We start from the raw sequence: 72089 nt of genomic DNA, 5'->3' as shown, positions 1-72089 counted from the left end.
TCTGGGTGTGGCGTCTTTATCCACATATATCTTTGCAGGTGGTCCCCTCAGCTTACCTAATTCTTCTTTAAAAACCTCCTCATTTTTTGTAAGGACCTCCTTTAATGTTAACTTTGTTGTGCCAGTCATGTGATTAATTGCACCCCATTCCATTCCTAGTTCTTTTATCCAGCCTCTCCCGAGCAGGTTCGGTCCAATGCCTGGTACCACCACTAGTGGTAATTCTTTCATCATCGTCTTGTGCTTCACCGCAACTGTCACTGTACCTAGTATGTCCACTTTCTGTCCGGTGTATGTTTTCAGTTTTATGGGGCACCTTTTTAACTCTGGCATTGTCTCACTAGTCCACAATTTTCGAAAATCAGAATCCTTCATCACAGTCACCCCACATCCTGTGTCCACCTCAAAATTTATTTTTGTTTCATTCACTGTCAAAGTCATTGTGAGGGGCGCTACTTTTGGAATTCCAGTGTCCAGTATGCTATTCATGACATACATGACATCCTCATCCTCCGAATTATGTTCCTCTCTCTCACCTACATGGTGAGTTTTCTGTGTTTTCCCCCATCTACTAGTCTTCATTTTCCTTTCACTTTTTCCCTGTGACGGCCCCACTGAGACTGCAGATCTACACATCCTTTGAATATGCCCCTTCTTGCCGCAGTTATGGCATGTTTCTGATATGAATCGACACTCATTTGCATTGTGCTGCTCATTACCGCACCTGTAGCACGCTCTACGGCGCTCACCGCTTGCCTCTGATCGCGCAGTAGCCATCCTGTGCACTTCCTGATGCCTTGCAGACAAAGTCGACTCCGACAATTGAGCTTGAAGTTCTCGCACGTCTTTGTTTGCTGCTTCCATCGCCTGCGCGATTTTCAATGCTTTCTCAAAAGTCAGTTCGGCCTCTGACAATAATCGGCGTTGTATACGGTCATCTCCAATCCCACAAACCAGTCTATCCCTCAGCATCTCAGTCAATTTATCTCCATACTGGCAATCATGCGCCATTTTTCTCAATATAGCCACATATTCCAGCACTGTTTCCCCTTGTTTCCTCGTCCGGGAGTTGAATTTGAAACGCTGAACAATTTCACTTGGTTTTGGATTATAGTGGTCTTTCAAAAGTTTTACCAGTTCCTCATATGTTTTCTCGGCCGGTTTGACCGGGCTAAGTAGATTTCTGATCAAACTATATGTCTGACTTCCCACTGAATTTAACAAAATAGCCCTCATCCTTTCTGCTTCCGTAATCCCATTTGCTTCAAAAAAATGTTCAAGAACTTCACAATATTCTTCCCAGGTCTGTTCCTGGCTATTGAACGGCACGGTGCTTCCTACCAAACTCGCCATGCTGCGCCTTTCAGTAGACAGGTCCACCGGCTAGTGTTGTGGTGTAGGCTCCTTTGCTCTAACGACAACAATAAAAAAAAAACCTCTTCTCAGGCTAGAGTCTCTTCCGTCAGATTAATCCTCGTCGCCATATGTAGTAACCGAGTCCAGGTTTAATATGTGCTTTTATTTGTAAGACAACGCAACAAGGAACAGTATCATCTGTGGCTTCTAGCTACTAGTTACTCGCTCTATTCTGGAACAAAGCCGCCAGGTTAACCCACACAATAACTAGCGCCATCTAGTGGCTAATAAAACATTTCTAAGAAAACCCACTTTACTACACTAACCAAATGGACATGCTCAATAGAAATGCTCATAACCACATTCCAAACTAAAAAGCTCACAATGCAATACAATTACAACATTCGCTAATTCGCAGTACATAGTATATATTTAGAAAAAACCCAAACACCGCCATTGTCTTACACACTTGACCTATGCCCGTTGATGAGGTCACACTTTGAACACTTGAAACAGAGACGGTTTATAAAGCGAGACAAGTCATATGAGGGTCAATTCCGGTTACCCTGTGACGTAGTGCCACTCCCATTTAGGAGGCAAACGGGAGGCAAACGGGAGAAATAAACCTTATCTCGGATTATGACCATTCCCTTAGCCCTACATTCAGCAATGCAAGTAACGAACCCATATTCTACAAGGCACACGTCTTTCTAACATTCCCACATTGAAATCGTATTTTCCAGCGTGATAAATACATAGCAAAGTAACTTTGTTCACGACCTGTCCCTCCTGACCTGACCTGTCTCCGCTAATTGCGCAGGCCACCTGTTATCAACGGCACACTGCTTCTGCTGCTTCTACACTGGTCTAAACCGATTACTCGTCACTGATCACGCCCAGATAGGAGACGGAAGTGGGCACCATTTCATTCCATTGAAAACCCCCTTTATGATTCATCTTCCTTACTATACGATCTTTGCTTGAAATGTCCCTCATGACTTCCTGGTCTGGTCTCCTCTCAGTCCCCAGACCAGGAAGTAAAACGCAACTTGGGCTGTGTCCAGAAGTCAAGCGTGCATGCTGGATAGTACCTTCTTTCCAGTAGCGTCTTAGTTAGCTTGCTCCTCAGTATGCGTTCCTACCTACATTTGGACAGCACTAACTAGTTGGCGTCACCTGATTCGGGGAGGGGGGTGTGTTGACGATTTGCATGACGGAGCTTGACCTGCGCTGCGCAATGGATTATGGGATATCTGAGGCCAAAAAAGATGCATCGATGCACGCTTGGAAATCACGCCAAACGAAGTACCCAACTAGTAAGAGCGCTTCACTTTCGGACAGTCTATTCTGACGTAACTTCCAGAAAATGCACACTGCCCAGCGTGCGTACTGATGTTTCAGACACAGCGTCTGTGAGTGTTTGAAATGTTTGTTACATGTCCATGTGTGTGCAAATAAAGTGTTTGGAAATCATGTTGTCCGTCTTGTGTACTTAGCTCCTGTATGAATCAACTCTAGCTGTAATGTACGGTGGCCCTGAAGTGCAAAACACAACACAAATAAGACAACACAACACAAATAAGACAACACAACACAAAAAGAGAAAACACAACACAAAAAGAGACAACACAACACAAAAAGAGAAAACACAACACAAAGAAGAGAAAAAACGGCCTCGAAGTGCACAACACAACGGCAAATCACACAACACAACACAAAAAGAGACAACACAACACAAAAAGAGAAAACACAACGGCAAATCACACAACACAACACAAAAAGAGACAACACAACACAAATAAGACAACACAACACAATTAGAGAAACCTCGGCCCCGAAGTGCACAACACAACGGCAAATCACACAACACAACACAAAAAGAGACAACACAACACAATTAAGAGACAACACGGAATACCTTCGGGCCACATGAATCGTCGCTGGGACACGTACGTAGGCCTACAGCCCGCAGAAAATAGCATGCTGGGTCTTCACATGTCCATAAGAACCCACAGTAATGGAATATCCACGTTGTGTTTTATTCATAATATGTTTGGTGTATAATCCAACTCATACAAAAGCAACAAGTTCGAAACAAATCATCAGAAATCAGGAAGTAAAACAGCTTGTAACTCTGTCACCGTTCTAGATACCGTCATATACCATATATGGTATTTTTTTTGTGAGATTCCCCCTAGTTACCGTGGTAGCTACCACACATCAGAGCGATGGCTTTGCCACACATGTCTTTCTGCGACGAGATATTCAAAACCGGAGGAGATTGGGCAAGAGAGCTGTCAATCAGGCTCCCTAGCTTTGAATGACGACAGCACTAGTCAGCCACATGCCTCGTCATTGAAAACCGGATAATGTTGAAGCCAAGGGGTAGACGATTTCAGTGATATGCGACTTTACTTTATAAACCCTAGTAAAGTCCTCGTAACATTCATTAAAAGATTTAAAGAGACATGCAGGCTGAAATAATTCGAAGATTTAATGGTGCATAGGCTACTGACAATAAAACTCATACACAAGAACCCCTTTGAGTAGAAGCATAATATTGGTGTCAAAAGAAAGCTAATATTCTGGAGATTTTTGGGGAGCCTGATTGACAGCTCTCTTGCCCAATCTCCTCCGGTTTTGAATATCTCGTCGCAGAAAGACATGTGGGGCAAAGCCATCGCTCTGATGTGTGGTAGCTACCACGGTAACTAGGGGGATCTCACAAAAAAATACCATATGGTATATGACGGTATCTAGAACGGTGACAGAGTTACAAGCTGTTTTACTTCCTGATTTCTGATGATTTGTTTCAAACTTGTTGCTTTTGTATGAGTTGGATTATACACCAAACATATTATGAATAAAACACAACGTGGATATTCCATTACTGTGGGTTCTTATGGACATGTGAAGACCCAGCATGCTATTTTCTGCGGGCTGTAGGCCTACGTACGTGTCCCAGCGACGATTCATGTGGCCCGAAGGTATTCCGTGTTGTCTCTTAATTGTGTTGTGTTGTCTCTTTTTGTGTTGTGTTGTGTGATTTGCCGTTGTGTTGTGCACTTCGGGGCCGAGGTTTCTCTAATTGTGTTGTGTTGTCTTATTTGTGTTGTGTTGTCTCTTTTTGTGTTGTGTTGTGTGATTTGCCGTTGTGTTTTCTCTTTTTGTGTTGTGTTGTGTGATTTGCCGTTGTGTTTTCTCTTTTTGTGTTGTGTTGTCTCTTTTTGTGTTGTGTTGTCTCTTTTTGTGTTGTGTTGTGTGATTTGCCGTTGTGTTGTGCACTTCGAGGCCGTTTTTTCTCTTCTTTGTGTTGTGTTTTCTCTTTTTGTGTTGTGTTGTCTCTTTTTGTGTTGTGTTTTCTCTTTTTGTGTTGTGTTGTCTTATTTGTGTTGTGTTGTCTTATTTGTGTTGTGTTTTGCACTTCAGGGCCACCGTAGTAATGGGCAGCAGCACCTTTACAGTAGGAAATTGATCGAATGTGAGCTTGGTAATTGTGTAGAAGGTCTATTTCAGGGATAAAACCACTTTGATCTTTCCTTAAATGTAATCTGTGTCAAGACTAAGCTAATGTGCACATACACAAGACACATTGAGAAAAAATGGCGTTCCAAGGTTGTAACATATCCGGCACCAGCGCATGCACGAGACAGCTCATGCACGAGTTTGGTGTTGAGCACGAGCGTCCTCGCGCGTCCATGTTGATAACGCATTCTAGAAGACATAAATAAAATGACTGACGACTAGGATTAAGTTACCGATACTTGATGCCTGTGGATTATCATTATACCAGGCTTTGTGAATAAAAGAAAATGTTGTTCTAATAGGTTACTATTATTTGCATTAGACTATGTATGAGTTGGCAAGGTACAGCATGATAAGACATTTTAGGAAATGCGAAGAAATTATCTTAACTAAACCCAATTATTAGCCTAACCTACTCGCTGTCGTGTAGGCTAGGCTATGAAAACTATTTCAAAACGCTCAGCTGCAGACCTGTAGCCTAGTTCATAACAACGCAGCGTTGGGGGTCACAGCCTAGTAGATAACGGCAAAAGTTTCCGACAGTGACAGCAGACTGCATGCTGCTCGAAACACAACACATGGATGCGCGCTTCTACCGGTAAGCCTATAATATGCGTTGGCTTCATTTCGTCTGTCTACAAATGTAGCTTTAAGCTGCAAATTCACACTGGGTGCAGCACAAATAGCATATCCACACGTTTCTTACATCCCATGTCTACTTATTATGACCGCCGCTAGCGTAGCTAGCGAAGCGGTCATATAGTTGTTGTCAAAGTTTTTTTTTTTTTTTTTTTTTTTTTTTATTCTTTTTTCCCGTCATTTTTCGTCAACGATTCCCGGGACACCGTAACACCGGAGCGCATGAAACTTGGTGGGCATGTAGCCCCAGTAGAGTTCTATGGAAAATTTTCGTTTCGTCCCCGGGGGTCACTCCACCCCCGCGCTGCCCCCGCCCGAAGCCCAAAAATGACAGTTTTTCCTACATAACTACCTGAACCGTGGCACCGAGGATGACAAAATGTTTATGGTATGTTGTTCTCTAGAGCTTGCATCAACTTAGCTTATAACCAGTCATTTGTGATTTGCCCCCCCATCGTAAAAATTGAAAATGCAATGTAATATTGCTTTAATTGCCCATATCTTCAGATGAGATGTTATGAACTGCACCAAATTTCATGTGTATGATTAACCTGACACCCTCTGGGAGTAAGCCAAGTTTTGTGGAATTTCATCCATGGGGGGCTATAAAATAAATGGATTTATGTGTACATTCAGGACTGTATACCCATCGGCCAGTAGATGGTGGTATTATCTGGAGTCTAAATCCCCCCCTGGGGATTTCAAAAACTGTTCCAAACATCTCAATCTCTGCTAGTTTTTGTCCTAGAAACATATACTGTAAGTGACACCATTAGAAACCTTTAATCAACTAGTTTCCAAATATGTTTTAAAAGAGAATGGTTGCTCTGGGTGCAACAAACATGCAGGAACACACACACACACACACACACACACACACACACACACACACACATAAATACACACACACACACACATACCTACACACACACGCACCACTACATACACACATGTACATAAAACATTATACAAACACATGCAAAACACGCCCACACGCATGCACACATACACCCTTACACACACACACACACACACACCTACACACACACACACACACACATGCACACACACATCTTTGAGTACATTTTGTGAGACCACCGGAGCTGAGAAGTGAGTGTGTGTGTGATGTACTATAGTGTGTGGGTGCGTCTCTGTGTGCCCATCTGTGTGTTTGCATGTGTGTATATGTGTGTATGTGCATGTTCTGTGTGTGTTCTCTTTCTTTCTCTCTCTCTCTCTCTCTGTGTCTGTGTTATCTGTGTGTATTCTGTGTGTGTTCTCTCTTTCTCTCTCTCTCTCTCTGGGTGTGCCTGTGTGTGTGTGTTTGTGTGTGTGTGTGTGTGTGTGTGTGTGTGTGTGTGTGTGTGTGTGTGTGTGTGTGTGCGAGTGTGTGTGTGTGAGTGTGTGCCTGTGTATGTGTGTTTGTGTGTGTGTGTGTGTGTGTGTGCACACGCGCGCATGTGAGTGTGTGTGTGTGTGTGTGTTATCTGATATTGGAGTGACAGTGACGGCAGAGAACACAGTGAACATATACTCAGAGACACATTAAACACACACACAAGCAGACACGCACTCACACTAGACAGAGAAGCACTCATACACAAAAGCAAGCGCACACATGCACACACTCATTTACATACATAAAAGTTGCAGTAGGGATGGAGTAGGCGATGGAAACACAAGCGTGATTGATATTTGCGGAGAGAATGTGCAGGACTGAGCGGCGGTCATATTGTGTATCGCTTTGCGGTACATCTAGTTAAAAGTCATTTTCGTTGGGTAGACAGCCTATTGCGCACATAACATCCTATAGCCTACCTACAGTCAGTTCAAAGCATTTACTGTGGGGATCATAATATTTATGTGTAGGCTATGCTAAGTGAAATTCTTGCTCAATATTGACTCGCCATGTTTATTATAACATGACATATGAATATCACATTATTGGATTTCGAGACAAGGGGCAAACTTCTCCACCACCATCCCAACTCAAATAATTAAATACATTTACACCTGTAACGATAGGAGCGCGTTCACGAACACCTTCTCTCACTCTCCAATCTTCATCAACGATGTACCTTCGTTGTAACGTGGAACCTAATTGGCTCATTCTAGCTGGTGACGGAAATGAACACCCATGGAATGCCATTTTCTCAAAGATGGCTGCGGCCAATTTCAAACTTTTTTGGCTGAAGTAGCTAGCCTAGCATGGGCCATTGAAATGAATGGGGGCGGGACTTAGTCCCTCTCTCCAGTTCATAGTGCATTCGTTTATGCTCTCCGAGATGCCTCGGATCTCGGGTGTGATGTCACGTATGCACTTAAACCGTTTTTTTATCTTGTGCGCGTCCGAACGTAGACGTCACGTTTTGCGGAAGCACTGGCCAAGTTCCAGGCGTGTTTAGCTTCTGTTAGCAACGCTAGCTACATTTACCAACACCAGTTAAACAAGTCTTCCTTCAATATTGCACTCACAACAAGGCCGATTTCCATTCCCATAGGCAGTGATACAGACGCAGTAAGGCATTGTAGTGATTGAAATCGTCATTTAAACCACCATAGCGGTCCAAACACAATGAAAACCGTTAATATTTACAAATGAATATGGGCGCAGCCATCTTGGAATCTGTCTCGGAAACTTCGCTCGGTGTCCTCTGAGTTCAACCAAAGATCCTTAAGGCGTAGCAAGATACGTCATCGTAGTTCATGTCTATGGGCGCAAAACGGGGATCACTTCCTCTGCATAAAGAGGCGCGTCATTGCGTGTCAGACGTATTCATGGGTTTCATCAGGTCCCTTTCCACAGGTGTACAAAATCAAGCACTCGATTATCAATGCTTGATGATGTTCCAAAATAATCTTGCTGCTCTTTCAAGCCCTCTACATATTAGTTCTAATATGGAAGTAACACACACAAAGCATGTACACTTTCAAGGAATTGAATAAAAACATCAATGGAATACTGGAAATATGTCGCTGCTCTCATTAAGTTACCCCAACGCCATCTGATCGTCGTTAGCACAAATCAGGATTTGGTTCAGCTGGCTAATGTGTTGTCAAGGTAGAGCGTACGTAGCAACCGGCCAACATCAGCAGAATAAACAAGAGGGGCACACCTGATATAAAGTCGATTTTCTCCAGACGGGAATGCTCAAAAATGCTAAAAATGTACCTGAAGTGGTCAGAAGGGGTTGAGGGTCATGAAACCGTGCCCAAAATTCACATTCCTAACTCTAGAGAATGGAAATTTTAGCATATAGTTGAAATTCTGATCTATGTCCATAGACTTCAATGGAACAGTTGCTGCCTCTGCTCTGCATAAAGGGGGATTTTGACCCCCCCCCCCCCCCCCCTCTTGCGATTCGGGTTCCAGGAAGTGGCTTCTCATGAAGTATCTTGCTCCGCCCCTTAATGATCTTTGGTTCAACCGAGGAGGCAAGGGCGGGAAACGAGGAAAAGGGGCGTGCTCGGGTGTGTCACTAGGCAACGTCCTCGGATCTCGTCCTCGGAAGGTTAATAGAACGCACTATTATAATACCTCCATGGTTCGGACCGATCACGTTGTCAGGGCGGGCTTTACATGATGATTGACAGATGAACAGCAGTGAAGTTCACGGCTGCATGCGTCCTCGTTCGACGAGTTGGGTGTGAGACCATGTTGGCTTAGGTTGATTTTGATTGCAACAGAAACACTATGGCTATGAATGCATAATTTGTTCATGCAGTTTGGCCTTTCGTTTATCTTAGCTATTGAAACAGAGGTTTTATCACGGATTCACACAACTATTTCTGAACACTTAGACCAACGTGGATATGTGGGAATACTTCAGTTTCACTTTCACCAAGGTAAAACAGCATGTTTGGGTGATGTTGTTCCCGTTTGTTTAAAAATGTCTGTTTGCTCGTTGGGATAACGACACACTTCCCCAGCTGTTCATTGCATACAATTTGAAGGAATTATTTTTAAAAACGAAGGAGGATGTTTTCCATATAGCCTACCCTGCTACATATTTCGTTGTCTTAGATTTCGCAGATACTGACAGCCAACTTGTTCTGTTTGGTTTGGTCTATCCAATGAGTGCAGAGCTATCCCCCCGCCCTGTATCGGTTGAATCACGCCCCATAATCGCAGCTGAATGGAGCAGTTTCAGACTCATATTCTGACAAGAATTGAGTATGACGTCGTCAGGCTACATTGATGGCACAAGTGCCTATAAAGGCCCCAGCCATATATGAGGCCGATTATGTGAACAGGAAAGGCTATCACAGTATAATTGTTTAGGAAGGTATAGGCTACGCAGCCTATATTGGCCATTTCCAATATCTTCAATATAGTTTGTTAATCGCTGTCGATTTTATCATATGATGCTTCTTACATGATTAGCCTATATACTTATGTGGAGGCAAAATTGCCTGGTTCGGTCTACGATGCCAGGATGTAATTTGGGCTATACATTTCAACGGACTGCGTTGCATTATGAACATATCATAAACCTTATATAATTAATGTGCTTGTGCAAGATAGCTCAAAGTTTGTATTTGGTCGCAGCGCAATTCGATGGGTAGCTCCTTGGGGATCTAGGGTATCCATGCCTCCCGACACTCATCACCCTGTACCCTAATCCCGCTCCTGGACCACAGGCAACATTTAACCTGGCACACAGCAGAACCCGCGATTGAAAACACATTTGGGACATTGAAGTCCAAATTTCAATGCCTACGTAGTATATGAGTGTGTCCGAACGGGCTTGCGTTATTGTTGCATGCGCCCTCCACAATATAGCCATTCCGTGCAAAGAGATGTAGAAATGTGTGGAAAAATAATATAAATATAGCCGCAAGCGGCGATGGCGGGCCCGAGCACCAGCGGTGCGGAGACCTGTGAGATTTCGGAATCTAACAAAACAACATGTGCGTGTTGGTGGGCATGTGCATGACCAACACACATGCCCACCAAATTTGGTCAATTTTCCTGAATGTATGTGTCAGCCACAACAGACAATATGCTAGGTAGCGCTATAGAGTCCCTAAGCCACACCCTAGGCCAGAGCTCTATCTCTGACTATCGATAGCAATAACGCTAGACAGACACAGACAGAGAGGGTAGAGACAAATGGATCAATAGAATAGAATATACACTTTTTTGATCCCGTGAGGGAAATTTATTTCTCTGCATGTAACCCAATTTAACCAAATTAGTGAACACACACAGCACACAGTGAACACACAGTGAGGTGAATCACACACTGACCCAGAGCAGTGAGCTGCCTGCCCAACCAGCGGTGCTGGGGGAGCAGTGAGGGGTTAGGTGCCTTGCTCAAGGGCACTTTAGTGGTGGACTGGTTGGGGATTGAACCGGCAACCTTCCAGGTACAAGCCCCAAGCCCTAACCAGTAGGCCACGGCTGCCCAGAGGGAAGGAGGGGGGGAGGAAAGAGGGAGGGAGTGTGTGTGTGTGTGTGTGTGTGTGTGTGTGTGTGTGTGTGTGTGTGTGTGTGTGTGTGTGTGTGTGTGTGTGTGTGTGTGTGTGTGTGTGTGTGTGTGTGTCTGTGTGTGTGAGAGAGAGAGAGAATGACGGGGGAGGGGTGAGAGAGTGTCTGTGAGTCTGTGTAGAGAATTAGCAGGGGACGAGAGAGACATGCAGCTGAGAGAGAGAGCACCTACTCCTGCTCAGCTAAATGGATAGAGTATAAGACACATGCAAACACAAATAAACCTAAATACTCACTTACTGTGAACATGGCTAAAGTCAAAATGTCAAAATTGCAGCATAGGTTGATATGATTATAATTATTCGTCAACTCGCTTCAAAATATTTTAGCTAAAACTGTGTGCACCACAATTATTAATGCACTTTTAAAAAACACAAACAACACCAAATTCAAAACTTTGCATATGACTGTCACTACAAACACTAACTAATACTGCATCAAATTTCATCCAAATTAGTCACTGTTTTCTACCTATAACACCAACTTTCTGTTTCTTTTACAAGACACCTAGATTCAAACCTTCGCCATTTCAAAATACTTTTGTATACTTTTTAATATACTATACTCAGAGCAGTGAGCTGCCTGCCCAACCAGCGGCGCTCAGGGAGCAGTCAGGGGTTAGGTGCCTTGCTCAAGGGCACTTCAGCTGTGGACTGGTCAGGGATCGAACCGGCAATCCTTCAGCTACAAGCCCCAAGCCCTAACCAGTAGGCCACGGTTGCCCAAAGGGGGGGGTGTGTGTGTGTGTGTGTGTGTGTGTGTGTGTGTGTGTGTGTGTGTGTGTGTGTGTGTGTGTGTGTGTGTGTGTGTGTGTGTGTGTGTGTGTGTGTGTGTGTGTGTGTGTGTGTGTGTGTGTGTGTGTGTGTGTGTGTGTGTGTGTGTGTGTGTGTGTGTGTGTCTGTCTGTCTCTCTGTCTCTAGAAAGCCGCGCGTGTGTCAATGTGTGTGTGTTAGTTAGGGAGGACCCGAGAAGGGGGGTGACAGAGTGCGTGCGTGTGTCTGTTAGTTGCAACAGAGAGAGAGGCAGAGAAGGTCCGAGAGGAGGGGCTGTGTGATTGGGCAAATATGAAATTAAAAATAACTCACTTTCTGTTAACATGGTTAAAATCAAAATTGCAGCATAGCTTGATATGATTATAATCATTCATCAACTCGCTTCAAAATATTTTAGCTAAAACTGTATCCACCACAATCATTAATGCGCTTTTAAAAATCACAAACAACACCAAATTCAAAACTTTGTATATGACTGTCACTACAAACACACTAACTAATACTCCATCAAATTTCATCCAAATTAGTCACTGTTTTCTGCCTATAACACCAACTTTTTGTTTCTTTTATAAGACACCTAGATTCAAACCTTCGCCATTTCAATATACTTTTGAAATTCAAAAATCTGTTCGCAATTCCTCTCGGGCAACCCCTCAAGATCATTTTAGTGCTTATATGACATGATTTCGATAAACCGTCTAGGAGAAGTGTTTCAAAATACATGATGTGCAAAATTCATAATGATAATCATAACTCAAATTTGTTTAAGATTCACTATGTAGTGTAAATGTAAAAGTTGTTCAGAATAATACAACACACATGTCCACCAAATTTGGTTCATTTTCGTGAATGTATGTGTCAACCACAACAGACAGCACGGTAGGTGGCGCTATAGAGTCCCTGAGCCACACCCTAGGCCAGGGCTCTGTCTCTGAGTATCAAATGCAATTCTACATATTCCTGCCAAATTACAAGAGTTTTGGAGCATGCCAAGTTGGTGAAACGGCCAAACGGGCTAAGAGGAAGAGAGAATAATAATAATAATAATAATAATAATCTGATCAAAAACAATAGGGCCTTGCACCTACGGTGCAGCCACTTTCAGTGGCCGCACCTCGGTGCTCGGGCCCTAATTACTACCATGAATCGTAACATTTCATCTTTACTTGATCAGATGATCGCTTGGGCCCGTCGGAGTAGCCTACATCCTTATAAAATAACAGGTTATGAGGTAGGAATGCTAAGAAAATTTAACTGAGATATGAATAGTTCAGATATTTAGGAACGTGCTTTTGTCATGAAACGTATGCATTCACGCAGTCAGCGATCCGCTACCAGGGTTTCTCTGAATGGCAGAGGCTTTGGTGTTACTTTTCTAATTTATTACAGCCTGCGTTCGAGTTCTGAGAAACATGCGGCCCGTTTCTCGCCTAGAAATCTAGACGCCCCTAGCGGCAGCTAGCCTAGCCTGTTTCGCCCTTTTGATCAGGATTTCCATGCTCCATACATCACATCTTCATAGGTTTGCCGTGTACGCGCATAACCCAGTGTTAACCAACCCCTTGTTGATTAAACTATTTCAACCGCTCTGTTTTAGTCGGCTCAGGGTCAATCAACCTAGAGTTCAGCGTTAACTCTGTGTTTGTTAAACCTCCGTTCGTGGAATACCCCTCAGAGGCACTGATAAAACAGTAATGAGGAGTCAGAAGTCAGTAAGAAGTCACGCAACATATTTGTAAAACAAGTTTTGTTCTTTCCACTGACTTTGGCTTGAATAGGATGGAATTCATTGTCACAACTCCCACATACATTAGAAAAAAAAAAAGCTGTTTTACCACAGTTTTATAACCTTGCGTTCAAAAGAAGTGTTACAGCTGACATGACAGTGGCAAGTGAAAAACAAATGCTGGATTTAGTTGATGTTATTGTGTACAAAGATTACAGATGGTTAATGATGGTTATATAGGAAAAGATAGCCCTGGACTAAAACTTTTTCCATTGGGAATTGAGGTTTCCTCCATCTAGGTCTAACCTAATCCATGTAGAGGCAACAATTTTTCTTCATTCTGGAATTTCATCTTACAGGTAATCAAGTGAATCATATCACAGGAACACCTCACCCCATCTCACCTTATGTGCCAGAGGCTGATGTAAGATTTCTAAGAGAAAGCAAAACCTTCTCGAAGCACCGAGAAAAGAAGGTTGAGGGCGCTCTCAGCGTGAAAAACGTGTTTGGTGGACACAGCACCTAATTCAGTAGGTAGTATGCAGATTTATGTTTGCACATTAACATTGAAAGTAGTTAAACAGGCCAAATATATACCGAGATAATTAATAGACCTCATAGAATTGAACAGACTTATGGCAATATATTGAGCTGCAGAACCATTTGTTTGAGAACTGTGTTGATGAACTGAAATAGGCTACATAAAGATGTTTATTCTGCTAATGAGTTGAGAAATCCATGTATCTGCTGATTTAAGAAATGTATTCGTACTCACACACTGTAGGGGAGCGTTGACCCCCATAACGACCTCCCACAGCACAAGAGTAGCTTCCCTTCTCGGAGGGTCTGGTTGAGTCTAGTACCATAGATACTGTGGTTTTGTCTAGAGTCTGTCTGTCCTTGTACCAGACATACATAAGGTCAGGGCCCAAACTGCAGGAGGTGCTGCAGGTCATATTAGTCTGATGCTGATTCCCTAAAACAGCCTCCATCTTCACCTGCAGGTCTGAGAGGAGGGTTAGAAATTATTTTTGATGCAACTTTGAATATCATTCCCCCCAAAAAGAACAATTTGTTAAACACTACCTGTGACTGAGAGTTTAACACCAAAATTGCCAGTTATCCAGCTGCTGTGTAGGTTGGTATGAAAGTGAAACTGGTAAACACCAGAGTCTTCATCTGAAAGGTTGTCTATGTTCAGACTGCAGTCAGGGTATTTAGAGCTGCTGTGTTCTCCGACTCTCCCTCTCTGCTCTTCATACCACTCTCCTCCTGTGTACGTGTCTTCCCATGGATGCTGATATCTGCAGGGCAGGACCACTGATGTCCCTTTAAGACCACAGACTTGTGTAGAGGAGTAGCTCACACTCCAACACTGTTCCAGAACACCTACAGTATAACAACGTTTTGAAAAAATAATTAATAGGGGCACAAACTTATTTGTAGATGGCCATCAATGTAACTCTTGCTACATTATAATGCCTAAAGGAATTGTATAATATGCAGATTAATGTTTGCACAGTAACATTGAAAGTAATTATACAGGCCAAAAATACAGAATATACTATATATACTGTATACGCCAAGTTAATAGACCTCATAGAATTGAAAAGATTTATGGAAATTATGTTGAGCTGCAGAGGCAGAGCCACATGTTTGAAAACTGTGTTGATGAACTGAAATACATATATAAAGATGTTTATTCTACCAATGAGTTGAGAAATTCATGTATCTTCTGATTTAAGAAATGTATTCGTACTCACACACTGTAGGGGAGCGTTGACCCTCATGACCTCTCACAGCACAGGAGTAGTTTCCCTTCTCAGAGGGTCTGGTTGAGTCTAGTACAATAGATACTGTGCTTCTGCCCTCTAGAATCTGTCCGTTTTTGTACCAGACATACTGCAGGTCAGGGCCCAAACTGCAGGAGGTGCTGCAGGTCACTTTAGTCTGATTCTGATTCCCTACAACAGCCTCCATCTTCACCTGTAGGTCTGAGAGGAGGGTTAGAAATCATTTTTGATGCACTTTGAATATCATTTCCCAAAAAAATAACAATTTGTTAATCACTACCTGTGACTGAGAGTTTAACACCAAAATTGCCAGTTATCCAGCTGCTATGTAGGTTGGTATGAAAGTGAAACTGGTAAACACCAGAGTCTCCATCTGAAAGGTTGTCTATGTTCAGACTGCAGTCAGGATATTTAGAGCTGCTGTGTTCTCCGACTCTCCCTCTCTGCTCTTCATACCACTCTCCTCCTGTGTACGTTTCTTCCCATGGATACTCATATGTGCAGGGCAGGACCACTGATGTCCCTTTAAGACCACAGACTTGTGTAGAGGAGTAGCTCACACTCCAACACTGTTCCAGAACACCTATAACAACGTTTGAAGAAGTACTTAATAGGTGCACAAATGTACCTTTGTAGATGACCATCAATGTAACTCTTGCATAATGCCTAAAGGAATTCAAAATATGCAGATTTATGTTTGCACATTAACATTTAAAGTAGTTATACAGGCCAAAAATATATATACCAAGATAATTAATAGACCCCATAGAATTGAACAGACTTATGACAATATATTGAGCTGCAGAACCACTTGTTTGAGAACTGTGTTGATGAACTGAAATACATATAAAGATGTTTATTCTACCAATGAGTTGAGAAATCCATGTATCTGCTGATTTAAGAAATGTTTTCGTATTACTCACACACTGTAGGGGAGCGTTGACCCCCATAACGACCTCCCACAGCACAAGAGTAGCTTCCCTTCTCGGAGGGTCTGGTTGAGTCTAGTACCATAGATACTGTGGTTTTGTCTAGAGTCTGTCTGTCCTTGTACCAGACATACATAAGGTCAGGGCCCAAACTGCAGGAGGTGCTGCAGGTCATATTAGTCTGATTCTGATTCCCTACAACAGCCTCCATCTTCACCTGCAGGTCTGAGAGGAGGGTTAGAAATCATTTTTGATGCAACTTTGAATATCATTCCTCCAAAACATAACAATTTGTTAATCACTACCTGTGACTGAGAGTGTAACACCAGAATTGGCAGTTATCCAGCTGCTGTGTAGGTTGGTATGAAAGTGAAACTGGTAAACACCAGAGTCTCCATCTGAAAGGTTGTCTATGTTCAGACTGCAGTCAGGGTATTTAGACCTGCTGTGTTCTCCGACTCTCCCTCTCTGCTCTTCATACCACTCTCCTCCTCTGTATGTGTCATTCCATGGATACTGATATGTGCAGGGCAGGACCACTGATGCCCCTTTAAGACCACAGACTTGTGTAGAGGAGTAGCTCACACTCCAACACTGTTCCAGAACACCTATAACAACGTTTGAAGAAGTAATTCATTAATAGGTGCACAAATGTATCTTTGTAGCTGGCTATCAATATAATTATTGCTACATTATAATGCCTAAAGGAATTGTATAATATGCAGATTAATGTTTGCACATTAACACTGAAAGTAATTATACAGGCCAAAAATACAGAATATACTGTATATATAAGATAATTAATATACTTCATAAAATTGAACAGCTTTATGGCAATTATGTAGCCTAGAAATCTAGACGCCCCTAGCGGCAGTAAATGTAATTTGGCTGGCGGGGCAGTCTAGGCACGATCCATTGAGCCAGGGAGCTGAGAACCCCCAGCACCAGCGTTCCAATCACAGCGTGTATAGAGTCGGTGGGTGGGCTTAACATAATGGTGACTGACATGCGACCAGAAGTTGCGACGGTAACGCATCCTGTTATTTGAAAACAAGAAGATGATTCGTTTAGCGTTATCCTATTGCGGGGAGGGAATTTGAAAGACAACTGTTTATCCCACCCCTCCGATTGCGCCCTGTCTACGGTGAGTGTCCAGACCCTACATCTTGATGTGGGTCTGGCTCGTCAGGCTAGCAATTATGTTGAGCTGCAGAACCACTTGTTTGAGTACTACGTTGATGATCTGAAATATATAGTAATAATACACAATGAGTTGAGAAATTCATGTATCTTCTGATTTAAGAAATGTATTCGTACTCACACACTGTAGGGGAGCGGTGACCCTCATGATAACCTCTCACAGCACATGAGTAGTTTCCCTTCTCGGAGGGTCTGGTTGAGTCTAGTACCATAGATACTGTGGTTTTGTTTTGTAGAGTCTGTCTGTCCTTGTACCAGACATACTTAGGGTCAGGGCCCAAACTGCAGGAGGTGCTGCAGGTCACTTTAGTCTGATGCTGATTCCCTACAACAGCCTCCTCCTTCACCTGCAGGTCTGAGAGGAGAGGACAGACATCATTTTTTGATGCAACTTGAACATCATTCCCCCAAAAATAATAATTTGTTAATCACTACCTGTGACTGAGAGTGTAACAGCAGAATTGGCAGTTATCCAGCTGCTGTGTACGCTTGTGTTGAAGTGAAACTGGTAAACACCAGAGTCTTCATCTGAAAGGTTGTCTATGGTCAGACTGCAGTCAGGGTATTTAGAGCTGCTGTGTTCTCTGACTCTTCCTCTCTGCTCTTCATACCACTCTCCTCCTCTGTAGGTGTCTTCCCATGGATACTGGTATGTGCAGGGCAGGACCACTGATGTCCCTTTAAGACCACAAACCCTTGTAGAGGAGTAGCTCACACTCCAACACTGTTCCAGAACAGCTTTAACAATGTTTGAAAAAGTACTTAATAGGTGCACAAATTTATCTTTGTAGATGACCATCAATGTAACTCTTGCTACATTATAATGCCTAAAGGAATTCAGTAATATGCAGATTTATGTTTGCACATTAACATTGAAAATAGTTATACAGGCCAGAAATGTATATACCAAGACAATTAGACCCCATAGAATGTAACCGATTTATGGTAATATTGAGCTGCAGAACCATTTGTTGGAGTTGTATTGAGTTGCAGAACCACTTTTTGCACTACGTTGATGAACTAAAATACATACAGTATATAATAATAATACATATAATGAGTTGAGAAATTCATGAAATGTATTCGTACTCACACACTGTAGGGGAGCGTTGACCCTCATGATAACCTCTCATAGCACAGGAGTAGCATCCCTTCTCGGAGGGTCTGGTTGAGTCTAGTACTATAGATACTGTGGTTTTGTTTTGTAGAGTCTGTCTGTCCTTGTACCAGACATACTTAGGGTCAGGGCCAAAACTGCAGGAGGTGCTGCAGGTCACTTTAATCTGATTCGGATTCCCTACAACAGCCTCCTCCTTCACCTGCACGTCTGAGAGGACAGGTTGGAAGTCATTAAGATGTATGCCCTTACAAAATAAACTAATGAGTCAAATCTTCTTCAGGATTTTTACTCAGTTGTTTATTACCTGTGATTGAAAGTTCAACACCAGGACTGCCTGTTATCCAGCCTTGGTGTAGGAATGTGTAAAACCGATACTGATAAACACCAGAGTGATAATCCGACAGTCTATCTATTCTCAGACCGCAGTCATAATTTAAAGGGTTATGCACTATGACTCTCCCACTCTTCTCTTCATACCACTCTCCTCTAACATAGTGACCAATCAGGGAATATGTATATTTGCAGGGCAGGGTCACTGATGTCCCTTTAAGACCACAGACTCTTGTGGTGGAGTATGTCACACTCCCTCCACACTGCACAGCTGAAAGAATCAAAACCAACAAAAAACATCATTCAGTCCAACACATTACTCTGTGATAAGGTTGACATGAAACTAAATGAAGATTTAAAGGAGAAAATGTTGCTTTCATTAAGTTGCTCTTGATCAGTGTTAGTTAGGGCCCGAGCACAGAGGTGCGGCCGCTGAAGCAGCGGCTGCACCTTAGGTGCAAGTCCCTATTGTTTTTGTTCAGATTTTCTTTGCGATGACGTTTTGCCTTTTTCACCAACTTGGCATGCTCTAAAACTCTTGAAATTTGGCAGCTATGTGTGGAATTGGTAACGCTACTAAGCGACTGAGCTCTTGCCTAGGGTGTGGCTCAGGGACTCTATAGCGCCACCTAGCGCGTTGTCTGTTGTGGTTGACACATAGGTCCGTGTATGCTTCGTTCATTTGATATTCAATTGAGAATCAAAAATCAAAAAATACAAAAATGACTTGTTATTTCATTATGTGTTTATGAATGTGATACGAAGAAGCAATTAACGCTTTGTTTTTCAGACTTTCGATTTCGTGGTCAGATCAAAAGTAGAACATTTGAAAAAATGACTTAGGGACAAAATTGATTTTGATATTTCTTTTTTTCCCCGGAAATTATTTATTGACTTCCAATTGCCAGCTGCTGCTTCTGTCAGACCAGTCCGAATATAACTTTACCATAGGCTATACACAATTTAACCTAAAGACTATGGTTAGCCTAGGCTATAGGCTATTAAACGTCCCCTCAGCTGGCAATCTAGGTTTTTCTAATTTGAATTGTTTGCTCTGCTTGTGAATGAAGTTGTGGTCCACTTTTTGCTAAAATAGCCCATGGCCTATATTTCACATGTCTTTCGTCCGAGTGGTTAGTGATGGCACAGAAAACTCCTGCAGCTGTTGTGAGCAACGCGAGCATGCGCAAAGAAACCAGTAGTTGGGGAAAAGCAGACATACAAACATAACACCGGGGCAATGCTACAGCTAGTGCCCTACTAGCTACAGCTAGTGCCCTATATGTGGATATATGATATATATACATATAGGGCACTAGCTACAGCGGACTTAAACTGCCACCTCGTGGCGATAAGTTGTAATACAATTCAATGTGCGTGAATTAAGTGGCCACTTCTAGGGAATTCCAATGTGCAAAAGAACCGCACTCACTTGTTTGTTATCTTTTTATTCTTTATTGTAGCACCATGCTTAAAAAACAAACGCGTTTCGGCGTCAAGCCGTCAGTGTGTCAACCCACTGTAGCCTACTTCCATGCAAAAACATGGCCTGATAGCTTAGGCTAGGCCTACTACAGACTAATCATTAGGCTACTTCATCATGGAGCAACGATTTGGGCGAATGCAATGTTCAAGAAAACAGGCACGAGAAGGGAGATGATTTTCTGACGATTCAACTATGACACTGAGTTGCGCAAAGTGCGCAGATTCTGGTTTGCCAGACAATATTTTCTGTCCCTAAAATTGCCAAAAGTCGCTAAAGCTAGCAACAAATAAGTCACTAAATTGGCAACACTGAGCACTGAGAGACCAAGAAAGTGACTTTGAATTGACTTCCAGGTCACAGCAATCGGAAAAAAATAAATATCAAAATCAGTTAGCCCTGAGTCCGTTTTTTAAATGTTCTACTTTTGATCTGACCACGAAATCAAAAGTCTGAAAAACAACGCGTTATTTTCTTCTTCGTATCACATTCATAAACAAATAATGAAATAACAAGTCATTTTTTTTATTTTTTTTATTTTTGGTTCTTAATTAAATATCAAGTGAACGAAGCATACACGGACCCACATACATTGTCTGAAAGGCTATTTAATTATTTAACGGCATTTAATAGAACAACGTGGATTCTTGCAACTTCCATAGAAATAGAGCAGAGACTGAATAATGCACTATTTAGCATTGAGTATTGTTGGACTATATTGTGTGGCGGAATAATATTGGGAGCACTTACACACTGTGCAGTAATATCCTCACTCCAAAGTGAAACTGAAAGTGCAAGAGTGAGGATATTACTGTGCCACACAATATAGTTATCCCTCTTACCTGCTTAGAAATGCACCACGTTTTATTTTGTCTCGCCATACTTGGTCGTGTGACTACTCCTGTAACTGTATTTTAATAGGGAAAACATGGAGGTGTTTGGTCGCTTCTAACTTCATCTCTATTTTGTGAATTTGTTTGTTGTGTTGTTGTCACGGGTAGGCTAAGCTGGCGACTACGCCACTCCGTTTCGGCACTGTCTCTGTCAATCTGTGAAGCGCTTTGGGTTGCACTCAGTGCACGTTAAATGCGCTATATACTGTAAATAAATATGACTTACTTACATTCAGATTTGGTGGACATATTTGTTGTATTAATCTGAAACATTTAAACTATATAGTGAATCTTAGAAGAATTTAAGTTTTGATTACGATTATGATGCACTTTGAAACACTTCTCCTAGACGGTTTATCGAAATCATGTCATGAACAGTAGCCTAAAATGATCTTGAGGGGTTGCCCAAGAGGAATTGCGAACAGATTTTTGAATGTTTGTAGTAGCCTACACAGTATATTGAAATGGCGAAGGTCTGAATAATGGCGTTTATTAAAGCAACGGGAAGTTAGTGTGTTAGGTAGAAAAAAGGAAATAATTTGGATGTAATTTGGCAGCTACATGTGAAATTGCCGCCACCTAGTGTGTTATCTGTTGTGGTTGACATATACATTCACAAAAATGAACCACATTTGTTGGGCATGTGTGTTATTGCTATATGGTATACAATTCTCGCCATTAGTTTTGTGTGTCTGTAGACATATTTTGAGTTCGTAAAAATGTTTTGTGCATATGCAAAAATATTTTGTAGTTGTACATTTTTTTGTGCATCTAAAAAATATTCGTATATCTGCAAATCCGTTTTGTCACTGTGTGGAAAAAAGTTTTGTGAGTTTGCAAACGGTGTTTGCACGCACAGAGTTTCCCTTTGCAAGTGCGTAGTTTTCTACAGACACGAAACAGATCTGCGGGTACGAAACAAATTTACAAGAGTGCAAAACTTTTTTACCAATCGCCAAAAGTCATGTGACCTAAACAGACGTGAAAGAATACATGCTTTGTGTGTGTTATTTTCCATATTAGAATTAATAAATGTAGAAGGCTTGAAAGAGCAGCAAGATTATTTTGGAACATCATCAAGCAACTGATAGCAATTGCATTGATAATCGAGTGCTTGATTTTATACACCTGTGGAAAGGGACCTGATGAAACCCATGAATACGTCAATGGCATGCATGACACACCTCCTTTATGCAGAGGAAGTGATCCCCGTTTTGCGCCCACAGACATGAACTACAACGACGTATCTTGCTCCGCCTTAAGAATCTTTGCCTAGATTGTGTCTTAGGGACTCTATAGCGCCACCTACAGTAGCATGTTGTCTATTATGGTTGACATATACATTCACAACAATTAGGTAGGCTTGTGTGTTATTGCTGCCGCTAGTCAGAGACAAAGCTCTGGCCTAGGGTGTGGCTTAGGGACTCTATAGCACCACTTAGCGTGTTGTCTGTTGTGTTTGACACATACATTCATGAAAATTAACCACATTTGGTGGGCATGTGTGTTGCTCATGCACATGCCCACCAACACGCACATGTTGCTTTGTTATATTCCGAAATGTCACAAGTCCGCACCGTAGGCGCTCGACTGTGTGAGATCTAAAATGTTTTCCTCTTCAGAATCCTTACAGTATGTTGTCCACCAGTCATTATCGAAAAACTAAATATTCCTCCTGTTGGGACCTGTTGTCCAATAATGACCGGTGGACAATACATCATCCCTTGCATAGTAGTGAGTGAGGTTGTTTTTCACTTTACCTGGCAGACATAGGAGAAATAATACCACCAACATGCACGTGCACATTATTGACGCCTTCCCTGCAATAAGACACACAGGTGAATGTAACATACTGTATGAAGTTCATGGCAAGTAGACCACTTGTAAAATTACTAGGACGTGTCCAGTCCACAGAGAGAGCACACTGTATCTGATCCTTTACTTATATGATGAACCTGCGGCCGATCACATAGTCAAAGCAAGTGATGGCTTACTATAAAATCACACTTGAATTCAATCATGGAACCCTGACCAATTAAAGAAAAAGGAAAACGGTTGATCAATTATCATCCCAGGATATACACCACTCAGGAAAAGTGCAAAGCCCACCATCAGAACCATTAACACCTTGTCTGATGAAGCTCTGGCTCATATCAGCTGCAGGACTGTTTCACCCAAACAGAGTGGAGTGTTTTTGAGCATGAGGACCTTCAGACTCACACAGAGGCAGTGCTTGGTTACATCACACACTGCATGGACACAGCCACCACGAAAAAGCAAGTTCAGATTTACCCCAACCGCAAACCCTGGATGACGGGTAAGGTCCCTGGGTCACTGCTAAATGCACATAACTCTGCTTACAAATCTGGAGACCGACCGGGCCATGTACAGCAGTGCAAGGGCAGACCTCAAAAAGGGCATCAGAGAGGCTAAACTGGACAATGCAAACAAGCTGTCTGATCACCTCACAGACAACAACCCAAGGCAGGCATGGAAGGGACTTAAACACATCACAAACTACAAAGGCAACGGGACAAACACAGAGATAGACTTCTCTCTAACAGAGGAGCTTAACCACCTCTTTGCTCGCTTTGAAAAAACAACAAACATCACCACCACACATTCACCCTTGACCACTCCCCCCTCAGAGCTCAGCCCTCACACACTCACCCTTCAGGAACATCAGGTTCACAGTGTGTTCAGGCCAGTGAACGAGAGAAAAATGGCGGGCCCTTACGGAATTCCTGGAAAGGAGTTCAAGGCCTGTGCTGACCAATTGTCTACTGTGTTCATGGAATTATTCAACCTTTCCTTGTCTCAAGCCACTGTTCCATGCCTGAAGTCGACAACAGTAGTCCCCATCCAGTAAGTCCACCACCATCAGTAGTCTAGACTCTTAATGACTACAGACCCATTGCACTAACACCTGTGGTGGCAAAATGCTTTGAGAAGCTGGTCCTAAAACATATCAAGCGCTGCCTCCCCTCCAGCTGCGACCCCCACCAGTTTGCCAAACAGGTCTACTGAGTCTACACATTGCCCTGCACCACCTGGAGAATCCTGGGACATCAGTAAGGATACCCTTCATCGACTTCAGCTCGGCCTTCAGCACCATAATTCTGGACATCCTCAAAACCAAGCTAGGTGACTTGGAGGTACCTCTTTAAGATTTAAGAGGGTGCCCGGTGATATCCCTTGGGCAATTTCGTATATTAAGTCTTGTCTTGTCCAATGTGTTGACTATAAGGCATATACACTACAGGTGAATAGGGTAAAAAAAAATAACAAGCAGATATCACTATGAAACTTCACCAGTTGATTACTTAGATCAATATGAAAAATATTAGAAGTTTTCTGAAATGTAATGTTTGAATATGCAAATTGGGTATGATGTAATTAAATATGCGTGATTTGCATAAACTTAAAAAGATCAAATCTGAACATTGGATAAAGCCAGTTTCAATTTTTTTCTTTTTATTTTGTTGACATAAGAGATTAAAAGTATTTTAGAGAGGTAATTGAGCAATATAGCACGAGTGGGAGTGGGTTGTTGCTGGATATTCCCACGGGTGTTGTTCGGCCGTAGCCTCGAGGCCGGAGGCCGAGTGGCGCAGGCAACAACACCCGTGGGAATATCCAGCAACAACCCACGATCACGAGTGCTATATTGCTTTTATACAACAATTCTACCACTTGTTTTTTGCGCTAATCTCCCATTATAATGTAAACGTTTAAATCGCTAAAACTGTCTTGTTTGTAGAACTAGCTACTTCTCTCCGCCACAAATTTCCGTTACTAGTTCTAAATGGATGGTTGCTATGGCCAAAGGCCAGTCGTTAGTTCTAAAAGCACGTTGCTATGGCCAAAAGCCAGTCGTTAGTTCTATCTCTCTCGTTGTCAAGCAATGTAGCCTAATAAACGTTAGCTCGCATTGCGTCTGGTTAGGACATGCTTTTAGCTTTGAAACGTAACTATTTTACTTAGCCTACATGCCATCCAACTAGCTAATATCCACCTCCGTCATATTCTATGTTCTGAGCGTCTGTATTTTAGCTTGGATGCAACGTGACAGTTCGTTTTACACTTCACAACTTGACATTGTATCGCGGAGTGATTTATTATTAGCTGTGAAAAGTCCGAGTGGATTATCGTGGGATATTTCAACTCATGGAACGTCTCTCGGCCAATCAGAAACAAAGAAACAGCTTCATAGAACCCAATTGTTGTATAATTATGGATATCCCATTTAGATATTCAGTATATCAGAAAATACTATACCTCGCCATGTTTTTGGAATAAAATGTCATGTAAATCAGGCTAAGAATAATATATCAACAAACCCCTCCGCAAAAACCTTCCAAACATGGTTAGATATAAGACTGAAAAGTTTGGTGTATGTAGATGCTTGTGAAGTGGAGATTTTGTTCTTAGAGTGAGAGAGGAAACTCATCCTATCCGCCTTATATTCAACACATTGGACAAGAAAGGCTTAATTAATATACAAAATTGCCCAAGGGATATCACCGGGCACCCTCTTAAATCTTAAAGAGGTACACCTACTCTACTAGATTCAGCAAAAAAAAAAAACTTTAACCGACAAAAGTGAAGTGTTCCTTTAAGGTTCTCGTGAGCAGACCAGACCAGTCACTAAGCCATGGGGTCAGGTTACAACCAACCGGGGTCAGACCTGGTTTTGTCGGTTAAAGTTTTTTTTTTTTTTTGCAGAATCTAGTAGACTAGGGGTACCTCTTTAATATTTAAGAGGGTGCCCAGTGATATCCCTTGGGCAATTTTGTATATTAAGCCTTTCTTGTCCAATGTGTAGGCGGCTATGCTATCACCCATGGGTGAGTTTCCTCTCTCACTCTGAGAACAAAATCTCCACTTCACAAGCATCTACATAAACCAAACTTTTCAGTCTTATACCTAACCATGTTTAGAAGGTTTTTATAGAGGGGTTTGTTAATATATTATTCTTATCCTGATTTACATAACATTTTATTCCAAAAAACATGGCGAAAATGGATTTTTTAAAGGCTGGTATAGTATTTCCTGATTTACTGAATAACTAAACAAGATATCCATAATTCCCTCTCTAAAATACTTTTCATCTCTTATGTCAACAAAATGAAAAGAAAAAAAATTGAAACTGGCTTTATCCAATGTTCAGATTTGATCTTTTTAAGTTTATGCAAATCAGCGCATATTTAATTACATCATACCTAATTTGCATATTTCAACATTCAATTTCAGAAAACTTGGAATACATTTATTTTTCATATTAGTCTAAGTAATCAACTGGTGAAGTTTCATAGTGATATCTGCTTGTTAATTTTTTTACCCTATTCACCTGTAGTATATCCACCTTAAGGCTCTTGCATGGTCCTGTGTCTGCGTCACGCGCACGCGGCACTGGACGTTTGACGTGCGTCATTTTAGACGCGTATACGAGGCATACTCCAATGTCTGTTGTCCTGAATGCACGCCAGCCGATCAAGGTTAGCGCCTGCGCACTACGAATTAACTGTGATACTCTGGGATGTGCGACCACTGAACGAAGTAAGAGCCAGGGAAGGAGTGTTCCACACTTAAATACAAAAGATGCAGCTGTTAGATGAGGAGAAGCACCACGAGTACTTTTGCATGTCTGCTGAAAAGTTTGATGAGTTGGTTCGTCACATCTCTCCATTTATCATCCACCAGAACACGCACAGCACACCACACGTAGGCTAGCATTCAAATAGAAACGAATGCGTTAGCTTATAGCTAATGTCAATGAGAAATCCCATAGAGATGCTAACGGTTAGCATAATCGATAAAAGTATAAATTTAGAGCGAACTTCAGTCCATTTACACAACTTGGATTACATAGGAGGTGTTTGTTTACAACTGAGTATTAAAATACTCAAAGGCTAATGTTTTGTCTCCATATAAAACGTTATGTAGGGAAAACTGGATTGGAAGATGCACAGCAGTGCTACACTCAAGAAATCTCAGTCCAGGATGTTCTTCCTCAGGAAACTCAGGTCTTTTAATGTTAGCAGGCCCATTTTAAACACTTTTTACAATGGGATTCTGGCCAGTGTCCTCTTTTATGCGGTGGTATGCTGGGGTAGCTGTTTGGCAGTGGAGGATAGGAACAGGCTAAATAAACTCATTAGGAAAGCGGGTTCAGTCATTGGTCTCAGCCAAAGTGCCCTGGAAGATGTGATAGAACAGAGAACCATGAGGAAAATAAAAAGGATTGTGTCACAAGATGACCACCCTCTTCATAGCTTTTTTATAAAAAGTGGTAGGAGTCAGCGACTCCTGTTTCCCAGCTGCTCAACTGAGAGATTCAGGAGATCTTTTGTGCCTTCTGCAGTCAGGCTTTTTAATAAGCACCTCTGACATCAGGGTTGATTTTCTTAATTATTTATAATTTTATTTATAATTATTATTATTTTTTTTTTTTTTTACCTCCTCCTCCTATACTGCTGTATGTTGCACATGTTGGTAGTCCACTGCCATGGTCTGCTTTGCTGTCTGCTTGTGTCCTGTCTAACTGTATGTTGCTTTTCCTGTTGCTGTGTCTTGCTTTATGTTATTGTGTGTCATGTTGTGCTTTGCTTATGTTGTTGTCTGTATGGTGGCACTGAGTTTCCCCTTTAGGGGATTATTAAAGTTATCCTTATCCTTATCCTTATCCTTAAACACAAGTAAGTGTTCTTCTGTCTCTGTTTGTTGCGTTGTTTCTGTTCGTGCTCCACCTACTGGAGTGGCGTGTTTACAGCAGTTCCGTTTCACACATGCGCAGTCTACGCGTGAAAGAGACGCGCGGTCTTAAATTTTGGTCGACTCAAAAACGCGACGCATGCCGTAAAAATGACGCAATTCTCGTCACGCGCTCACCAGTGCCGCGTGCGCGAGCATACTCGGGCCTTTATAGTCAGCACATTGGACAAGAAAGGCTTAATATACGAAATTGCCCAAGGGATATCACCGGGCACCCTCTTAAATTTTAAAGAGGTACCCCTAGTCTACTAGATTCTGCAAAAAAAAAAAAAAACTTTAACCGACAAAACCAGGTTCATCTAAATTATGGCATTTGGCTGCCGGACTACAGAGACAAGGTCCAGCAAATGACAGCAACAACCTCACCCTCAACACCAAAAAGACCGAGGAGGTGCTCATGGACTTTCATTGGAGCAAAGCTGCAAAGCAACTATTGTTTGACACCCCTGGGGGTGATGGATCACAACGACAAACTATCCTTAGCGGAAAATAGCTCATGCCACAAAATAAATAAATAATTCTAAAAAATATGACTAAACCAATATGATCGCCGCTTCGCTGCGTGGCGATCGTAATAAACAGACATTTCTGTATCAGTCACATGGAATGTTTTTTTCTGCAGTGGGGAAATATATTCATAGTTTCTATAACCAGTCTGCAACTTCTTAAAAAAAAACATCAGTCTGACATCAGCGACTGAAATGTCCTCCTTAAAATTCAATATACCACAACTTGCAATATTCAACATGACTCACAAAAACAGGAAGCTGAAATGTACTAATACGCAGACATAAACACACAATCATAAGAATGTACAGTTAAAAAGAATGAAGTTACAAATACATCACTTTCATGAACATGAATGAACAGATATGCACCTACCGTCATACAAGAGACTCACTCAAGGGCAACTATGACGAGTGACTGAACAGAATGAATGTTGAAAAGGAGCTGCAGATGAAATACTTCCCTTTTTCCACAGACAGTTTTTACGCAGTCAAGTGAAGATGACCGTTGCTGACATATGACCATTCTTCTGCCACAAACAGCTCAGGCCAACTACGTCAATACTTGTGGCTGTGTGAGGTGTGTACAGTATGCGCCGATGGCCACGTTTCATGTTCTCAAGTTTATCATCAGCGTCTGTCAGGTCAGAGAATGGGTCACTTGAGGACAGGGATGATGACCTCTTGACCTATGAGGTGAGGATGACTACTGGTGCAGGACACATGACCACAACATCAGAGAGACAAAATATAACTATAACATCTGACACATATAATACAAGTAACAGTAGAGAGGAAGATAGAAAATGACTGAAGTAAGAAAATTAAGTATCATGCAGACAAAGACAGTTTCAGAGATTATAAAGCATGGTAAGACATTTATTAGCTAACAACAGTTCAAGACTACGGCCGGAGACCCAGCGTCAGCACACTGCTTAGGGCAGTGGCCTACTGGGCCTCCCGATAAGTGTGTTCTCTCTGCATTTAAAGGCCTTGCCTCCTCTTGATTGAATCAAGAAGAAAGGCCTCATCAACAATGATCAGCCACACGGTCACAAGGTTGCATCATCAACATATGTTCAAAAGGTCACATGGTTAGTTGGTTGACAAGTTTTGGCGTGAACAGAAGCTGATGTTCATGTTTAAAGTAAATGATAAAATATTTCTACTACATTTCCCCCATTTGAAAGTTTCACACTTTCACACAATACGTAAATCAAATGCAGGTTGCATGAAGCACAATAATGACAATACATTGGTGATATTTAAAGCAATTCAAACAAATGTTCATGCAATGTTGCGATCCTTGATGAATCTGCAGCGTGACAGTTAATTCAAAAGTCTCTTTCTGTGATCCTCACGGTCGTTGGTGGTCGATGGTTTCATGGCCCGCGTCATCTTCCTTGATTCCAGTTTTCAACTCAAGTCTTTCACGAGCACTCAAGCAATTGGGTGTGTTGTCTTTGGGTGTGTTGTTGGGCAACGCCAACCGTAGCAAGTTGTCTCCTCTTCGTGTGGTGCATACTGTAAATGTGGAGAACGTGTATAGGTGTGGGAACATTGTGTTTGTCTCTTCCTCTTCGTGTGGTGCATACTGTAAATGTGGAGAACGTGTATAGGTGTGGGAACATTGTGTTTGTCTCTTCCTCTTCGTGTGGTGCATACTGTAAATGTGGAGAACGTGTATAGGTGTGGGAACATTGTGTTTGTCTCTTCCTCTTCGTGTGGTGCATACTGTAAATGTGGAGAACGTGTATAGGTGTGGGAACATTGTGTTTGTCTCTTCCTCTTCGTGTGGTGCATACTGTAAATGTGGAGAATGTGTATAGGTGTGGGAACATTGGGTTTGTCCCTTCCTCTTCGTGTGGTGCATACATGTGGAATGTGTATGTGTCAAATCAGTGTATTTGTCTGAAAACCAGGGTAGACCACCTGGCTATCCGGATCCTTGCTGTTTGGGGTTATTCTGCCCACAGCAAGTCCACTACTGTAAAGTAATCCAATCTTTCTTGTGATGTTGTGTCCAAGATCCTTTGTGGAGAGGTAAACAGAACTTCCAAATGTGTTGCAGCTCTCCCAAGGATACGGTGAAGTGTGATGGGGTCTTCAGGGTGTTGTTTGGGATCAAGGGTTTCGTCCTGTCCCCCTTTTGATAAGCTGTGTCTTTCACCATCGTACTTCCCTTCCAACCATGAGGGGCCAGCGGAGGAGGTGGGATGTGCGTCCAGGACGTCCCCGGGTCTCTGGCTTTGCTGAATGTCTGGAACAGATCTTGAAAAATATTCTGGAGCAAAAGGTTTTAGCTGTAACACTTTTTCAAAGCCGACCTCAGCTGCAGTTAGGCCCTTCTTCTCAGTTATCTAAAATTCTAAAACACTCAAAAAATACACTACATGAACTTTGAGGCTTGTCCTGCCTCAGGATATAATAGTATTATTTAGTTCATTTAATTCGGTGATAATATAAACACTCCCTGTGATAGTGGTAACATTTCTAGTGATGGCAGTAATAGTGTAAGCATCTCATTAAGTTAAAACATCTCATCCATATTATCTTGTGAAGCAACACTCCTTGAGGAGCCCAAGTCCTCAAAACTAATTCAACAGGCAATCTAAACACGTCATTGTTATCAATTATCAACCATCCCCCTTCGGATCTGCGGCACACTCTTGTCCGCCAGATCCGCTTCTGAATTGATAACAAAACAAGCAAGTATATAACAATGTCGTTGTGTGAAAAAAAAAATAAAAATAGGCCTAACATTGGGAGGTTCTGGTTATAGACATTAAATACCATCAGCTTGTAAATGAAATAAAATAATCACAAAATAACAATCAATCAAAGAAACGACATAACACTGAACTGTTCAATTGTTTTCCAATGAAAGTAAAATAAATCAGCAGTAAAAAGGGGCTTGCCCTGGTCAGGATGACAAGGACACATGAAAGGAAAGGCAAATGGGACAAGTGTAAAAAAAAAAGAAAAAACAATTGTCAGTCCTCAAACAAAACCTGCTTTGACATGGCAGAAATTTATAAAAAAAACAGTATTCAAACCCATTATAGAAAAACAAAACAAAAAAACGTGATTGTAGATCACTAAAGAAATTAAATCCGTGTTACCCATTTCAAACTGTACCCACGGTAGCCTAATTGAAAAAATCCCTTTAGTACAAAACTGTGTATTACTATTTTAAACCAAGTTTCCACATACACATGTTCTGCACAAACACTCACACATTCACACACCCTGGGCCCATATTGACAAGAAAAATGACAAGACAACAAGACAAGACACACTTATCATGTTAGTTGCAACACATAACACTGAACATAGAAAACATCAGGCAATAAAATAGAAAAGATGGAATAGATGTCTATGGGAAATAGAAATCTTTAGTCAATGTGTTATGTGTTTGTTGAATAAAATGAATGTGTTGTACATTGCTCTGGTGCTATTCACCTATGTTCTCTCTCTCTCTCTAAAACTAAATATTTTCCATGTTAAAATTATTGCTATCGTTCTCTAATTTAGGGTAAACATGGCAGTCATAAAGCAATTGACATTAAATGGCTCTGAGTATGGGTATTTTAACTCTAAACTATAAAACAAAAGGTGAAACAACAGTCTGAGTGCTGACTCGCAGCATTCAAAGGTGTTAAAAAATCGCTGTCATAAGATGATTGAGTAAGCTAATGAGCTATCAGTAGTGATACGATGACGCAATTGTGTTTCTATTGACATAGGCTGACAAGTTTCATCCACTCAAAGATGTCGTGTACTTACAATTCTCAAAAAGCTTTTGAAGTAAAAAGAAGATTAGCGCTAAAAGTGAAACTTGATGTGATCAGGGCATACTCAATCAGTGGCTAGAAGACCCATACCCAGAAACATGCCACTCTGAGTGATCTCTATCACTCACTAAATTAATCTATGTGTGGTCCACAATTACAACAAATTAATCAGACAAGGTTTGGGCTATAGCCTACTGTTGCAGCATAGTTTGTTTATGCTTGCAAACTGTTTGAAATATGTTAAAAAGGGTGAAAAAAATATATAGGTTACCATCGCACAGTGTCAACATTCGAAAAACTCATATCTGAATCAAACTCTCGTCTACATTTCCCAGAAATGTATGGGCACAAATCACAGACACTAAGCGTAACGTTACACACACTCACACGCAAACATACACCGGTACACTCTTTCTGTGTCTTATGACACAAATGCCCGTCGGCATCTCACTATTGGCAGTCATCAATGAAAGCCACAATACATAATAATAGTTGATAATAATATTAGGAAATATATTTCGCTCGCATGAGCGCAACGTCGGAAAAGTGCTACAACAGATCAGTTAGGCCTACACAAACACCATCAACATCTGCACAGCCTAGATGCTTAGAAGCATAAACAACCTACTTAGAGTTAATACACACAACACAAAGCTTACACATAACCATAGCCAAAGCCAAAACAAAACATGCGTGCTGCATAATCTTATTCCTCCCAGCGGAATAGGATTCTTTACCTTTGCTTCGTCAAGCAAGACCGATTTGTTGCCGCTACTCGTCTTTCAGAGCAGGACCTACCTAGGAATTCTTTACCGCCTCTCGTCTTTCAGAGCAGGACCTACCTAGGAATTCTTTACCGCCTCTCGTCTTTCAGAGCAGGACCTACCTTTGTAGGAATTATTTACCGCTACTCGTCTTTCAGAGCAGGACCTACCTTTGTAGGAATTATTTACTGCTACTCGTCTTTCAGAGCAGGACCTACCTGTGTAGGAATTCACCTCGCGGACCTACCTTGTAGGAATTTTACTCTGGAATATGTTTTAGTCCAGTCCACTATACACGGACGTTTACTGAACGCATAGGAAATGGATTTAGGCCTATCCGTCTAAGGATAGGGCTGAAGGCCTTTTCTGAATTATAAACACGACTTTAAATGTGTAAATTCAGTATCTTACCACACTTTAGGTCCCTTGACTGCCATCTATCTGCTCATGGTTCGTATGTCCTGCTTCCTGACGATGGGCCCCAAACGCCGCCAGCAGACCAAGTTCTCTCTCTCTCTCAAACTTACTCTTGTGGCCTCCATGGCGACGTTTGGTTTCCATCCGCTCAGAGATTGAGGACCCTTGCTCCGCAGCGCCAAATGAAGTAAGAAAATTAAGTATCATGCAGACAAAGACAGTTTCAGAGATTATAAAGCATGGTAAGACATTTATTAGCTAACAACAGTTCAAGACTACGGCCGGAGACCCAGCGTCAGCACACTGCTTAGGGCAGTGGCCTACTGGGCCTCCCGATAAGTGTGTTCTCTCTGCATTTAAAGGCCTTGCCTCCTCTTGATTGAATCAAGAAGAAAGGCCTCATCAACAATGATCAGCCACACGGTCACAAGGTTGCATCATCAACATATGTTCAAAAGGTCACATGGTTAGTTGGTTGACAAGTTTTGGCGTGAACAGAAGCTGATGTTCATGTTTAAAGTAAATGATAAAATATTTCTACTACATGACCATTGAAATAGAGTGAAGTGGTTTTAAGACAAACAAACCAAGAAACCAGATTATTCTTATTCATAATTCTATAATAATTTTAGTGTACTTGACTTACTTTTTCATCCAACTGGTGTGTGTTAAAGTCACTCGCTCTATACTATGTAGGCTAACATGTAAAGTTTACACTTGAGATTTTAAAGTGTCTACACGCTACATTTAAGTGAAATGAAACCAACACCAATGTAGTGACCTTTTGATAATGCTTTGGACTCAACCTATAACATAGAAATTGGACTGCAATCATGTCTCTTATATCTTCTTTCAAATGTCAGTCTTCAATAAGGCAAGTACAGTATCTTCTCAGATGTAAACACGTGTGAAGCCACTGCCATGGCTGTTGTCATGGATACATGCTCGTGTACGTGTGTAACCACACGCATTATGAAGAATGCTACACGCTTCATTGGCGGCAGACTTCCTTCCTGTCAAGAACTGAGATGCCAATATTGTCAATAACACACTATAAAACACTGATCAGAATTGTTTGTAAAACAAACAACTCTACTTTCCACTAAAATGTATACTGAGAAGATTCGTGTTTAAATTGATGTGAAAATAGGCCCCTTAAACATCAAGGCCACTGGTCCCTCAAAAAAGGAAAATGATGGGAACAAAATCAAATTTAACTAGATGTACCGCAAAGCGGTACAAAATATGACCGCCACTCATTCCTGCACGTTCTCTCTGCACATTCTCTTGCCTGCATTTGTGTGTGTGTTTTATGTGTCTCATTGTGAGTATGTTCACTTGTGAGTGTGTCTGTGTGTGGGTAATGGTGTGTGTGTGTGTGTGTGTGTGTGTGTGTGTGTGCGTGTCTGTGGGAGTGTGTGTGCATGTGTGTACGTGTTTATGTGTGTGTGCTGTGCATGCATGTGTTTGTACAAAATGAACTATTTCTTCTCCCCTAGTGGGCCTCATGTGTTCCTTTGGTCTTTCAGGTACACAAAGTATTTTCTCTCTACCAGGCATCCTGGGTGAAATTAGATCGTTTAAACAAAGGCCCCAAACCATTTACAGTCATTAAGGATGAAAAAGTCGAAGACATGTTTATTCATATAGCACAATTCATACACAGGGGTAATTCAGTATGCTTTACAGTATAAAAAAAGCAAAGAGCAATAGTATAAAAGCATAAGAGGGCAATATTTTTTTTAAAGTGTTTCAAACGTGAAAGACATAAAATAGCCATCTGCATTGGGATTTTGTAGGACTTGATTGCATAACTTACTTTAGTCTCCCTAATAGGCTACTATGTTGTGATAAGACGTTAGCAGTTAACTTGAATGCAGCAGTTTTTAACAAATTTGCGCAGCATGGTCACAATGCTAAGCTGAATTAATAGCAGTTTAGCTCGCCGTCCTCTATGTGGCAACAACAATCCTTCAACAATTGTTAAGTGCACATGCAGAGGAGAGGCAGTGGGTTCACTACTCGAGAAATCGGGGAGGGGCAAAGAAAGGCTGTTTCAATTGAAATTCAAATCATTTAAAAAAATCATTTAAAAAAAGCCATTGAAAATAACTGTGTTCTTACATGGTATATCTTTGATCTGTGCACTAAAATAAAACCCAAAGTATATATCCGTAAGTTGTTTAGATTTTTCACAATTAACTCATAAACACAAGGTGGCATTTTGTCTCAACCGTACCCTAATATAATTATATTGAGTACAGTTGAGACAGTAGCATGGTACAGTTGAGACGCCCATTCATGATGCTGGAAGGCTGACTGAAAGCCAACATAAAATGTGTAATCTGAGTGTTTCTTTTTATTTTAATCTATTTTTTTAAAATCTAAATTGGCATCAGATAGACATAAAGCAGGGACAAATGTTTAAAGATGAAAATATCTTTTTTTTCTTGGTTTTATCATGGCTAATTTTCAAATTATGATGTAATCCTTAAAATCTTCATGTTATAAGATATATTCATTAATAATATATAGTTTAAATATCAAAAATATTCATTTTATTGACATTTGTGATCTATATTGCCTAAATGCCATCATAATATGCACAAATAAACACCATGCAATCCAATGGGATTTTATCCGGGTACAGTTGAGACAAAGTGTCTCATCTGTACCCTTCTGACCATCTTGCACATTTTTCTAAATAATGCAACAACCTTGCATGAAAGGATGTCATGAAATATGTCAGTTTGTAGAGCACAGAATGACCTTTGCAATGATGTAAGAAAAGTATAACAGTCACATTGGAGTAACAAGATATTCACTGTGGAAGGAACATGGTTTAGTGAAATTCTCACTATGGTAAAAATACTTTTGCCAATATCTTTGGACAGGAGATATGCACAGTGTCCAAATTTCCCATGATTAAAGAGAACACTAACACAAATATGTGTAGCAAAAGTCATAGATCAGGCTTGGTTTGCAGGCAAGATATTTAAGGTGTCTCAACTGTACACATGACCCAACTGTACTCAGTCTACCCTAAACACACGAAATACAACTTCAGACAAGAAGATAGGCTAGGTTGGCAGGAGGTTGCCTAGGCCTACCTGTAACTCAAATTATGTCCAGGGTAGGCTATTTTAGGCTATAGGCTCTGACGTGAGTTTTATTGTGAGATGCGTTTAATTTGGAGCACCATCAAAAGCAGAAGATTTTTGGTTTGGTTTGGGGTCTAATTTACTCTTGGACTCTTTGATTATATTGCTTAGTGTTTGGACTGATGGCCACATCAATAAGGGGATATGATGGCTCACTAATTATGACCGCCGCTAGCGTAGCTAGCGAAGCGGTCATATAGTTGTTGTCAAAGTTTTTTTTTTTTTTTTTTTTTTTTATTCTTTTTTCCCGTCATTTTTCGTCAACGATTCCCGGGACACCGTAACACCAGAGCGCATGAAACTTGGTGGGCATGTAGCCCCAGTAGAGTTCTATGGAAATTTTTCGTTTCGTCCCGGGGGTCACTCCACCCCCGCGCTGCCCCCGCCCGAAGCCCAAAAATGACAGTTTTTCCTACATAACTACCTGAACCGTGGCACCGAGGATGACAAAATGTTTATGGTATGTTGTTCTCTAGAGCTTGCATCAACTTAGCTTATAACCAGTCATTTGTGATTTGCCCCCCCCATCGTAAAAATTGAAAATGCAATGTAATATTGCTTTAATTGCCGCTATCTTCAGATGAGATGTTATGAACTGCACCAAATTTCATGTGTATGATTAACCTGACACCCTCTGGGAGTATGCCAAGTTTTGTGGAATTTCATCCATGGGGGGCTATAAAATAAATGGATTTATGTGTACATTCAGGACTGTATACCCATCGGCCAGTAGATGGTGGTATTATCTGGAGTCTAAATCCCCCCCTGGGGATTTCAAAAACTGTTCCAAACATCTCAATCTCTGCTAGTTTTTGTCCTAGAAACATATAAGTGACACCATTAGAAACCTTTAATCAACTAGTTTCCAAATATGTTTTAAAAGAGAATGGTTGCTCTGGGTGCAACAAACATGCAGGAACACACACACACACACACACACACACACACACATAAATACACACACACACACACACACGCATACCTATTCACACACGCACCACTACATACACACATGTACATAAAACATTATACAAACACATGCACAAACACGCCCACACGCATGCACACATACACCCTTACACACACACACACACACCTACACACACACACACACACACACACACATGCACACACACATCTTTGAGTACATTTTGTGAGACCACCGGAGCTGAGAAGTGAATGTGTGTGTGATGTACTATAGCCTGTGTGTGTGGGTGCGTTTCTGTGTGCCCATCTGTGTGTTTGCATGTGTGTATATGTGTGTATGTGCATGTTCTGTGTGTGTTCTCTTTCTTTCTCTCTCTCTCTCTCTCTCTCTCTCTCTCTCTCTCTCTGTGTGTGTCTGTGTTATCTGTGTGTATTCTGTGTGTGTTCTCTCTTTCTCTCTCTCTCTCTCTGGGTGTGCCTGTGTGTGTGTGTTTGTGTGTGTGTGTGTGTGTGTGTGTGTGCGAGTGTGTGTTTGTGTGCGTGTGTGAGTGTGTGCCTGTGTATGTGTGTTTGTGTGTGTGTGTGTGTGTGTGCACACGTGCGCATGTGAGTGTGTGTGTGTGTGTGTGTTATCTGATATTGGAGTGACAGTGACGGCAGAGAACACAGTGAACATATACTCAGAGACACATTAAACACACACAAGCAGACACACACTCACACTAGACAGAGAAGCACTCATACACAAAAGCAAGCGCACACATGCACACACTCATTTACATACATAAAAGTTGCAGTAGGGATGGAGTAGGCGATGGAAACACAAGCGTGATTGATATTTGTGGAGAGAATGTGCAGGACTGAGCGGCGGTCATATTGTGTATCGCTTTGCGGTACATCTAGTTATGTTTCATGTAGTAGAAAGACTGTCGGGAATTCCACCCGCTGTTTATGCTTAGACAAGGTAGTCGCTTTCATTCATTCAATGTGCGATGTGCTGGCTAATGGAAACGTTAAATAAAAATCTCGGCCATAATTTGAGATGGCCTATACGGTAGGCTACCTCTGTCACGGACACTTATAAGTGTCAGCGGAGTTCGGTAGCCTATATTGGCAAATCTTGTAAAGCAAACTAATAGCCTAAACGGGCAAGCGTAGTGCCTTCTTGCGTTTGTTAGTAGGCCTATAGGCTACAGCCGATGTAAAAATGGTGAAATTAAACTGTGTGCTTTTTGGCCCGTATAGCCTACACAAACAATCTTGAATCGACATGAAGGAAAACAACATGCCTCAGCCTATAAGCACAGTATGACGTGGACTAAATAAAAACATGAAGTTGCGGGATAAACACCGACCGACAGTAGCTGGCAGGCGAGGTGCGCCTGCAGGTGTAGACTACGGTCGTAGGCTACGCACGGCTACTCAACGAGAGAAAATGTCCCTTAAGTGTGTATTCATAGGCTACCAAATTGGCCCATAATTTACCAGTTCAGCACAGTATCCCATTAACTGCATGACAGACAATTTGCAATTTTGCAATCTGCAAGACAAGTTAGTTATCAAAGTCAGGTCTATACACGCACATCATTTGTTTGAGCAGCAGAGACAAGGCTACACACGCACGCACGCACAGGCTCACAACTAGACTATTTGTTGCTTTTTATGCGGCGATAGACCGCACTGTTAAGCTAATTCAACTCAAGACTCATCATGGATGTAGTCTAAACAACGAAAACAGAAAGGATGAGATGGAGGCAGCAAAGCTAGAGCAGTTATTTGAGATGGGTCAGATAGGGAATTGGTGTGCTTGTCTGAACGTTAGACTAGCATCACAGCTAAAGCTATCTATAGGCTACGTTAGTATGTACTATGATATCAAGGCTACTTTTTAGCGGACCACTGCACGAACCTAACCGTAGAAAGGAAAAATATTGTCAGCGGGGGGGGGGTGTATAGGGGCCCACCACAGGTGGTCGCCCCCCTTAGGGTGGACCATTAGCTCCGCCCCTGGAACTGGCCCAAGTGTGGGCGAGCTCGTCGTCGAGGCTATCTCTGCCTCTAAGGAGAGGAAGGGAGTTTCTCTGGCTGCGCTAAAGAAGGCTTTGGCGGCTGCGGGTACGACGTGGAAAAGAATAACGCCCGTGTCAAAGTGGCCATCAAGAATTTGGTCACAAAGGGAACTCTGATCCAGACTAAGGGAACTGGTGCCTCCGGATCCTTCAAGTTGAACAAGGCGGCGGAAAAGAAGCCCGCAAAGAAGGTAGCTCCTAAAGCCAAGAAGCCAGCAGCAAAGAAACCTGCTGCGGCCAAGAAGCCCAAGAAGGTAGTAGCCTAGCCAAGAAACCAGCGGCCGCTAAAAAGTCCCCCAAGAAAGCAGCTAAGAAGCCCGCCACGCCGAAGAAGGCAACGAAGAGCCCAAAGAAAGCCAAGAAGCCCGCTGCACCCAAGAAGGCAGCGAAGAGCCCGAAGAAAGTCAAGGCAACGAAACCCAAGGCGGCTAAACCTAAAGCTGCTAAGCCCAAAGCCGCCAAGCCCAAAAATGCGGCACCCAAGAAGAAGTAAATGTTGTGCTCCTCTGGCCTATTAACAAAAAGGTTCTTTTAAGAGCCACCCAAATCTCTGTAAGCGTTCATTCCTTTAGTCTCAGCTATGTCTGATTTCGCATACACTCGTGTTCTTCTTCTTCTTCTTCTTCTTCAGTGGTTTTTATTGGCGGCTTGCAGGCTTGGTGCATTACCGCCATCTACAGGACTGAGGTGTGATCATACTAGACTTTCAGAATAAGACTAGTATAGGGTGTTGATTAAACAAACAAACAAACAAACAAAACCAAACAAAACAAAATAAAAATAAAAAAAACAAAATAAAACAAAACCAAAAAAGGCTACAGTCTTTTTGCAAGCTGTGTCATTATCAGGAACTCTATGACTGCCTTGGTTATGGATTGGCTCCCAGGCTGGCTCAACAAGCTGCTCAGTGTGAGTGAGTTGTTGGTCACTCTTTTCAGATGTTCTCTTTCCTCACAATGCTGCCTACATGTCAGGAGCACATGCTGTACAGTCTCTGCTTCTCTACAGTGTGGGCACATTCCACTCCCATGCTTCCCTATTATATGTAGGCTACTGTTCAGTTACACTCGTGTTCAATGACCGATTTGGCTTATAACCATAATGCGCTATTGCGTGCAGACTAAGTTCAATATTCCACAAATTCATTGTTCTGGAGTGAATGTTAAACCGCATTAAATTGCGTGGGCAATGACCTGATAATGGAATTCAAACTGAGCAAAATATTGCTTTATTATAATATATACACAATATTCACTTACACATTAATTATTTCAAAATATTGAACAGTTATTTGCCTAATTCTATCAATCAGTTTGCTTACGACCATGTATCAAGTATCCAAAATAGTGCAACACGCAACCATTTCAGTTCACTGTCGTAAGTGTTCAGAAAGCTACTTGAGTCATCAAAGGAAGCTTCGTTGGTCTATTATGACCATATTGAACATCTTATCCGGAAATTAGGCTACTTCTCTATTATTACCATGTGTTAAATGTAATGAATAGACATTATGCTGATAGGGAGGTGAAAGTGCTACAAGCGCCAGCTGGAACTGAATTGACGTAAGGCAGCGAACTACACGTTGATTGGCTCTCAGCATTCTTTTCTCAGCCACTGAGGCACTGAGTAGCCCCGAGCTGGCCTTATATACTAGGACTTGACACCTTGAATCGAAACATTTGAAGACGAACTTTCAACATTAGCTGTAATTATGAGCGGAAGAGGCAAAACCGGTGGCAAGGCCAGAGCAAAGGCCAAGACCAGGTCATCCAGGGCTGGACTGCAGTTCCCCGTGGGCCGCGTGCACAGGCTGCTGCGTAAAGGTAACTATGCCCAGCGTGTGGGTGCTGGTGCACCGGTCTACTTGGCTGCCGTGCTCGAGTACTTGACTGCTGAAATTCTGGAGTTGGCCGGTAACGCTGCCCGTGATAACAAGAAGACCCGTATCATTCCCCGTCATCTGCAACTGGCTGTGCGTAATGACGAAGAGTTGAACAAACTGCTCGGCGGAGTGACTATCGCTCAGGGTGGTGTGCTGCCTAACATCCAGGCTGTGCTGCTGCCCAAGAAGACCGAAAAGTCCAAGTAAACAAGTTCCCTCTGAATCTCTGAAAAAAAGGGCTCTTTTAAGAGCCAACCAAATATCTTAAAGTAAATTCCAAGTTACTTTTGGCATGATCTCTACTGTTACAAAATACTTCGTGTAGTAATGTTGAAATAAAATAAGTGATTGGTCTTCGGAAATAAATCACTCAACCGATTGGTCTTCCCAGTCACTGAGTCCCTAGTCCAGATGACTAAAGAAAGGAAGGACGGTCATCGGAAATAAATCACTCAAGACCATTATCTGAATGTATTTGGCATTGCGGAGAGAAACGAAATTGGTTAGTGGGTGAAGACAATAAATAACTTTAAATAAATTTAAAAACAATAACATATCCAAGCCACACATGCAGACATTCTCATCTACAGTTGCGCACACACACACACAAGCATAAACGAAGGAAGTAGTGAGCGATGATAAACACAAGTTAATAGGCCTTTACATACGGATAGTCTGACTTTTCCTAAAAACCGAGCAAATAAAGGCTACACCAAGTCCTTCTTCTTCTTCTTCTTCTTCTTCTTCTGATTTTATTGGCGGTTGGCACCTTTTCTTTGTGCATTACCGCCACCACTTGACTGGAGTACGGAACAGGATTCACTACTCTACAGAGATATTCAGGATATTCAAGGATCTTTGTCTGCACTAGTATAACCCAAATAAACAAATAAATAAAACAAACAAAACAAACAAAAACAAAACAAATTAGAACAAAAAAAAAGAGGTTTGTATCTTTCAAAAAAGAAAGTAAAAAAACAAAAATATCCCCTGAGTTACTTTGCAATACTGTCTTCAGATCAAAGGACACATTATTTGCTACCAGCTGATCATTCAATCTCTGTCTTGCTTGATGGTATTTATTGCAATGGAGAATAACATGTTCTACCGTTTCTGGCGTTTGACTCTGGCAATACTCACAGAGACCACTATCGTGTTTTTTCATTACAAATAATGTGCTGTTAAGTCTTGTGTGACCCAGTCTCAATCTTGTCAGTGCACTGTCCTCCCACCTGGACCTGGTAGTGTGTGTGCCTTTCCCCACTTTCCCTTGTATTCTATACAAGTGTCTCCCTGTGCATCCATTGTCCCATATATGCTGCCATTTATGTGTGATCCTAGCCTTAACCATACTTTTTACCTCCGCCTTACTGTATTTGATGTTAATGTCTATATCCTCTTTTTCTGTTGCTTTTTTCGCATGTTCATCAGCCAGCTCGTTCCCCTCAACACCTATATGAGCTGGAACCCATATGAACGTCACCCTCCTTCCTGACGCTTGCAACCCATATGCTAATTGCAGAATTTCTATTATAAGGTCTTCCCTTGACTCAGACTGAAAGTTCTGGATGCTTATTAGAGCTGCACTTGAATCTGAGGCAATCACTGCTTCCATATAGTTGCTACTTTCTAGCCACAGCAAAGCTAGCCATATGCCCACCATTTCAGCTGTATACACAGCAAGGTTATCACTCAGTCTTTTCGCTATAGCTAGGTCCATTTCAGGAATCACATAAGAAACCCCTACTTTACTGTCAGTACTTTTAGATGCATCTGTAAAAACCTTAACACATTGCCTGTATTTTTCTGTAATATAACTGTTTACCTTGTATTTGTCCACTCCTTCCTCCTTCTTTTCCTCCAAGAGCCCTAGATCCACCTTCACTTCCTCTAATATCCAGGGAGGTACTGTTGGATATGCCACAGTAGGACTGATGTTTAGAGAACCAATTCCCATTTCATTCACCTTATTCTTTATTATCCACCCATAGCTTTTTACCTTCATGCTTGCTCTCTCCTGACATTCCCTTAATACTGACTGGGACATATGGTTCTCTTTATGTCCCTTGACATTTGCCCAGTATACCAGCGCCAGCTGGTCCCTCCTTAGATGCAGGGGCATCTCCCCCACCTCCACTTGCAATGCAGCTATTGGAGATGTTTTAATTGCTCCACTGATGATTCTCATAGCTTGATTATGCATACCATCAAGTTTATTTAAGTTTGACTTTGAGGCTGACCCATAAGCTATACATCCATAGTCAAACACTGATCTCATTAGGCCTATATAAATTGTCTCCAATGCTGACCTAGAGGCACCCCAATCCACTCCACCCAGACACCTCATGACATTTAATATCCTTTTCCCCTTGTCTACCATCTTTTGGATATGATGTGCCCATGTCAACCTTTTGTCAAACCAGACTCCCAGGTATTTAAAGGTTTCCACCCTCTCCAGTTCTTGACCAGCCACCATTATTTTCAACTCTTGGTTAATATTTTTCCTTGAGAAGAACATAACCTTAGTCTTCTCTATTGATATTCTAAAACCCCATTGCACTGCCCACTGTTGCACCTCATTCACAGCATCCTGCATCTTGTTCACAATATATTTTTACACCAAGTCCTGATTTGTGCTTGTAGGCTACATGCTGTAGCTTGAAATATGTAAATTCGTGAATGAAAGTGAATTTCTTTTTATTTCGAATTTCAAATGTTTTATTGAAAAGGTTTTATGAATAGTGAATAACGCAATGACAGAGACATCTGGGGTGCGCTTTGTATTTTGAATTTTCGGCGCCATAAGGAGGGAACTTGGAAGACCAATCAGCGGAGACCAAAAACCTGACGTAAAACGGGGGGCGTGGGCTGCGGTCATAGACTTTATATACCCACGTTCCGCCTATCCACTAATACCCTGCCAACCCGAAGAACTAGTCATGGCAAGAACCAAGCAGACAGCCCGCAAATCTACCGGAGGTAAGGCTCCGAGGAAACAACTCGCCACCAAGGCTGCGCGTAAAAGCGCACCGGCAACCGGTGGAGTGAAGAAGCCTCACCGTTACAGGCCTGGTACCGTAGCTCTGAGAGAGATCCGTCGTTACCAGAAGTCTACTGAGCTGCTGATCCGCAAGTTGCCCTTCCAGCGTCTGGTCAGAGAAATCGCCCAGGACTTCAAGACTGATCTGCGGTTCCAGAGCTCTGCGGTCATGGCTCTTCAGGAGGCCAGCGAGGCTTACCTCGTCGGTTTGTTTGAGGACACCAACCTGTGCGCCATCCACGCCAAGAGAGTCACCATTATGCCCAAGGACATCCAGTTGGCTCGTCGTATCCGTGGGGAGCGTGCTTAAATTAATTTAAGTCGCCACCCGATTACTAAAAGGCTCTTTTAAGAGCCAACCAAACATTCAAAAAAGCTATAATTTCCAAACTGCTTGCAGAACCGCTACACATTCACAGAGGAGCAGTCGTGTCGAGTTTGCACTACTTTAACGGTTTGGATTCGAGTATGGTTATCGATAGGCTATCTGACAGACGCCTTTGTCCAAATCGACATAAACCAAAATACAATAATTAAACATTTTTTTTTTTTTTTTTTTTAAAGTTGGTCTAAACGGCCTAATTATTAGATCAAATACATGACACCATGACAGCCCCCTGCTTCCTTGACCTCTTCCTTTGGTAGTTTTTTTTGCCCGCCTTCAGGTTTTCCACCCAGTCAGTTTTTATTAAGGATTCTTACATTCGTAAACTAACGAATTAGGCCTATATATCCCTTCCCTGGATAACCACCGTTACATGGTTAAGTCAAGTAGCCGTGTAGTAGATTTAATATTCTCAAAAAATGGTCCCACATGGGCTACTACTCAGTTATGAGATTAGGTCCTGCAAGTAGTGTTTATTAACAGTACAGACAGTAATTCAACCGTTATACCCAGTAAGGTGTGATCACATTGGTATTACTTTTCACAGAGAATGTAGGTGGCTCTTAAAAGAGCCTTTGAGATAAGAGGACGTTTCGAATTCTGATCTACTTGGAGCTGGTATACTTGGTCACAGCCTTGGTTCCCTCGGACACAGCATGCTTAGCCAGCTCACCGGGCAGAAGCAGTCGCACTGCGGTCTGGATCTCCCTGGAAGAGATGGTGGAGCGCTTGTTGTAGTGAGCCAAGCGGGAAGCCTCTCCAGCAATGCGCTCGAAGATGTCGTTCACGAAGGAGTTCATAATGCCCATCGCCTTAGAGGAGATTCCGGTATCAGGGTGGACTTGTTTCAGCACTTTATAGACGTAGATAGCATAGCTCTCCTTCCTGGACTTTCTGCGTTTCTTGCCTCCTTTTCCTGCCGTCTTTGTCACGGCTTTCTTGGAGCCCTTCTTCGGGGCAGGCTTAGCTGGGTCTGGCATGATAAGGTGTCGATTGAAATTAACAAAGACAATATCCTTGTTTTCGAAGTTTCCTGGTATATATACCAGGTTTTATGCAAATAGCAGACTGCGATAATCATACACCCACGACCACAATGTTTATGTCCCTCCGAAACTAAATACCCAGACACGGTTGGTTATTTTAGAGGGGGCAGTCAGTGAGAGAAGGTCAGCACCACCCACAAATCATCAGCTCACACCACCCCTTTTCCCGCACTTTTCTGAAAGCCAATGCATTAGTGAATAGGCGTTCTAATTCATGATTGCACCGCTCTGGATTGCAGTTTTTCTCAGTCACTTTGATGCACTTCGTGAGCTTAGAATTATGAAGTTTGTACATAGCTAGCAAACCTGTTATGCAGTACCTTTTTTATTTTACTAATAACTAACTAACTGATAAAACATTTTTTACAAAAATAACACCACACAGGCATTAATAAACACCAGATCAACTCATTTTTGACCAACAGTGGAGATAGAACCTTATTCTCAGCTCACGACTTTTCGAATCATCATTAAAGTTTGAGCAACATAACTCCTGCAAAAATGGTTCTTTACTGAACTGTTTATACCGCTCTGCAATTTTTAGAATATAAAAAACAGGCTTTTACAGCACTGCGTAAAAAGAGAGGATAGATAAATAAAACATAGGAAGTGCCCCTTGAATTAACTCTAAGTTTACTATACATTGTATACTCTCTGTGAGGCTAAAAGTGTATGCTGAGCTGATAACAAAATAGTTATGGCGACACAAAAATAGTTATGGCGACACTTCTGCGTCATGACTTTAAGAATGACAGAAGGCCTATTTGATTCATGGGCTAGTGCATGGGTTCATTTATAACTCTATTGTAACCTAATTTGAGGTGATCACGGGATTTTTTAATCCATTTCTTATACGCAGCCTGTTCGTGTGAAGTGTGTCGTTGGATCGCAATGCCCTAATCCTCAAAGCTCTGACAGTAATGTGTGAAAACGGTGTATCATTCGTATTACAGAAAGGAATATGATCTTTTAAAAGGAATTGGGTGGGTCTTAAAAGAGCCTTTGGGTCGAAGTTGAGAAAGGAGCTGATCTTTAACCGCCGAAACCGTACAGAGTACGACCCTGGCGTTTCAGAGCGTAAACGACGTCCATTGCGGTCACGGTCTTTTTCTTGGCGTGCTCGGTGTAGGTGACAGCATCACGAATCACGTTCTCCAGGAATACCTTCAACACACCACGGGTCTCTTCGTAGATGAGACCAGAGATACGCTTCACACCACCACGGCGAGCCAGACGCCTGATTGCAGGCTTGGTAATTCCCTGGATGTTATCACGAAGAACTTTACGGTGACGCTTTGCGCCTCCCTTTCCAAGACCCTTTCCTCCTTTGCCTCTGCCGGACATCCTCGCAATTGGCTTCAACTGAGACTTGTCCGAATGCCCAATGGATGCTCGCAACTCGTATTTATTCGAACAGAGAGGACGTTGGTGAAACTACTAAGCACTGCCCCTTCACGGCCCCTCCTCTTTCTGAACATAAGGAGAAATACGTCACCAAAAACGCCCACATTTACTTTACTTTGTTCTTCACTCAAACAAAGACAGATTTCTCAAAACAAAACTAAAGTTTTTAGTGTTATTTTCCGTGAATTTAATTATCTTATTAAGTCTCTGAGACTTCATAATGTATTATTTCTCCAGCATTACGACATTGTGATGAATGTATAACCAACCTCTTGTTGTGTACGTATAAAGACAGTTACAGTTTTTCACAATTGCTAGAACACCTTTTTCAGAACTCTTTACCTTTTTCTCAAAACTGTGAACACAAAACTCATTTCTCAAACTACATTCTCGAAACCCTTCAATCTTGTTGCAAAACTGAACAATCACCTCAAAACACTTTTAACTTTGCTCAAAACGAACTAATGGTCTCAAATCATTGAACACATCAGGCAAAATTACACTCCTGCAGAGCAGTGATAAGACAATACACCAAACAATGGAAGACACAGTTTTCAGGGCAGGGTTTATGGCTCCTGGAGGAATTGTATTCATTCTACAGTAATTTGAAAAATAAAAGTAAATAAAAGAATAAAATGACTTATATCAGTCTCTATTCATATCCTCTAGCCTATATGAAGATATAAATCAATAGTTTTGTAAGTGAACAGAAAGACAGGCCAATACTGTACTGAATATGATTTGTACTGTGATGCCACAGACTCTAGTACTGTAAGTATGCAATACTGTAATATTGTATTGTGCCTAAATTTAGACTTACTTGGACATACTGATAACTCAGCTCTTTCACTCTCTCAGAGTTGAGCTCAAAGGGTTGTACAGTGTGTAACAGTGGATGTCCAGTGATTACTGTACTGTATGATAATGGACATTTACGCTATTTCTCTAGTCTGAATCTTTGGATTATTGACGCCACAGAGAAACCACTGATGTTGGGTTGGACCATGAAGTCCTGCTTCTCTCATTGGCATTCCATGAACCAGTACATGGTCAATGATTGTTGCCCAAATATCATCATTTACAGTATTGCAACTCTTGGGACTCTCTGTCTTTCTCTTCATCCTCTTCCTCCTACCTGCACCCTCCTCTTCCTTGTACCCCACCTCTACTGTAACATGCACTTGTTGTCCCCTGTGTCTCTGTCAACTCTGAACTGACTTATATTGGTTGTCACATCATTAGACACAAGTGTTATCTATTTTGAGTGGTAGTGTTCAAATGGAGACAACTGTGCTCTAATTGTGTTCAACTTCCGCCTTGTTTGGTTATCAATATAATTAAGAAGTGCATCAGAATGCACAATGTGTTTAGAGTTTTGCAAAAAGGGTTTATGAGTTTGGTAAAATGGGTGAAAGTGGGTGAAAGTAGTCTATGGTTCTGCCAAAAGAGGGAGTAATTCAACAAATGTGTTCAGGCATTTGAGAATTTGATTCAGAGAATGGGGTTTAGTGTTTGAGCAACTGTGAAAAACTGTAAATGGCTCACAGTTTTTCTCTGTCGCTCATTCAGATCATTGTGTCTGTTGTACACATCAAAAAGCAGTTTCTCATTTCTTTGATCAAGTTACAAATGTTTTGGTACATCCGTGCAAATTATCATGTACAATTGTCTGCTAAATAGTCTCACCCCCACAACATAGGCATTAGTTCATAGTATGTCTTTACATGCAGCGCAGGCCATCATGACAATCGTTGTAAATAAAGTTTTACACGGGCAATAGTAAACAAGCCTGGATCCGCACACAGCCTACATTTAGGCTAAAGTAAGTCACGTTGGCTAATTGCGCGTTATACTTGAATTAGTCGTAAGAGCGAATACTTTGAACCTGCAACCCATATTTGAGTTGTTTACAGGCACACACGAAATGCACCATGAATGGTTATCAATTAGGCTGCTATTCAACGAAATGCAAATGGTCTATACCTGATGGGCTGCAGTTAGCAGGTCCATAACCACACGTATGGCAATGGCAGGTCCCTTTTGTGTTGCACGCCACGTACTAACTACAGCTCATCATGGACAGATGGATGGATGGACAGATAGAAAAGGCCTAGATAGATAGATAGATAGATAGATACTTTATTGATTCCTAATGGGACATTCAAGAGGTCCATATAGGTTATTTGCATTTAGGTCTCTCCCATAAATGTATGTGATTATAGCATTTAAGTAGGATAGTCTATTAAAAGCAAGTGTGACAAGTTTAGCATTTTCCTCGATATTTTTGCAACTGAATACACCACATAACTTAATGCTGTTCCTTTGATTTGATATAACAGTTTCAAACTTGTGTTGGTGTCACACTGACTTACAATATGGATAATGTCATTCCTGACATTGCCAGTGTTTGTCCAAAGTGCTTAGTATTGCACCATGTGAGACCTTTTTCATCAGTCTGATGATCTAGGTACCATCAAATGAGGATACCTTAGTGCTAAATTCACAGAAACCTCAGTACATTCACAATGTGTGTTTGCTAAATACTACTAACTTTACTTTAACTTAGATGTTTATTTACATGTGGCTCTCACAAGCCTTGCAACACAAATTGTATTATGATAAAAGCTTTGTAAGACTGCAATGCGTGCTTCACGTGCACAGCAGTGCCAAAGTTTATTATTATTTGTTGAGCCAGTTGAGACGGACAAATGCACCAATTTCATCCCCTTTATTATTAACTTGTTTCAGAAAACGTTGGAACGCTGTAGTTGGTTTGGGCGTAGAGCTGCTTGAGAGTGGAATTGATAGACTGGAATGAGAGCAGAAGGAGTTCAGTCTTGCTGGCAGTCTGCTGTAATGGGCTGGATGATCCTTTATTGCTGCCAGAACTCCTTACTTTGGATCAGCAGCTAGATAGGAATGGTGGATTGTTTGAGGTGGAGTCTCAGACCCTCTTGATCACACCTTGTAACAAGGTGATGGAAAAGTGTGTTTTTCAAAATGTAAAAGGGTTTGTGCGTAATCCATAATTAATCATTTCATTCTTCTGGCTTGGATGTTCTGTCAGGATCTGGCTTGGACTAAATGTGGCCATTCTGTATATTGTTCTGTGTCATGTGCTCTGTGTACCTGTCTATCAGGTGTGTTTGTCTCTGCCCATCCCCTTATATGGTCTGCACTTCCTGTCTCATTAGTTTCCCCACTTTATGTCTTGTTGGTTTCATCCAGTCCTCTGTCTTTCTGTGAATTAGTCTGTGCATTTACACCCCCTGTTCATCTGTCCTTGGTCGGTTCGTCGCTTTGTCTGTGCGTAAGTCCATAAGAAAGAGTCTTGCGCGTGGGTCCTAGCCTTAGAATCCCGACATGTTCACTTAATGTTTCTGCAGGGAAAAATGACATATTACCCATTAACCTCTGTATTCTCTGAAATTAAAAAATAACACATAGAGCTTTTCTTTTTTCACACTGATAGATATATGTAAAACAGAAATAATTAATCAAAAGTGTCTTATATAAAACTAATATTTTGTACTCACCTTTTTTTGGCATTTGTTGATTACGTCCTTGATAGTGGCTTGGTCTCTCTGAGGGACAAACTTGTCCACCATCTTGAGAAGGTCAGGATGGGAAGCCAGGAATGCAAAGGTGTTACGGGCATGGGTCCTGTTTCAGACACAAAATACATCAACACCCATATGTTTACAATGAGGACATAATGATCACTGATACTGGCAGACTAACATTCAAAATAAGTGTGATGCCATGATGACTTTTAATAGGGAGAATAGTACTGTTGTTTCATTATGTTTGACGCTCATTCATCAACAGTCTATGTACAAAACGTACAGTGTTTCCTGAACATAAACATTTTTCACTAACTACTTTATTCTAACTGTGGTAAACACACGATTTGAAGTCCACTGCACTGACCATTTATCATTGCTTTGGAGAGTCAATTAAGAATTTGATTGTTTTGATTTGGCAGCTGAGCGGTTAATTTAGAAACAAGAAGTAGCACTCCCACCTGACTTCCTGTGCACTGTCGAGGGCCAGGCAGCTGATGGAGCGGACGAAGCGGTCAGTCAGGTCCTTTTTGCCCGACAGGACGCGGGACGCCCCCATGACCTCCGCCAGTCTCTCCAGGTGCTGTGCAGCGGTCTTCCTCACGGCCGCATTACGATGCCTAAGAAACAGAACCATTGAGACAAACCAAAAGAAACACAGAGACAGAGAATGAGTAATCCAGACCACCAGGGGACACAGAGAACCACAGAGCCAAGAGAACGTGTTGAGAAAGAGAACCAGGTAACGGAGAACCTGTTGAGGACCGGTAAAACCGTAGAGTCTGCAGAACCACAGAGAACCAGTAAACAAGGAAGGAGTCTGAGGTGATGGGTCACCAGGGTTCTCTTTCCTCCTCACCTGAGTCCTGTGTTGATGAGGGCGTTCATGGTGCGAGAGGGGGTGACGTTGTGCACCATGTACCCCAGTGCCAGCTCCATGTCCTCCCTGATGAAGCCGCTGGCCTCTCCAGCTTTAGGGAGCAGCGTCTGGGCTGTGCCCTCGGCCTCCGCGTCCATGCCTCGCCCCAGCTGAGCGTACAGGTGGGCCAGCGTGATCATGGCAGCACGGGACACCATGGAGCGCAGGTTCTTCACCTGGGTGGGAGGGGTAGAATGATACTGTAGCTTGTACAACTCTGACTTAAAATAATCTAAAATAGAGTTACAACTGTGTTCTGTTCACAAAAGTGAAAGCCCAATATGATGATAGAATGTAGCAGAGAGCCTCTGACCTCGCGGTAGACGGCCAGACACACATCATGCAGCCTGGGCAGCAGCACCTCAGCATGGTGCTGAGAGAGAGATCTGATGGAGGTCAGACCCTCGATCTTCTGCTCCCTAAAGAGAAAACACACTCAACTCAGAGGAACATGAGGACACATAGAGTTGACTTTAGCGTATAGCCCTAGTATAGGGCAGACTATCGTCAATAAAAGAACACTAACACTTGTGTTCTTCTAACACAAATATATCATCATGGTCTAGACTATACTATATCCTATCTTAGCTGAAAGCCTGTCATCTGTCTGAAGTCAATATGCTAAGGCACCAAGAATATCACCATTAATAGCTTATAATTTGCTTAGAGTTAAATGTGTTAGCCTAGCCTATTTGATCTATACTCCCACCAGTCCTCGTCTCTGAGCAGCTTGAAGGCCTGCAGGATGGCCTGCTCGGGGCAGGACACAGGGGGCAGTTTGGCCAGCTCTGGGAGCTCGCTGGTCTGTTGGGTGTTGCTCATTTGCTTCACCGCTATCACTCTCTTCTTCACCTCCTTTTGGTCCCTCACTTCCTCCTTCCCTGCCAGAGACTCCACAGACTTTTGCTCTGGGAGGTTAAAGGTCAAATGTGTCTGTCTGACATCCGGTCTGCACTGGCAAACTATACTATATATAACTTAACTATTATCAATAAACTACACTTATGTGTAAGTAAGTTGTGTTAAGACTGTATTGTTCTGTTATGTGCTACTCAGTAATCTATTCATATGTATCACCTCTGCTGGTGTTTAGATCATTTTCATGTATTAAAACCAAAGCTATATGAGACTATGGTGTGTGTGTGTGTGTGTGTGTGTGTGTGTGTGTGTGTGTGTGTGTGTGTGTGTGTGTGTGTGTGTGTGTGTGTGTGTGTGTGTGTGTGTGTGTGTGTGTGTGTGCACCTAACTTCACTACTCACCTGCCACAGCAGTGGCCACACTGAGCGGTGTTCTCTTGAAGCGGGGCAGTCTGCTGATGAACTGTCTCTGACAGGCTGCCTGGGGTTTAGCTGTTTCTGGGGGGGCAGGGACAGCGGAGGCAATAGGTGGAGTGGGGGTGTTGAGGAAGGGCAAATTGCGCCGTGCTGACGGGGTCCTGAGGTCCACAGGGCTGAGGCTGCTCGCAGAGCTACCTCTTCCGTGTTTGAGGACCCTGTTGCCACGGAGACCAGTGAGGCTGACCTCCTCAGTGACACTCTCCTGCATGCATCCCATGTCCTGGGCTTCAGCTTGGCCATCGCCATCACTGTTTTGGTCAGGGACAGCTTGGACAGCTCTGACACAGCGCCTGGCCTTCATCCTCTTTGGCTTGCTCTGGCTCTTGCCTGATTTCTCAGGTGGAGCAGGTGCCATCATGCTGCTGCCGGTATCAACGCCGCTCGGGGCTCTGATGTCGTGATGGAGTGGCTGCAGCGGATGAGCGCGGTCAAGGCCTGTCAGCTTCTTCCTGCCGAGGGATCGCAGGGCACCGCGTTTGGGAACTGCAGTGGGGAGTTTGTCACCTGCCAGCAGCTGCATCAGGACCGGGAACTGGCCCTGGGCGACCGCGGGCAAGGGGGGGGATGAGCCGCAGGACTGCTGCTGCTGCTGCTGCTGATGCTGGGGGGGTGCAGGGCTGATGGGGGGCAACAGTGCACACTGACCAGACGCTACAGCGGCTCTGAGCGGCTGGAGGGAACCGCAGAGCATTGTGGGATTGTATTCTGGCGGTGGCACAGGCACAACACGAGGATGATGATGAGGGTGAAACAGCTGATGCTGAAACTGTGAACAGGGAGGAGGCAACATGTCATCAAACACACACACACACACACACACACACACACACACAGACACTGCATTATCAATGCAAATGCAGTAATATTATGTATTTGTATGAACCATAGACATAGCAAATTTGCATATGGTTTCTATATCAATGGTAGACTATAGTTCATATTGTTACCACGAACATAATTGTGGTTGAGCCAAATATTCTTTAATATTTGTTTCCAGTTTAGGTCATCACACTCAATTTTAAATGTAACCTTTTAACTTACCCTTTAACATTAACATAACATTTCGTCATAAAATAATATCTTCAGCTACGATTAGATAGGAACTCACACATGCGGAAGTGCTGGTGTAGGGCGTCTGTTCCAACTGGTTCTTCAGGAGCTGCCGCATTATGCCCAACATCTCCAGATTTCGAGCGCGGAGTTTATTCACTTCCCCTTCAAGACTGTGGGAATCCATTGGAAGGAAAGTGAAACGCTTTGAACTTAAAATACAAAGCCAAGCTCAATATCGAAAATGATCTACTGAAAAGCGTGTTCTCTCTGATAAGTTGCAACAACTACTGATGTGAAATAGAGTGTTCGCTGAGGTTGACAGGAACACTATTATGACCTCACCATTGTGGCGCATGTTGAGATTCTTCGACGCCTGTTGCTGGACTGTTCGGATGCACATAACATTAGTTGTGTAGGCCCAGAGCTCTGTGTAGGCCTATCAGGTTTTAAACTGGTCATAATTTGTTATTAAGGATTAAATAACCGTAACGATCGAAAGCTAGTCTATTAGTAAATCCAGCAAAATGCACTCTCTCTGCCCAACAACTAATACGCATAATGTATCTTACATTGAAATTCAGTGATTTGTGCTTGACCGTAGGCTAGTCCAGGCCTAGCCTACAACTGGCAAAATTATAACGCTTCCGAAATCTGATTCTGCATTATCTGATCATGTAAGACCGGGATATGTTAATATTACAAAAATTGTAGTAGGCCTACATCGGTATAGTCGCGTTCAAGTGCTATGACGCACACAGATACAGGCTGCCTAGGTCTATACTCTCTCATCCTAGTGGGAGATAAGAGACATACGCCTCCACATTATTATCGTTTATAAGAAGGGTGATTGACGTGACATGTTTTTCGTTTTTCTCAAACACTAACAAATAATTGTATGAACACAATAAAGCGTTATTGTATCGTTCCGAGTTCACTCACTTCTTCCCAATTCTCATCCAAGCATGAAACAGTTCATATGGTGTGAGTTTTTTTCAGCCCTACATGCCAATCATCCACAAATCACACATCAACTACATCACAACCAAGTTCTTCTTATTATATCCGTATATTACAGTTTTTCACAATTGCTAGAACACCTTTTTCAGAACTCTTTACCTTTTTCTCAAAACTGTGAACACAAAACTCATTTCTCAAACTACATTCTCGAAACCCTTCAATCTTGTTGCAAAACTGAACAATCACCTCAAAACACTTTTAACTTTGCTCAAAACTAACTAATGGTCTCAAATCATTGAACACATCAGGCAAAATTACACTCGTGCAGAGCAGTGATAAGACAATACACCAAACAATGGAAGACACAGTTTTCAGGGCAGGGTTTATGGCTCGAATTGTATTCATTCTAATTTGAAAAATAAAATATCACAATGAAAATAAAGAATAAGGACTTATATCACTCTCTACTCATATCCTCTAGCCTATATGACGATTTAAATCAATAGTTTTGTAAGTGAACAGAAAGACAGGCCAATACTGTACTGAATATGATTTGTACTGTGATGCCACAGACTCTGATAGTACTGTAAGTATGCAATACTGTAATATTGTATTGTGCCTAAATTTAGACTTACTTGGACATACTGATAACTCAGCTCTTTCGCTCTCTCAGAGTTGAGCTCAAAGGTTAGTAAGTGTGCAGTAACAGTGGATGTTCAGTGATTACTGTACTGTATGATAATTGACATTTACGCTATTTCTCTTCTGTAGTCTGAATCTTTGGATTATTGACGCCACAGAGAAACCACTGATGTTGGGTTGGACCATGAAGTCCTGCTTCTCTCATTGGCATTCCATGAACCAGAACATGGTCAATGATTGTTGCCCAAATATCATCATTTACAGTATTGCAACTCTTGGGACTCTCTGTCTTTCTCTTCATCCTCTTCCTCCTACCTGCACCCTCCTCTTCCTTGTACCCCACTTCTACTGTAACACACACTTGTTGTCCCCTGCATCTCTGTCAACTCTGAACTGACTTATATTGGTTGTCACATCATTAGACAGAAGTGTTATCAATTTTGAGTGGTAGTGTTCAAATGGAGACAACTGTGCACTAATTGTGTTCAACTTCTGCGTTGTTTGGTTATCAATATAATTAAGAAGTGCATCAGAATGCACAATGTGTTCACAGTTTTGCAAAAAGGGTTCATGAGTTTGGTAAAATGGGTGAAAGTGGGTGAAAGTAGTCTATGGTTTTGCCAAAAAAGGGAATAATTCAATAAATGTGTTCAGGCATTTGAGAATTTGATTCAGAGAATGGGGTTTAGTGTTTGAGCAACTGTGAAAAACTGTAATACTTTCATGCACACATTTGGAAAAAAAAGTCTAGATTTTTTACATATTGATTTTATTACTCTATATGAGCCTAAAACAGAAACGCATTTAGCATCTTTTAAGTCTACAGCATGGGTGTATTCACTTATGCCGAGCACTGTAGTTCAAATTAAATAGTACCTTTAGCATTCATAAAAGTACATTTTATTGAAAAGTTGTGAACCAAAATTCTCAAACTATGAGAGTTTTATGAAGTGCTGAATATAGGCCTATGAAATTACCACCATTTTAACTTTCATCTAATCTGGTGAGAACTGTTGTCTTTGCTGTCTTTGTATAGACTTGTATTGATTTTAGCGAGTGAATAAAAGAAAGAAATAATAATCCCAGAAAGTCCAGAAATATGACTTGAATAGAAGTCAGACCTATTAACAATTAATTTCTAAACTTTAAAAATAGCCTACTTTAGAATACATTGTTTGCAGATAGGCCTACATTAAATTCCGTTTTCAATGGCAAACTTGAAACAGCACCAAAACAACCACCAGTGGACGAAAAAGTATTACATGTGTATTGTTGAGACTTGCAAAATGAATAGGGGAAGTTATGGAGGTAATAGTTATTCTTGTGTGTACCCAATACTATATACCACGGACATGTTTTGGGTTGCCATCCAAAATGTGGAGGCGGGACATAGTTTTGGACCATTGCACTATACAGTCATTTGCTGCACATAATATTTTGGAGACAAAAATAGTACTGTGCTTCATTGCACATCACAAAAATAAACGGTGTAACTGACTGTCCCATAACAGCAGATTTTCTAGGACAAGGCAGAGAGTTGTATTGACTGACAACATCTAAATATGCCATTTAAAACAGCACAACTTCCACAACTACAGAACAGAAGCATGAGGCTGCTACTACAGTTTCAGTCATCCATTTCAGAACGTGGACAGTCATGGTTGGTGTCAATTCATCCTGAGATCCTCTAACTCCATCTCTGTAGGGGGCGTCTCTCTTATCTGCAGAGTCTCATACACTCCTGAGTCCTGAGCTCTTCTCTGGAGAGGCATGTATGTGTGACTCAGACTCCTCACATTCTGCAAACACACACACACACACACACACACACACACACACACACACACACACACACACACACACACACACACACACACACACACACACAGACAGTTTTGTATTCCAATGCTATTATTACTGAACAGTTAAAAAGGCTGATCAAACAGGCTACATAAGAGATCATTCATATGATGTCTTACCTGCAGTGTGTCATACTCAGAGGATATGGTCCAGGGGTTGAGAGCCGTGTATGTGTCATCATGGACATTAGAATGGTCACTCTGTAAAAGATTAAGATAGAGAGATTCTGTATAAAATGTATTATATGCTTGTACAGTAAATTGATTCTCCGTTATTTTAACACTTCTTTCCTTCACAAATATACTGTAATAGATTCTCAATACCTGTCCTGTGGTGGTGTTTATCCTTGCCATTGTACACCTCCTAAATATAACACAAGGAACCATCTAGAATTTTAATTTCACAATCATGCATAGTGCTTTCACCACTACAAAACTGTAAGCCCCAGATGTGAACCATTTCAGCCTTTTACCTGACAAACACCAACAGTATGAGAGCAAGAATTACAGCTATGATGATTCCTGATGTGATAGCCAGGGAAATCACAAGTCCCCCTGGCACACAAAAATACAATATTTTCAATTATCATAATCACAATAATATTCATGCAACAAACAAAAATGGCATGATCTTAAAGTCAATCAAGCAACAATAGCTTTCCAATATGACTTATGTGAAAGAGTGTGGATGTAACCTGATATGTCCATATCACACTGACAGAGTTGGCACATAAACATACTATTTGTCATCATCATAATCATAATAGCATTCATCATATTTAACAACAGACTGACATGATGACACATAAGTCAATCAAGCAACAACGGCTTTTCAATGTGTCTGAGAACTAACCTTTAGAATTAGGAACAACAACTTCACTAGAGTTCTGAGAGCCAAGTTCATTCTGTGCCTCACAGTAGTAAAGTCCACTGGTATCAGAGGTCACATTGAAGCTGATGCTCTCCCCTGTGCCCCTAACAAGAGATTCAACTCCACTCTTCATATACCAGGGGCCTATTGCACAAAACTAGGATAAGGGATTAACCCGGGATATCTTGGTTATCCTGGCTCAATTTATCCGTGATCCAGTTGCACAAAAGCGGGATAGGGGGCAGCAGGATATGTTATGGTATAAGTTACCATGGCGATTTATTCTGTGGAGCTAGCCTGCTCCTGACCAGGCTAACATCCAAGATAAGTTGATTCTAATGGTAATTACATTATCTGATTGGTTCAGCTAGCTGTCATTCAAATGAGACCTCCACGTGATTTTTTTTAAAGAGCTGTAGATTCCATAATATAGTATTTGCTACATGCATTTACTCGCAAAACACAGCAGAATGTCTGCCTAACACCATATGGATGTCATTTAAATTATGGTGGCCTTATAATTAATAACATAGCCTACTCGTTGTTTGCTTCTTTTTTGACAGATGTTTGATGAATAGGCTGCTGTAGTAGTTGATTGGAAGTGGAGGGGACATTTTTCGACGGTGTTTTCAACTAATTCGGCTTTTAAGACAAATTAAGATACTTTGTGCATCTTTGCGGTGGCAAAGCGCTTCCTTAATGACGTTGCGTGCCGAGACAAGGAAGCTCTCACACGTGGGTGCATACGTAAATTTGCATTCAGTTGATCTGCCACACCTACTCCCGCTATGTAACAGAAATAATCATGATCCCCCATCCAAAAAAGTAAAACTTTACCTCGTTGTTAGTCTATATCAAAAGCGGTTGTTCACTTTGTGTGCAAGACGCTATTTTTCGGGACTTTTTTTATTCCAACCGCGAGTTATTTGGGGAGAAACGAGAACGCGCACATACACCGAATAACTTACACCTGGCTTGATGAATCCGTGTCTGCTTATCCTGGATTGGTCTTTGTGCAACCAATTCAGCCGGTATGCTCTTGTTTAGGATTCAGTGATCGCGGCTCAGTAACTTATCCCGGGGGGTATTCCATCAAGCGAGCTAACCGTAAATCGCGGCTAACTTTGATAAGCCTCGCTAATTTTAGAGAGAGTTTGGTTCCATTACTCCCGCTAACAGGAATCTCAGCTGAGTTGCTGGGGTAACATATGCTTCTGAACTAACCTGGTCGGTGGCAGGCTAACTGCCGAGCTAAATTAATCTGTGTTGCAAAAAAAAACACCATTCGGAAAACGAGTCCCAAACCATTGGTTCCGTCAACCTGTGCTTTCGTCACCTGTAGCCTACAACTTAAAAAATAGAAGGAGAAACTGTTTTCCGACAGTGTTGCAAGCATTGATTAAGGCTACCTATTCGCTAGTTTCAAAGAATTTCTGAAAATTATGCAACTTACATTGTTTGAACTTGATCTGTGTGTGGTCCAAGGAATCTTGCGGCTCTGCTCAAAGCACAACTTGCGTGGTGTCATGCGCAGCGTGACAGGATATCAGCCGAGATCTGTTTTGCGTGTTCTCGGGTTCGGTTCCCATGCGATGAATTTACATAGGCTATGTTAACACATTAATATTGCCATGTTTAGTTATACTCTTTAATGAAAGGCATCACTATTGATAAAGGGTCATGTACAGTAGCTTGTTCAGTGACAGTAGGCAGGCTGTCAGTGATGAGGCAAGCCAGCCTGCCTAATTCTGTAAAGGCTATAATAATTAAAACCGCTTCATATAGGCTAGTCTATTGATTAGGCCTATAGTTCAGATATCAAACCAACTGTATTACACAAATTAAATATGAAATGACATATTGAAAGCCAATATTGCATTTCAGATATTTCACAAACACTTTGGCAGAACTAATGCTTATGGGAGACAATAGGTTTTCTCCCAATACTCCCAGGACAATACTAATTTATTTTATGACCACCGAAAAAATATTTTAGAGTGAACCCTTTTAATAGAACGTAGGTTATCTTTAATGTTGAATAGCTGCCAAAGTTGTTTTGAGTTTAAATAGCCTAGGCTACTTATTCACTCGTTTTGTTCAGAGTGAAGACAATCAAAGTCCCAATTCAAACCATCATAATTACTGTTAAGCGATTTACAGTAGGCCTAGGCCTACGATTTCGTTATTCTCCTTTTTAGGCAACTACTGTATGTTTTCTCTCGTGTTCAATTTGATTACTTCCGATGGAAATCCTGTAGATGGCGCTTGTAAATCGAACTGAAATCTTCTAGTTTGCCTTAATTTTACGACATGTATCGTCTTTTCGTCAATCTATGGTTTTGGTCTACTTTTCTACCTCGTGCACGAGCAGACATGAAGCTGATTTTAGCCTCGTTTGAATAAACGAGGGCAAGATGCAGCTAACTTGAGTTAATGGAACGGCTTTAGCTTCAAGTGGAAGTCTACACTAGTTCAAGCCAGGCTATTTCTGTTGAGCGCCGCCTTGTTTAGCGAGGTTGATGGAATACCCCCCCGGATGTCTTAATTCTGCTTTTGTGCAACGGGCCCCAGGTGTAGGTGTGCACTGGTGGGTTGGCATCACTGCTGTAGGTCAGAGTCACTGAAGTTCCCTCCTTCATTCCATCAGAAGGACTGATGGAAACTGAGACATGTGTTGGTCTGTCTGTTAAAACATGAACAATTTATTGTTTAACAAAAGAAAGCATGGGAAACAATAATGTTTAGAAGGTCTGTTATGTCTCTAATGTCTAAAAGGTCTGTTTGGTGACTTTTTGTGCCACAACCATTTAAAATATTCACATCCGACAGCCGTTTATTCTGTAGATAATTTTCTTCAGCACATAGGAAGTTAACTGACAGTTATTATCTTACAACTCTTATAATGTACAGTTTCTGCACTACAATGGTACTGTTACCACATAGCTGTACATACTGTACATATCGGTCTATATGGTTTATTCTAAATATCCATATATTTATTATTCATATCTTATAATACATTCTGTTAATACACTACTGTATATCTATTACTAATTACTACTCTGATAAGGTTAGTGCTAATACACTGCACATCTTTATATTTAATTCATGTAAATCACCTCTTGTAAACCAGCTGTTTACTACTGTCTACACTGCACTATATATCCTGCCCTGTCTCTGCACCCCTTGCACTTCTCTGCTTTTTTGCACTGGTTCGACGCACACTGCATTGCGATGTATGACTTGTACTCTGCACATTCACAGTGAAGTTGAATCTAATCTCTGTTCTAACTAATTGGCTAAATATGTTCTGCACTTACACATTGCAGGGGAGTGTTCATAGCGTCTCACAGCGCAAGAGTAAGTGGCCACTTCTCGCACTAGTATGGAGGCTGTGGTTTTGCCTTGTAGGCGCTGTCCATTCTTGTACCAGACATACTCAGAGTCAGAGCCCAAACTGCAGGAGGTGCTGCAGGTCACTTTAATCTGATTCTCATGCCCTGCATCAACTTCCAAATCCAAATCTGATTATAGTAAGACAAAAGTTGAGATATTGACTCACCAACATACTCACCAATCATAATTATTCCTATATACAGTGAGGAGCACATGTATTTGATACAATGCTAAAACAGGAATATAAAATCATCATTTGACAATTGATCTTAATGCCTTAATTCAAAAAATGAGTAAAAATCAAACCGCCAAGGACACCAATTTTCTTTGTGATTGAAGAATGTATCGTAAATAGATAAATGTTTTCCTTAAATGCTAGGGGAAGGAAGTATTTGACCCCCTATGTAACCCTATGGGAATTTAACACATAGGGGCAGGCAGATTTTTATTTTTAAAGGCCAGCTATTTCATGGATCTAGGATATTATGCATCCCGATAAATTTCCCTTGGCCTTTGGAATTAAAATAGCCCCACATCATCACATTCCCTTGACCATAGCTAGAGATTGGCATGGTGCTTTTTCCAGTAGGCCTATTAGCCTGTTTGATTTGCATTGAGCTCAATGAGCATCAAACAGGCTAATAGGCCTACTGGAAAAAGCACCATGGCAATCTCTAGTTATGGTGAAAGGTGTATAATGATGTGGGGCTATTTTAATTCAAACGGCCAAGGGAACTTTATCAGGATGCACAATATCCTGAATCCATGAAATAGCTGGCCTTAAAAAATAAAAATGTGCCTGCCCCTATGTTAACCCTATGTGTTAAATTCCCATATGGTTACATTGGGGGTCAAATACTTCCTTCCCCCTAGCATTTAGGAAGAACATTTATTTATTTACGAAACATTCTTCGATCACAAAGAAAATTGGGGTACTTAGCGGTTTTATTTTTACTCAGTTTTTGAATTAAGAAATTAAGATCAATTGTCAAATGATGATTTTATATTCCTCTTTTTAGGCAACTTTAGCATGGTATCAAATACATTTTCTCCTCACTGTATATGTAGCCCAGGGTTAATTCACAACCCTCTAGCTACTAGCTTACTCATTTTTATATAAGGTATTCTCCTTATATGAACCGTTAGCATTTTATAAGGTATTCTCCCTATATGAACCGTTAGCATTTTGCTACTTTGTTTACTTTGTGGTTTGTGTGAGAGGAACTGTAGTTTTCATGGTGGGGGAAACCTAACGTGATAGCTGAGATAAGAAATGTCATAGGACAAGTGAACTGTCAGCTACCCCTCTCTGCCTATCAGATTGCTTAATGGGCGGGATCTGGTGGGGGGAGAGGGGTGGAACACACACACACACGGAGCGGGAGACAGAGGCTGCATCCGAATAGTCAGTACATACTAGCTTCGTTTAGAACGTACTACTCAACCGTCAATTTAGTACGTTATTTATGTATGCGAGCGAGTAGTAGGCATACAATTCGGACGTACTGGGCAGCCATTTTGCCTGTCCTTTGACCCCGGATGTTTACATGTGACGCGAACACAATGACCGACGCATGCCGCGAAATTTTAAAGCCACCTCGGAGAATTGACCTCAGAGCCGTTTATTCGTCTTATTTCTCTTTAAACCGCTGAACGTATTTACGAGAATGACCTCCGAGCCGTTTATTCATTAAGTTTTGCTTGACACAACTGAACGTATTTACGAGAATTTACCTTAGAGCAGTTCATTCATCTTGTTTAGCTTGACACGACCCGTCTCCATTTTTGGCCGGGGGAGTCCTGTATTTTACCCTTTCTAGCCGTCCACCCGCAGTATTTCACCGTAAATCTCCCAGCTGACTAAGGCTAGCTTTACACGACAACGATCTGAACACAATCTGCAAAAGTGGCGTTGCGTTCCCTCTTTTTATTTCGCGTTTAGACGAGCGTCTTAGGGTGGAAATAGACCTCTGAAGTTCGCCTACAAAAAAGCCACCATCTTTGCCCAAATAAGGAGATCCGGTATCTCAAGATTTTTTCTATGGGAAAATAACATGGGGATTTTGAATTATCGCACCTGTCAAACTCTCACGGGGACGAAGAAATTGGAAATGCAGACGTTTTGCGCTACAAAGTTTTGTCCTCTGCCTTCAAGTGCATACTGTGATCTTCGGTAGGAAGATGGCACACTTTGATCTTCGCTACCGCAGAGCTAACTTACAATGCAACTTGCCATAGGCAGTTAGCTTCAATTAACTCCCGGATCTCCTTATATGGGCAAAGATGGCAGCTTTGGATCCTTTTTGTAGGCGAACTTCAGAGGTCTATCTGCATGCACACGGTGACGCAAAAGTGTGTGAAATTTGATGTAGTATGCATGCCAGGTGGCTAGGTGATACTGTGGAGCACTGCCAAACAACAACACCAAGAGCGCGCGCATGCGTTGAAACTTCCTTCTACTTTTCTCCGTAGTAGCGCGAAATAGCCATAAGACTTAAAAGAAAATAGCCCACCGTCAAAAACCAAAGCATGGCTAAGAACCGAGGCAAGACAGACAACTTTGTCTGGACAGACGAGGAGGTCGAGCTATTGTTGCAAACGACGTTGGATCACAAGTATTTAATTCGCCTTCTCTGTTCTGATATATCAGTAGCCTAATTACTCTGCTTATTTGCTGAAAGGACTCCTGAATAGCTATCAAAGCAGCTAAGGCCACTTGAATGTCTGACTGATGGAAATAATTGACATGTTTGTTATTTTTTGGCTGTACTACACATGTATATGACGTCAACGCGTATGCGAGGATAGCCAGCGTGAGCAGCTCAGAGCACACTTTTGCGTTGTCAACCCTTTAGACGGGAACGCGACGGTAGAGCGTTTTTAAGATTTCCACTCTGGAGGGTGGGTTCATTTTTTTGCGTTTTCAAGCCCCAAAAACGCTGTCTCCGTCTAAACGAAAGGCACATCTGATAAAATATTTTGTCGGTTTCACCCGGGAGCGTTGTCGTGTAAAGCCAGCCTAAACTGGCTTCATATGTCAACGTGAACTTGAAATTTTTACCGGGAGACGACGGCCCAGTCCTGCTGCAGTTTGCCTGACGTGACTCCCCAGCAAACAATTAACGTTCTGCTAACTTTCACTAACGTTAGCTTTTGGTTCCCCTATGGTTCGTTTTTCAGCAACCTACTAATAACGTTTAGAGAACGTTATCTCCAGGTTGTCAAAACAAATAACGTTCCCCTAACGTTTTTACAACTAAAGAAAAAAACGTTATATTCTGGTTGAATCCCAGCAAGCAAATAACGTTAGCCGCTGGTTCTCCTGTGGTTAGTTTATCAGTAACCTTCTAATACCCTGGAGAGAACGTTAGCTCCAGGTTATCAAAGTTTCCCGAACGTTATTACAACTAAAGAAAAAAACGTTATATTCTGGTTGCATTTCTCTTTTCACACAACGTTGCTACTTAGTTGTTTTTAGGTATCTTATTTGTATAACCATATCGGTATTCTCTGGTTATGTGCGTGGGGTTGATTGATGAAAATCGCCCCAGAGTTTCTATGAGTTTCCAATTGAACACGGCCAGCAGCCACACTGCAAAGTCGGAATAATTTGTTGCAAAATCGACATATAGCCCTATTCTATTCTTCCCCCCTCTGTTGGATTGATATTCGGCCGACCAGACAGCCCGTCAGCTAAAGGGGCCAGCGAAGCTAGGTTGAGAAACTTCCATCTCGGGTCCGTGAGTTCTGGGGTGTTGGTGTTTTAGCAGACTCAACCTCGCTAACTTTAAGACATTTGGATAACACAGAGATAAAGTTACTCACGTAGGCTGGCTGTATGGTATCGATCACATTCTTCACATCTCCATGCACTTGTTCCATTAAGTCCAACAGGCTTTAAAAAAACACTGTATAGGGTAAACCGGGTGGAAGAGCTAGCTATAGCCATAGTCCCAGGCAGGCACACAACGACTTCATGCTAACTAATCTGACGAATAGTTTTGGATTAATCCATAATCGATTAGAGTGGCACCTGAAATGCATTCATGTTTTTAAAGCTTTATTTGTTATGAAAATATGATGATGAGGACTCTCATGAGGACTCAATGAATTCTTTCTCAAACGTTGAGACTGCATCTTAAACAGCACAATGTTCCCGGGGGAGAATTGTTTTATATTAACACGTCCAAGTTATAGCCTAGGTTACTGTGCTGTTCACTCAGCCTATCCCACAATTCCCAGTCCCAATTTAAAACAAAATAAACCTAAATCCATCATAATTCTGAACCGAGGACTTTTAATGGCATACGATGCAATAAAAACAGCCTGTTTTGAATGTTGAAACAGTGTGTTAGGCTAGCGCCTGCTCTGCTTATGTTTTGATCTGACTAATCGTTTATTAGGAAAAGACACCGTAGACAAGAAAGTATTAGACCTAACCGCATTTAAATACTTAGCTGACACTTGAACATAGTAACAAGCCGTATTCGTCGCAGTTCAGCAAGCAGCTAATGGTAAGTGAATTGTCATGCATGTATAATGTCATTGCCTTAGTCATCAGAGACGTTCGCTCTCCCAGGTTGCAGATAGGCTGTCGCCGCAGACGGCAAGTGTACAGCGGAGCCATATGCCTCGATGTCACTATAATTCTACATATTTTTTCCCCCTTTACACTTTGTTGCTGGGAGGTTAGGGGAACGTTAATGCAACCAAATATAGTAAAGTTCCCTAAAGGGTAGGAGAACGTTCTGCTAACCAAAATAAACAACCAGAAAAAAACGTAGTATTTTCGTCAAGAAAACTTTCCTGGGGAACCTTGTGGCAACTTTCGCAACTTTCAGGCAACGTTTTCCTAACCAGGAAAAAAACGTTCTAAAAACGTTCTCCTAACCAGAAATTGTTAGCTGGGTCGCGGGAGACATCGCGGAATTTTGTGTGCAATAAAAATAACTTTCATTACTCATTATAATGAGCATGCATTACTGACTAAATAAATTGCTATGATGTAGTTTAAAACAAACCACTGTTGTAAATAAGACTAGTAAACAGGCCTGCATTGTAGCACATTAATTCAATAACAAGTGTGTTTCGTACCTATTTAACCAAACAGCATAACATGACGTGCATAACAGTATCTAAACGTTCAGTAGGCTAGCCTACAATTGTTCCAGAAATCACACATGAAAAGGTATCCCTTCGATTTCAATTCATTTTACATTTTGCACATTCCAACAGAATAACCCAGGTGTGCCTGACCTCAGTAGTTCTTGAATTTCCCCCTGGGGATCAATAAAGTATCTATCTATCTATCTATCTATCTATCTAATCACAATAATCAGACCACCTACCAAAAGTACTTGAAAATTCACACAAATCCAGTAAAATCCAAATCTAGTAAATAAATGCATAAGCTTTTATTAGTTTAACAAACAAAACCTAGCAATTGAAATTTTAAGAATGATACAAGCTTTTACAACAATCTACATGTAATAATAAATATTTGAAAACTGTATAATGATTCAAATAAATAAAGTAGCCTATAGTTAAACATAGGTAGTGTTACATAAATATTTTAAGAAGCTTTTAAAAGAAGCTTTTAAGTGTTAAGAACTTCTTAGGAGCGTTCTTTGAGCGCTCCTAAGAAGTTCTTAGCACTGAAGAGCTTCCTAACGAATCTGGGAAACCCAGCCATTCCATTGTCAGTAGTTGTGGCTTGTGATTCAAGTGTGGTGTGGGTGCTTTAAATTCTGTATTTTTGTACCATGACCAACCCAGTTACACACATGCTGACATAAACGCACGCACACACGCACGCGCGCACACACACACACTCTTGGCCACTGGTCTTCCTTTCTGGTGCCTCTTCTTCATTGTTGTCTCCACCTGTTTCAGCAGCAATACCAGCCGGGGTTTGTATCCAAACTGCATTTAGATATAAAGTAATATATTTTCAAGATCATTATGAGGTCTAAAGCAAGATTTCAACATGTCATCTGTCAGAGAAGTTGTGTTTGTCCACTCAAATATATTTACTGATAGCCACCTTATCTCTCTCAGTTGGGGGTTGGTCAAAGAGTTCTTTCTATGCATCCTTCTCAATTTAAGAAGCATGGACAGCATATAATTAAAAGAAAAATAATTATTCATCATTTACTGTCTGACCTACTATAACTAAAGCCCAGTCTTGCAACTTAAGCGGTCATTAACACCTCTCTTGTAATTATTTTGAGCAAACAAGACATTGTGTGGTTGTTAAATGATCATGTATTGAAGAGGAGAGAGGAAACCGCACACTCTTGTTCTGATGCCAAAATGTATTAAATCAATTTATTTAAGAAATGTTGGCATCAGAACAAGAGTGTGCGGTTTCCTCTCTCCTCTTCAACTATTACCGTGATCAGCACCTCGCTAAAACAGGTGTGCGCTGCTCTCCCTTAAAACAAAATGATCATGTATTACCAATGCCAATTACCAAGAGCAATAGATATGCGTCAACACATTTGCACACCTGAAGCAAAAGGGCTTGTGGACTTCCTTCACGAGATCCTTGTGGGTGCTCCAGTTGGCCATGTTGTGGATGTGGTAAACCAAAAGTATCTAAAAATGACAAATAAAAACAACACAGGCCTAGATTAAAGCTTATTACTATTATTTGCCTCATCTAAACAAACATGTATTACATATTCGATTAAATCAATGTACAACTTACTAATAACTCTGCTCTCTTGTCTTGTCACAAGAATTGGTTCGCAAATGCAGCCTTCTTCATCCAAAGGGGTGCAGGTAGCTGATCAGTGTTGCCTGGATTCAAAGGTGTATATTCAAATGAGTCATATAGTAGGTGGTTGGAAGGCTATATGTTCAAACTTCAAACTAAGGATATGTTCAAATTGGCTACATGATCATAAACAAGCTCCTAGTACAAAACAAAGAACTACCAAAATATGCCTAAGCTACTGATTTGATTTGTATTAGCTTTACAGTACATGACTTCAGTTCTAACACACACACACACACACACACACACACACACACACACACACACACACACACACACAGAAGCAAGCTGCATAACGTAACTATGAGGTGCCAATCGCTAGATATTCTTCTTCCAAGTCCTGCTGGTTAATGTTAATCCATCTCTGTAATAATTAGGTCACGGTTCACTTTGAAAACCATAGAATTTAGCAAGTATAGCTAATATAACATTACAGCGAGGTTGACTAACCACAAACACTGTAACGTCAATTAGCCCAACAAAGTAGGCTATGAAATCATAACGTTACGTTACCACTACTGAGTGAGGCGGCGTGTATCCTCGTTCGTCCATGCAGCATTAAATAAAGAGACTTCGTTGTACTACAAAACTAACGTTAACAGATAATCGTTTTCTTGACGGGAATACACGCGATATTACCCTCGATACACACAGCACAGCTGTCTCCAAAATAACAAATGTACCTCAGCTCACGTAAAGCATTGCTAACGTTAATCAGAACTCCAAAATATAACGCTAGCTTTAACCAACAATCACATTTAACGTCGTACACGACAGATTTACCAACGTACATAACGAATTTCACTTTAAAGTTGATAGTAAACTTAAAACTTAAGCTACAACAAGATTAATAGACCAACTAAAGCAGACAGATAACGTTAGACAGGCTAACATTTACATGAATTAATGTCTTCTCCCGATAATACAATCGCAAATATAACTTACCTCAACTGAATTGAACTGATACATAACGTATTTTCGAAACAGCCAACGTTTAAACTCAACATTTCTACTAATATACTTACATTTATAAACATCGGTTGAAGTTGTCGCTGTCGGCCCGTCACCTTTGATTTTCCCGGCGGCTTGTCTTCTTCTACGGTTATTTGACCCCCGGTGATTTGTGGGATAGCGTAGTGACCAACCGTTGTATACTGTGGAGGCTGGAGGTAGTAGGCCATCCGGGTACTTTTCGCCTACTAGTTGATGCCTACTAATGGTGCATTCCAGACAGCATTTAAACTAGTGGGATGTGGGATTTATCCTACCTCCAACTACGAAAGATGCACTGGAACGCCTGTCGAAGTGGGAGCTCCTACTTGCGAACTCGTAGGAGCTCAACCTGCCCCGACCTCAACAAAATGAAGTGGGAGGATTATGGCGGCGCCCATGGAGACATGCTCCGTGAGAGATAACTTCAAGGAATACGCTATAAACTTTAGGGTAGGGTTGTTTTAGACACAGTAATTAACTTGTTCTTCATATTATGACTTAAAATTGTGTCAACAAAGAATACAGCGTATTGTGAAAGTAACGTTATAACGTTATACAGTTAGCCTAGCCTAATATGCTAACGTTATGACGATATGCTAACGTTACGGCGGTCACCCATGTTTTCTAAACGTCCCACTCCAAAATGCTTGGAACGCTTTGAAGTGGGAGGTAGAACCTTTCAGGTAGGGTAGGTCCCACCTCCCACTCGTTTAGATGAGGTCTGGAATGCAGCATAAGCATTCGGACGTACTACTACTGTGACGTACTGCGTCTCGCCTACTGATTAGTACGTTAGTATGAGTATTCGGATGCAGCCAGAGAGAGCCGGGAGGCTAATGGATGAGACGATAGAAGATGGGGTTTCTACGTTGAAGTAGCTACAAATATAGTAGGTTACTAGGAAAGTAGGTAGTAACTCCTCGTCTCCCTAAGAGAGTAATTCATACAGGACATCACAGGTGTTTTACCTTTTAGTGATCGACGTTACTGTTATTTAAGTGTCCAGCCCCTCAGCTTGGGGATTTTACCGTAGCATACTGTTGCTAACTTCTAGCTAAGTGTGACGTTAAGCTAGCTGTTGCTCTGAGGTAAACCATAACGTTAGTTTCCTCAAGTAAACCGTTTCGCTGATAGTGTTCTCCAGTATAACTGCTGCTCAGTTAGCGCCACAGGATTCCGGGTACCCCTGTGGTTCCACTGAGTAGCCGTCGAGGGAGCACCGCCAACCGGATAGCGCCACTGGTGACCAGGAGAAAGCCAGTGGTTACTCCGGCTTCGAGGGATAACGGCTCACTTGTTGATCGCGCGGCTCGCACACACTCGCGGAGACGCACATACTGGTGCACGGTTTGTCGCTAAAGGGACCGTGAGTACAACCCATCACCTGTCAACACCAGCTAAAACAGGCCTGCAACGGGGGTTTTATTTCATTTTGCCGGCTTTTATGTATTGTCTTTATTTGTTTACTGTATGTTGAGTGACCGGTCATCTCAGGCTATTGTTATCAGTTTGCCAACCTTGATGCTGATTAATGTTAATGTGTATGAGTTTACAGTTACATATATTTCCATATAGAGATTTACTAATTAATATACTCACCTCTTTACTCGCTACTGCTTAGTGTAGCTTTTACACATATTTTCACACAGAGATTTACTAATTAATATATACTTACCTTAGTGTCTTTTTATACTTAATACCACACAGGGAATTTATTGATTGATATACATACCGTTTTAAACCACTAGTTTTTAGCGTACTCTTTTGATATATATCCCACTTAGAATTATATTTGTATTCATTTCATGACTGTTGGTATACTGCTGGGAACTTCCCACTGAGACTGACCCTCAAGGTGGCTCAGCTGATTTGACTCCTGCCTAGTGGCTAGGCATATTGGAATACTTTTTGTACATTTATATTTGTTTTATTCAATTGCATTGCCATATGGTAATTTTATGGTGTTTCATAATACATATTTTTGTGTTATATTGACTCCGTCTCCACTCACTGGTTATATAGAGCAACGTATAACCTTTATGCCATAGGGGTGCTTAAGCTACTCTGGTTAAACAGCAGCAGGCTTAACAGGTGAGAACCATACCCTAGGACCCAGGTTACAATAGCACACCCCTCTGAGGTAAAAGAGGGCTACATATATATATATATATATATATATATATATATATATATATATATATACTGTATATATACTCTATTATATATAATGATGTTTTAAATTCTTGTTCTGAGCAGTACCAGTAACAGTGACTGTAATCCCAGGTGTGCCAGAG

At 41.6% G+C, this 72089-nt stretch overlaps 4 protein-coding genes, 1 long non-coding RNA gene and 1 pseudogene across 5 annotated transcripts; 2 read left to right on the top strand and 4 right to left on the bottom strand.

Moving 5' to 3' along the window:
• Positions 1–93, bottom strand: part of LOC134078905 (uncharacterized protein K02A2.6-like) — a 3601-nt pseudogene extending 3508 nt beyond the window's left edge.
• Positions 94–41362: 41269 nt separating this feature from the next.
• Positions 41363–41767, top strand: LOC134091790 (histone H2A). Its single transcript, XM_062544458.1, has one exon. It carries the CDS (start codon positions 41382–41384, stop codon positions 41757–41759), a length of 378 nt encoding a protein of 125 aa, XP_062400442.1. The 5' UTR covers positions 41363–41381; the 3' UTR covers positions 41760–41767.
• A 2712-nt stretch (positions 41768–44479) lies between these two features.
• LOC134092026 (histone H3) lies at positions 44480–44910 on the top strand. The gene has a single exon (XM_062544828.1). The coding sequence runs from the start codon at positions 44492–44494 to the stop codon at positions 44900–44902; it is 411 nt and encodes a 136-aa protein (XP_062400812.1). The 5' UTR covers positions 44480–44491; the 3' UTR covers positions 44903–44910.
• Positions 44911–45571: 661 nt separating this feature from the next.
• On the bottom strand, positions 45572–45984 carry LOC134075578 (histone H2B-like). Its single transcript, XM_062530865.1, has one exon. The coding sequence runs from the start codon at positions 45955–45957 to the stop codon at positions 45583–45585; it is 375 nt and encodes a 124-aa protein (XP_062386849.1). The 5' UTR covers positions 45958–45984; the 3' UTR covers positions 45572–45582.
• Positions 45985–47035: 1051 nt separating this feature from the next.
• Positions 47036–47385, bottom strand: LOC134091977 (histone H4-like). Its single transcript, XM_062544756.1, has one exon. It carries the CDS (start codon positions 47365–47367, stop codon positions 47056–47058), a length of 312 nt encoding a protein of 103 aa, XP_062400740.1. The 5' UTR covers positions 47368–47385; the 3' UTR covers positions 47036–47055.
• A 21152-nt stretch (positions 47386–68537) lies between these two features.
• LOC134092156 (uncharacterized) lies at positions 68538–69939 on the bottom strand. The gene is made up of 3 exons (XR_009940171.1): positions 69828–69939; positions 68734–68825; positions 68538–68621 (listed from the first exon to the last, which is right to left on the bottom strand). It is a non-coding gene; the product is annotated as an uncharacterized LOC134092156 (long non-coding RNA).
• Positions 69940–72089: the final 2150 nt, after the last annotated feature.

The sequence above is a fragment of the Sardina pilchardus genome, chromosome 1, assembly GCF_963854185.1.
Source record: "Sardina pilchardus chromosome 1, fSarPil1.1, whole genome shotgun sequence".
Taxonomy (NCBI): Eukaryota; Metazoa; Chordata; class Actinopteri; order Clupeiformes; family Clupeidae; genus Sardina; species Sardina pilchardus.
The sequence above is the reverse complement of the archived record's forward strand: the minus strand, read 5'-3'. Positions and strand labels throughout refer to the sequence as shown.

Excerpts from the sequence above, each read along its gene's own strand:
- LOC134091977 (XM_062544756.1), bottom strand. The coding sequence starts at position 47,367 with ATGTCCGGCAGAGGCAAAGGAGGAAAGGGTCTTGGAAAGGGAGGCGCA.
- LOC134092026 (XM_062544828.1), top strand. The coding sequence starts at position 44,492 with ATGGCAAGAACCAAGCAGACAGCCCGCAAATCTACCGGAGGTAAGGCT.
- LOC134091790 (XM_062544458.1), top strand. The coding sequence starts at position 41,382 with ATGAGCGGAAGAGGCAAAACCGGTGGCAAGGCCAGAGCAAAGGCCAAG.
- LOC134075578 (XM_062530865.1), bottom strand. The coding sequence starts at position 45,957 with ATGCCAGACCCAGCTAAGCCTGCCCCGAAGAAGGGCTCCAAGAAAGCC.